This window comes from Benincasa hispida, chromosome 2 (assembly GCF_027475165.1).
Source record: "Benincasa hispida cultivar pf3 chromosome 2, pf3_genome.v1.1, whole genome shotgun sequence".
Classification (NCBI taxonomy): Eukaryota; Viridiplantae; Streptophyta; class Magnoliopsida; order Cucurbitales; family Cucurbitaceae; genus Benincasa; species Benincasa hispida.
In genome coordinates this window covers 35,414,403-35,486,491 of record NC_143479.1, presented here as the reverse complement: position 1 = coordinate 35,486,491, position 72,089 = coordinate 35,414,403, and the positions used below count along the sequence as shown (strand labels likewise).

Sequence of the window (72,089 nt, the reverse complement as noted above, 5' to 3'; positions counted from 1 at the left end):
AGCATCGTTGCAAGTTTTGGCCAAGATGGACAGAGAAATGACGAGGTACAAACTTAACTGCTTTGACTTACTATAATAAACGAATTGGCAAGCGAAGGACGGAGAATACATCGGCGGAGGATGGGTTGAGATGGCAAAAAGTTCGGCGAATGAAATCATTTCTGGTCATGCCAGGAGAAGAAAATGGGAAGGCGAGGAGGACGAAAATAATATATATGGCCGAAGAGGACGAGCAGTGGTGATGGGAGAAGAAGACGTGTAAACGGAGAGACCATTCTCGGGAAGAGGAGATGTTGTACAACAAAGTTCAAGGAGCAAGTACACGTATGGCGGTCGTCGGAATGCGGGTGGCAGCGAAGAAGTAAGTGGGGTGGGAAGTCTTCTCGAAAGATGTGTTGAAAATTGCAAAAGAAGGGAGCTACCATGGATAAAAAAGAAGGCCTGGAAAAAAAAGGGAAATTGCGTGAAGAGGAGGGGAAAAAAATCTTTACCCACGTGAAATGTCAGCTGGTGGGCCCACTGGTTGGAAAAAGTTATAACAGAAAACGTAGATATGTGCCTGGAAAGAGTAAAGATGTTGGGTTGCTTAATGAGCTGGAAAAGTGGGCCAAATAAATGGGTGTGATGAATTAATTGAAGCCCAAGTGCGTTCCACATCAGCTGGAAAAAAAATCCTTTTATCAAAGGTTGAAGACAGTGCTTGTGGGTGGCCTAGTTCAGTGGAGGAAGGAATAATATAGAGGCTCAATTTTGTGGTCATTTTGTAAGCACACCTTGAGGACCAGGTGTCTTCGAAGGACCGAGTAATGTAAGACCCCTAGTCTTGGGAATAGTAGGATTATTAGTAAATATTAGGATAAGTATTAGAAAGGGAAAATGAGTAATTAAATATGAAGTTTGTTAGGGATTTTAGTTATTAATAGAAGGAGAGGGGTTGGAGGGGAGTGTGAAGAATTTGGTAAGGATTTCCATTGGGGAATTTTAGGAGATACTAGCCCTCTCAAAAGGCTAGGGTTTATTTTGTTAGTTTGTGAGTTTATAGCATATTTCAATACAATTTCCTATATTTCTATAATTGAATTGTCCTTAAGTTTATTCTGTATTCTTGAGTATTGTTCTTGTTAGGAGAGGGCCCTAACACTTTTCTCTCCAATCTCGCTCTTTCCCAGTTTCTCTCCAATTTTTCTCTCCAATCTCGCTCTCTCCCATTTTCTCTCCAAATTTCTCTCCAACTTTCTCTCCAAACTTTCTCTCCAAATTTTACTAACCTTCAACTACTGTGAACACAATGTTCCACGTACACGTGTGCTCACCACTTTGTGATATTCTTACACGAATTTTTTTCCAAATTTTTCCAAAGTAATTTTCTATATTTTTCTCAGTTCCTCAATCCGTACTTCACATAAATTCTCTATACTTAGTCGAATTTTCCCCAAATTTTTCCAAACTTAATTCCCCTATTATTCCACACTAACCCAACTTATTATTTTTTTCCCAACTCAATTTCCATATTTTCTCTTTTCTAATTCCTCAATCCTTCTTCACCATTCACACTAACTGTTGCATCAACCTATTTATTATACAAATTTCACTACAATTTCACCAATTAAAGCTCAACTTAAATTATTCAAAGAAAATCTACTTAATACTTAGAAATTTCCTTCCCTTTAACTTAGAATTTAACACTTAGTTAATTCCTTTTTATCACTTACTTAAGTAAGGAAAATAGAAATCTTGGTTTTATATTTACCTCCCCCTTAAGAAAATTTCGTCCTCGAAATTTACTCGTACTAACTCTGGTTTAAGGTTTCACAACAACCACTGTTGTAACTTCCTATACCCTCGTCTATTACCACGCTTACACTGCGCTACTCTATTATCAATTTTCTCAGTTTGTCCAACAATACCTCTTAGTTTGTTTAATTATATCTCACCTAGCCAACTCTAAGCTAGATGTTGAACCAAACTATCTACAACATAAGCATTTCTATCTCGAATACTAAATAAGAACAACTTAAGTTCATACTTACCTTCCTCGGTAGGTCTTCAGGTAGCGTTGTGAGTTCCAGCTCCAATTGCATGCTAGGTCATGCCACATCTACCATTCCTATTAGTCCTACTTCGACTAATTTTTAGGTTTCTCCTTAAACCCTTACTCTGCCACACTTCCCTCTGGTTTTACTAAACTCAAACTTCAAGTTTCCAAGAACATGTACTTTGATGCCAAACTAGTATCAACTCATCCTTTAACTTTCCCAGAAACTTATACTTTAGTACTAAACTAGCTCAAACCTTCCCCAAGTTTACGTATACCTATACTCTGATACCACTCTGTTATCAGTTAACTCTTTAACCTTTCTTATAAATTATACTGGATACTAAGCTGATATAAACAAATTCCTCAATTGTCCCAAAAATTTATGTTCTGATACCAAATTAGTATTGATGCGATGTTTTCTAAAGTGAGAATATGGGTGAGGTGCTTTGATGGGTTACGTTGTGCACTCAAGTTTCCTCAGTGAAATCCAAGTGTAAATTCCTTTGAGTTTCCTGGTAAGTCCAGGGTCGAACACAGGCACTCGTGAAAATAGTATGTTGGTAATATTTATGAAAACTTTGTGGTAACCAGTAAGTAGTGAATGTTGGGTTATTGTTGTGTTGATGAAAATAATAATAAATGTGGTAGAATTCGAAAAGGGTAGATAATGGGAAATGCGATGAATATGCGGTGAACGGGTTGAGAAGGGTTTAGCTAACACTCCCTAGGATGCGATCATGCAACATGCACCCAATGGTAAACCACCTCTCAGTGTGAATACCACGGCTTCTAAGGTTAGAATGCATGCGATAGATATGCGATAAGTCTATAGGGTTTCACACAATCTCTATTTCTACTTATGCGATGACAACATGGCATTCACAAAAATATGCGACCACATAATATCATTCCTATTCCTAGAATGCATGTGGTACAAGTTGACTGATAGAGCTTATCTCTAAGTCCCTATTTCTTGTTTATGCAAGTCTAATCTTGCTCTCTCGAGTCTAGATTCTAACCTAGCTCTTTCGAGTCATTAGGTTCTTTCTTTAGACTCTCTCTCGAGTAGCTCTAAAGGGTATTTTACACAGCATAAAACAAGATAATCGCAAGCAATGAACTTCCTAGGTCATGTTCTTAGTTCTCCTCAACCCATTCAACTAACTTAGCTACTCATGCGTATTAAAAGAGTGAACAGATGTAGAGATAGAACTTTCATTGAATAGATATGAGATGAAGTACAAAATAACAATGCGAGTATAGTAAAAAGCCTGGGCCAATTTCTTGCTACCAGGAATTTACACTGTTTCTACTCTTGCTCTAAAGATATTCTCGCTCTCACGAGAGTCAGCCCGGTCTCTGCTCTTACGCTCCAAGGGTCTCTCTCGAGGTGCCTTGGACGATCTCCAGCGTCACCACTCTTCTCTAGCTCCACCGTAAATGGTAAGGGAAATTATGCACAGAGGTGTGTTCTAAAGAAGTCGATCCCCCTTTTGAAAAATGCGTTGGGTATTTATAGGGCATCGGCAGTGAAAGGCGGCTTCTCTCTCCTAGTTGCACAAATGGGACAGCTTTAATTTTGGAATGACGCGTCGACTAATCATTACTAATAAAGTCTGAATGTACTTCGTGACCGTTATCGGCTGTCAACTTAATGTGGATTCGACTGCTGTCAGCTTTCTGTCCCATCATTCTTAATTGCCTGTTTACTTGATGCGCTCATTATGTTGCTGTGAAGTTGTGCTTGTCCGATGTATTCTTACGATCGCATTCTTTGCATTGCGTTAACGCATTATTCTGCACAAAAATATAAAGACAAACTATTCTAATGCATTGGATGCATGCGATCGCAATATTATATATTTTATGCTTAATGAACGCAAATTGTCACATTTTATCAACATATTCCAACATTGTTTAACAACTTGGTACTATGATAACATGCATTTCTGCCCGTTATCAAGTATCAACTTAGACTTTATACTCAACCTCCTCCCAGGTTTTACGTATACCTATGCTCTGATACCAACCTATCACACCCCGCCCCAGACCACCTTCTTAGCCTAGAGAAGGGCATGACTGCAGCAGTTATATAATAATAATATAATACAAACAAAGAAGGAAGATGTAAGAGCAAATGTCAATTAAAAATTAGGTGTCTTATTAAGAGAAATTCTTAAACCCTAAGAGATTGTGTTGGATGCGTTTGGGAAGAACACCTTGAGCCAAAGTGAGGTAAGCTTACGTTGATAAGGGGAGAAATAAACATTTGGCCATGCAGCCAAGTAGGTGCTGTCAACCCCACGAGAAATTTGAACGCCTATAAATAGAGCTTTGAGATTTCATTTTCAAATCACACCAAAATCATAAATTTCGTAAAGGAGAGGGAGAGCAGTGAGGGTTGAGAAGAATGTGTCAATTTTGGATGAGGAGATATTCCAATCTACTCGTGCATTTGGAGTGATTTCAAAGCCATCTGAAAGCTCTTGAAGTCTCGTTTTTAGAATAGGTCTGTCGGAGGAAAAAGCTCAAAGGAACCGGGCTGAAGATTGAGGATAAGACAGAAGGGTCAGGCTGTCGGATCAGTCTGAGCCAGTCTTGAAGATTCTAAGATTTCGGCCAAATCACGAGAAATTCTGAGCTGAAATTTTAGGGTAAGATTCCTAAGACATTTTAGTATAAATTTGTAGAAAGAAGTATTTCAAAATAAGGTTCGAAACTATGAGGAATCTAAGTTGAAAGTTGAATCTGGATTCTAGGGGTGAAAAAGGGACCCGAGGAGCTACTAGAGTGAAAAGTTCCTAAGAATTCGAAGTGAGTGGCTAAAATGTTTTTAACTAAACAAGTAGTGAAAATAGATTACCTGATAACACTATATTATAATATTGTGTCGTAATTCCTTATATTATTAGCTAAATTATTGAGTAAACTTAATTGATAATATGGTATACTTCAATTATATGTAGAAGGTTTAATAATGTTCATATTATTCTTATGAGCAATCATAGATTAATATATTATTTATAATATATTATCAATAATTATAATATGGGACTATATTAATTGTTATAAATCATATTAGCATATACTTCTAATATCATTTAATATTATAACTATATAATCCAAGTTAATAACATAATTAATATATAGGTTAATAGATTACCATATTATTCATATTATTATAGTTTATTATTAATTTTCTATAATAATAATATATAGTGAATAATAAATATGTTTATATTAACGTAATATGTACCGATTCTTTAAATATTTTACGTAGAAATTATAATATATAATATAAATAATGTTCCTTGTTTGATAGAATATATAAGACATATAGGATGGCCTAGTATATTTAAAATATAATATGAGAGTTTATAGTTATATTAAACATAATTATAACATATACTATAATACTGTTATATAATAATAATTTTATATTATTGACTTTTATTATTAGAAATATTTATATTATAAATAAAATAATATTAATAATAATATTTATTAGTATTATATTAAAATAATAAGAACTACATTTAATAACATAATAATATAATAATGGGGGTAATAGTTCTATTAATATCTAAATAGTTTAATATACACAGAGCTTGTAATAAACATATTAATAATATTAATCGCTATAATAATAATATATATTTCAAATATATTAAAATTTATATATATATTATATAAAGTTAATAATATATGTTATGTAAATATATATTATAATTATAATATATTATATTATAATTTATATTATATATGTTTATTATTTAATTTATATTTTTATATTATGGTTTCTATATATGTGATATAATAATAGTATGGAATTGTAAATTATAATAACTATAACTAATAATGAATATATTAAATATTATCAATACATTAAACATATTATGGGCATTAATATATACTATATGAGTATATACTTATTATTAATAATATTGTAATATACTCATATAGTATATAATACATATCATATTAAATATTGTATAAAATATATTAATTTAATAATATAGGTGAAGAGAGCAATTTTGTACTATATAGTATAGTAATAATATATTATAACATATATATAGTTAATATATAATACTTTAAATATCATATTAATGTTATTATAATATTATTAAGTATAATATATTAATAGTATAATATTATTATGATATATTATATATTAATATAATTATTATAGTATAAGGTATATTTACACATATATAATTTTATTAATAATATTGTAATTATATGTGATTTAGTTTATTATTATTATAGTATAATATATAGTATAACTCTACTATCTACTTAATAAACAATACGATGATTATATTATACTATAATATATAATTATTATGGACATTTATTATATTATAGTATAATAATAATATAGTATAGTAATACAATACATAGACTACCGATACACTTCTCATTGATATAATATAATATGAATTATAATAATATATTGTAATATATGCAAAATAATATGTATATACTATTATTTATATATTATTAATATATATTATAATATAATATATTATTATAATATAATATTATTATAATAATAATGCAAAATAATAATATAGTTAATAATATGGAGCCAAAGAAAGATGAGACGGGACGGATAGTCAGAGGCCGCAGTGGGACTACCATAAGAAAGCCCGCCCCCTCCCGCTAATATAGAAAGAGATTCCCGTAACGTCAGAGTCTCTATGTGAATCTCTTCTCGACTAGACCGAATCGGGCCACCACTTGGGGTGGGAATGACTCAGCCCACATGCATCATTTGATGAAAGAACTTCAGTCCAGTCGTCTCCTCGAAGTGACTTGTCAACCACGCTTTCCCTTCCTCAAAACAATGCTCCTCACCAAAAGCCCTTCCTTGGTTGCCATAATATATAATAATAATTAATAATAATGCATGAGAATATAATATATTATAATAATATATAATTATATTATATTATAATTATAATATATTACTATATTAATATAATAATATATTATAATAATAATTAGTTTGCATTATTATTAATTATTATTAACTATATATAGTAATACAATATACAACTATATAATAATTTGAGTTATTCTCATTAATAATATTGTAATAATAATATATATAGTTATATTATTAATATATATTATAATATATATAGTTATTATTAATATGTTATAATTATTTGAACTGTATAATATTATATTAATATATAGTTGTTAATATGTTATAGTTATTCATATTATTAATAATTATACTATAATAACCATTTTATATTATACTAATAATATTAATATGATATTATGTTAATATCAATAATATATTAACAATATAGTTATTATATAGTTAATATAATATAGTAACTATATTGTTATTATATATAGTTATTATTATAATATAATATATTATATATAGTTATTATTATAATATAATATATTATAATAACTATATGAACAACAGTAACATGTGTACAACATTAACAGTAACCACCTAGTAAACAGTTACAAGTCTTTTCGTCCTTTAGTGGCAGGGCAGATACTGAGCTGTCTTTAGAGGATTTGACCGCTACCTGGGGGGGAAAAACAAAAACATTTGAAAACGGGGTGAGCTTATGCCCAGTAAGTGACCGAGAAAACATAGTAAATTCTCATGCATAATTTCAGCAAATAGTTTTTATCTGAAATATAAATTTATGCAGCATAAACATTTTCCAAGCATAAAATATATAAAGCTGTTTTAAACATAAAACAGTAAAATCATTTCTCAAACCAAAGTATTTTATAACGGGTAAAATAACCCCAACACCAACTGCTAGTCCAGAGAGAACCCTTTTGCTCAATCTCTGACTTTATTCACCTGTGGCCACACTAAGTACCTTCATACATTAGGTACTACTGCTCAGATACCTTCTCCTTGTACTTCAGTATCGAGCTACAAGGATACCTTCTCCAACGTACTTTAGTATCCCGTTGGCTTGGTACCTTCTCAAATGTACTTCAGTATCAATAGATACCTTCTTAAATGTCCTTCAGTATCTAGTCGGGTGGATGCCTTCTCCTTGTACTTCGAGATCGCATTTTACCAAAACTATTTATAAACAACTTTTCTCTTTAAAGCATGTACAGTATAACACATATACAACATGGCTTTAAAGATGATAACGCATGCTGGATAAAATCAACATATGTAAATAGTTTTTCAACAATATGCATGCGTTCAAACCACAATTCAAACTTTCTTGGAAACCACTTTATAAAACTAGTAGGCATGAGAATTATTTTCGCAAACATGCTTTCTGTAAAATGTTTGTAATCAAAATATTTTTAAAACATTTTAGTTAAAAATATTTTAGCCACTCACCTCGAATTCTTAGGAACTTCTCACTCTAGTAGCTCCTCGGGTCCCTTTTTCACCCCTAGAATCCAGATTCAAATTACAACTTAGATTACTCATAGTTTCAAACCTTATTTGGAAATACTTCCTTCTATAAACTTATTCTAAAATTACTTAGGAATCTTATCCAAAAATTGCAGCTCAAAATTTCTCGTGGTTTGGCCGAAATCTCAGAATATTTAAGACTTGCCCAAACTGATCCGACAGTTTGACCCTTCTGCCTTCTTCTTAACCTCTAGCCCAGTTCCTTTGAGCTTTTTCTTCCTGCAACCTCTTCTGAAAACGAGACTTCTAGAGATTTCAGATGGCTTTAAAATCACTCCAAACACACGAGTAGATTGGAAGATCTCCTCGTCCAAAGTTGACACATTCTTTTCAACCCTCACAACTCTCCCTCTCTTTTACGAAATTTATGATTTGGTGTAATTTGAAAATGAAATCCCAAAGCTCTATTTATAGGCGATCAAATTTCTCGTGGGATTGACAGCACCTACTTGGCTGCATGGACAAATGTTTGTTTCTCCCCTTATCAACGTAAGCTTACCTCACTTTGGCTCAAGGTGTTCTTCCCAAACGCATCCAACACAATTTCTTAGGGTTTAAGAATTTCTATTAATAAGACACCTAAATTTTAATTGACGTTTGCTCTTACGTCTTAATCCTTTGTTTGTATTCAATTTAGGGTTTTCAAATGCATGATCCATACTAACTCGTCCAAATTCATCACTCAGAAGCTTGTTCGGCCTTTCAATGCATAGGCGAGGCGTGGGCATGACGTTCAAATCGGACAAGGCATGGCTGACGCATAGGCGCTCTCGCTCTCTCTGCTCTCGGTAGTATCGCTCTCTCCACTCTTGGTAGTGTCGCTCTCTCCCAGTTTCTTGCTCAAAATCTCGCTCTCTCCCAGTTTCTCTCCAACCTTCTCTTCAATCTCGCTCTCTCCAATCTCGGCAGTGTCGCTCTATCCAACTTTCTCTCCCATTTTTCTTTCCAATCTCGCTCTCTCAGTTTCTCTCCAACTTTCTCTCCAATCTCGCTATCTCCCATTTTCTCTCCAACCTTCTCCCCAAACTTTCTCTCTAATCTCGCTCTCTCCAATTTTCTCTCCAACTTTAGCTACTGTGAATACAATGTTCTCCGTACACGTTTGCTCACCACTTTGTGATATTTTTACACGGATTTTCCAAATTTTTCCCAAAATAATTTCCTATATTTTTTTTCTCAATTCCTTAATCGGTGCTTCACATAAATTCTCTATTTTTCTCAATCCTTCAGCCACACGTACTTCACCTAATTTCTCCACACTTAGCCAAAATTTTCCCAAATTTTTCCAAACTTAATTCCCCTATTATTCACACTAGCCCAACTTATTTATACAAATTTAAATAGGAACACACAATTAAGTGGAAAATTAAGACAATTTAAATAAGAAAATACACTTACGTATAAAATTGGGATTCGGGGTTAACATTTACCTCTTCCTTATAAAAATTTCGTCCTCAAAATATCGCCACAAGTCCATCAGTTAAACAACTGCGGATACTTATTTCTAATTTGCTCTTCAGCTTCCCAAGTTGCTTCTTCCATAGCATGATTTCGCCATAGCACCTTTACTAATGGGATTGTCTTATTCCTCAAGAGTTGTTCCTTTCTATCAAGGATCTCTACTGGTTCCTCCTCATACGACAAATTCTCTTTCAACTGTACCGATTGCTCAGATAATATATGAGTAGGATCTGGCATATACTTCCCAAGCATTGCCACGTGAAACACATCATGAACACGAGATAACTCCGGAGGTAAATCCAATCGACACGCCATTGGGCTAATTCTTTCTATTATCTCATAGGGTCCAATATATCTCGGGCTTAATTTCCCTTTTCTACCGAACCTGAGTATTCCTTTCCACGGAGATAATTTCAGAAATACTTTATCACCTACTTCAAACTTTAATTCTCTTATCCGCTTATCAGCATAACTTTTCTGCCTATCTCGAGCCATTTTAAGATTATCTCTTATAATTTTAATGTTATTTGATGTCTGTTGTACAAGCCAACGGGATAATAATAGGCGTGATACCCAACGAGAATGAGAGAAAGTTGGAGAGAAAATGGGAAAGGGCGAGATTGGAGAGAAAACTGGGAGAGGGCGAAGCTAGAGAGAACATTTTGGGCGAGAAAGAGGGACAGAGCCACACTGGCGAGAGTGGAGAGAGCGAGAAAGCTGGAGAGAGCGACACCACCGAGAGCGAAAACAACGATAATGTTGGAGAGAGCGAGAGCCACGAGAGTGGAGAGAGCGAGATTGGACATATGGACGCGTTTTAAAGGGGCTCAATGCGTTCTTTGGTAATTTGGATAATTAAGTCGAAAATTAAGCGATTGATGTGGCAAAGGGAGATTTCATGCAGAAAGACTTAGGGAAATAATGCACGGCTAAAATTACATGCAATTAAAGTAATTTTGGCTGGCAAACTCAGAATTAGACAACTCAAAGCTCGGTTAGCCCAAGTTAGCGTGGGTAGTTTAAGAGAAGCCATCTGTATAGTGAGTTGTCGCACAGAAAAGAGCTGGGAATAGCTATAAATAGGAGGCCTCGGCTGAAAAGTTAAACTCATTCCCAAAACACATTCCAGTAGTTAAAATCATATAAAGAGAGTGAGTTTTAGTGAAGAGGCTGTTGTTGGTCTGGAGGGAAGGAAATCCGAGGGAAGTGCTGCTCAAATTCTAATTTGGTCTGAGTAGGGTAAGCTGGTAGTCTTTAGAAAGTATTTTTAATTATATTTAAGAAGTAATATTAATTGGAGACTTTCCTTGCAAACAATGATAATGGCAGGGAACAAAATACGAAAAGGGAAACTAGCAAACCAGTGAGTGTTACAGCTTTGATAATAACAAGTATATTGTGAGTGTTACAGCTTTAGTAGCATTGTAACTTTGATAATTCAGTATGTACAGTGATTGTTATAGCTTATAATTTAGATATATCATGAATATCACAACTTAGAAGTATTAGGGTTTGTTATCATAGTGGTAGTCTACGGTGAATGTTACATAATTTTAATAGATTGATGCATAATAGGAACGTTAATATGGCCTTGACTTACTGTGAGGTCTTAGCAAATTAATGCATAGTACTTTGTTATGTACTGTGAAGTTTATGAAAGAAATGCATGTTAGGTTCTGTCTACGTGATCTAGTTTTAATATATATAACCATGGTACATATTACACAGCTTTAATAAATGAAAGTATATTGTGAAAGTTATGTGATACAACCGTGTTAAGTAAAATGCATATTGTGAATATTTACACAGTTTGATAATAAATGCATATTGTGAATATTTATTTAACCTATACTTAGATATAGGAATATATGCATAAGTAGATGCAAATTACATGCTTTGGTAATATGATGATTGCCATGATCTTGTTTGTGTGTGACTATGGAAACTGAGATTATGTGCGGGATATAGTTAGCATGCTTAACAAAAAGGTGCTTGGAGGGAAACATTGTCGGTTTCGGTCGGTGGAAAATAATTGTCGATGACGACCGGCGGGAAAAATGGTCAAGTACCTAAGCATGACTAGCGGGATAAATAAAAATAGTCAGTGTGCACATTGGCGGGAATTGGGTTATAGGAAGGTTTCCATAGGTGTTTGTATTGATTGATAATATGATATGCATGCTACGTGTAGCTTTTTGAGATAAAGTTTACTGATTACATGACTATATCTTTGACTGCGCATGAGTTACAATGTAAGTATTAGCATGTGATTGGTTTCCCAAAAATGATGATTTTCAAATGATTTCCTATCTTAAAAGAACCACTCACTGGGCTTAGTAGCTCACACTCTTCCAAATGTTTTCTTAATCCCTCCCCCCCTCCTCCCCCCCAGGTAGCAAAGCAGAGCGTTCAAAGAAGAGTCCATCACCCACCACCACCAACTAAGAACTCGGTAAACTCTCGAGGCACGGCTCAGATCATGTGATAAAAGAATAGAAAGAGAATTTAATTATGTGTATAGATAAATAGGGGAAATGTTGTAAACTTATTAAAATTTATAATAAATATGGGGGAAATATTTAGCATAAATGTTGTCTTGGAAGACTTTATAGTCACCCTCATGCTCCCTTCCCGGTCTTAGGGATTTAAGGATAGGGAGGATACCAAACTGTCACACCCCGCCCCAAACCACCTTCTAAGTCTAGAGAAGGGCGTGACTGCAGTAGTTATCAACCCTTGAGCTGACACTTACTGCCTACTAACTCTTGTGGAATAACTCTGATACAAAATATAAATTATACGCAACGGGACGTCTTTAGGCCCATAATTTATTAACTTAGAAACTTAATATGTTTAGAGTCATTACAACACTAGATTTACAAGTCCCAAAACCCACAAACCCTAGTCCCTATATGAACAACAGTAACATGTGTACAATATTAACAGTAACCACCTAGTAAACGGTTATAGTACCTGGAGGGGTGAGGGGGGGCGGAAGAGGGAAACAAAAGCATTTGAAAACTGGGTGAGCTTACGCCCAATGGTGACCGAGAAAACATAGTAAATTCTCATGCATAATTTTAGCAAATATTTTTTATCTGAAATATAAATTTATGCAGCATAAACATTTTCCAAGCGTAAAATATAAAGTTGTTTTAAACATAAAACAGTAAAATCATTTCTCAAACCAAAGTATTTTATAACGGGTAAAATAACCCCAACACTAACTGCTAGTCCAAAGAGAACCCTTTTGCTCAATCTCTGACTTTATTCACCTTTGGCCACACTAAGAACCTTCACACATTAGGTACTACTGCTCAGATACCTTCTCCTTGTACTTCAGTATCGAGCTACTAGGATACCTTCTCCAACGTACTTCAGTATCCCGTTGGCTTGGTACCTTCTCAAACGTACTTCAGTACCAATAGATACCTCCTTAAATGTCCTTCAGTATCTAGTTGAGCGGTGATAACGGGCAAAAATGCACATATCATAGTGGTAAGTTCTTAAATAATGTTGGATTTCGTTGGTAGAATATGTTAAATTGCGTCTATTAAGCATAAATTCTATAATATTGCGGTCGCATGCATCCAATGCATTAGAGCAGTTGATCTTTATATTTGTGTGCAGAATAATGTGTTAACGCAATGCATAGAATGCGATCGTAGGGATACATCGATCGAGCGTAACTTCACCATAACATGGCAGGTGTATCCGAACGAAAGGACAATTAAGATCGATGTGACAGAAAGCTGACAACAGTCGAATCCAAATTAAGTTGACAGCCGATAACGGTCACAAAGTACATCCAGCTTTATCGATGACAAATATCTGGCGCGTCAATAAGAAATTAAAGTTGTCCCATCTGTGCAACTAGGAGAGAGAAGCCGCCTTTCACTGTCGATGCCCTATAAATACCCAATGCATTCTTCAAAGGAGGGACTTCCACTCTTTTACAAGTACACACCTTTGTGCATAGTTTTCACCATTTTATGGCAGAGTTAGAGAAGAGTGGTGACGCCGGAAATCATCCAAGGAAGCTCGAGAGAGAACCTTGGGGCGTAAGAGTAGAGAGCGGGCCGACTCTCGTGAGAGCGAGAATATCTTTAGAGCAAGAGTAGAAATAGTGTAAATGCCGGTAGCAAGAAATTGTCCCAGGCTCTTTACTATACTCGCATTGTTATTTTGTACTTCATCTCATATCTATTCAATGAAAGTTCTATCTCTACATCTGCTCACTCTCTTAATACACATGAGTAGCTAAGCTAGTTGAATGGATTGAGGAGAATTAAGCTAACATGACCTAGGAAGTTCATTGCTTGCGATTGTCTTGTTTTATGCTGTGTAAAATACCCTTTAGAGCTACTCGAGAGAGAGTCTAAAGAAAGAACCTAATGACTTGAGAGAGCTAGGTTAGAATCTAGACTCGAGAGAGCAAGATTAGACTTGCATAAGTAGAGATAGGGACTTAGAGATAAGCTCTATTAGTCAACTTGCACCGCATGCATCCTAGGAATAGGAATGATATTATGTGGTCGCATATTTGTGTGAATGTCATGTTCTCATTGCATAAATAGAAATAGAGGTTATTTGAAACCCCGCGTACTGCATGCACTACATCCGTCCTGAGGACAACCACAAGGCATCCATTGAAAATCAATACAGACTTAACCCTGTGATGAAGGAGGTCGTCAAGAAGAAGATTATCAAATGGCTAGATGCGGGCATTATTTATCCTATTACTGATAGCACGTGGGTTAGCCCCGTGCAATGTGTGCCGAAGAAGGGCAGAATGACAGTGGTCCCTAATGAAAACAATGAGCCAATACCGCAGAGGACCATCACTGGATGGCGTATCTGTATGGACTACCGCAAACTAATATGGCTACAAGGAAAGATCACTTCCCACTGTCATTCATTGATCAAATGCTGGACAGATTAGCAGGGAATGATTTTTACTGCTTCTTGGATGAATTTGCAGGGTACAACCAGATCATGATAGCTCCTGAAGACCAAGACAAGACCTGCCCATATGAGACATTCACTTTTCGTTGCATGCCGTTCGGCCTATGCAATGTGCCAAACACATTCTAGAGGTGGATGATGGCAATCTTTTCAAACTATCTCGAGAATTCAGTAGAAATATTTATGGATGACTTCTTTGTTTATGGGGACACTTATGAAGTTTGCCTGGCCAATCTAGAGAAAATTCTGAAAAAGATGTGAAGAGACGAACCTGATGCTCAACTGGAAAAAATGTCACTTCATGGTGACAGAGGGCATAGTGTTGAGGCACAAGGTCTCTCGAGAAGGGTTGGAGGTTGATAAAGCAAATATTGACGCAAATGAAAGACTTCCACCTCTAACCAACGTGAAGGCAGTGCAAAGCTTCTTGGGGCATGCTGGATTCTACAGACGATTCGTTAAGGAATTTTCTAGAATAGCAAGACCATTGAGTGCGTTACTGGAGGTAGATAAGAAGTTTGAATTTGACCACAATTGCCTCCACGCATTCAAAATTTTAAAAGATGCGCTGATTACCGCACCCATCTTAATTGCACCGGATTGGACATTGTCATTCGAAATTATGTGTGACGCAAGTGGGTATGCGATGGGAGCTGCACTAGTGCAAAAGAATAAAATAATTTTGCACCCCATCGCATATGTGAGTAAAACTCTGAATCCTGCTCAACTTAATTATACCACCATTGAAAAAGATCTTCGGCTGTGATTTTTGCGTTGGAAAAATTTCGGGCATATTTGTTGGGATCTAAGGTACTCATTCATACCGATCACTTGACAATCAAATATTTAATGACAAAAAAAGACGCGAAGCCGAGATTGATTAGATGGGTTTTCCTACTTCAAGAATTCGATATTGAAATAATTGATCGAAAAGGGACAGAGAATCAAGTTGCGGATCACTTGTCCAGACTGAAAAATCTCGAGGTTGACCGCAATGAATCTAAAGTGAGTGTCGTGTTTCCGGATGAGCAGCTGCTCAGCATAGAAGAACTTCCATGGTATGCAGACATTGTTAATGATTTTATTTGTGAGCAATTTCTTGAAGACTACACCTACCATCAATGGAAGAAGCTCAAGAATGAATGCAGACACTACTATTAGATGAGCCAAACCTGTATAAAAGAGGTGCAGACCAAATCATTCGATTATGCATACCAGATGCTACTCAACAGCATATTGTCACAGTGCCATGATTCACCTTACGGAGGACACTTGGGAGGACAACGCACTGCAGCCAAAGTTCTACAAAGTGGATTCTTCTGGCCTTCATTATTTAAGGATGCTGCGGACTACACAATGAAATGTGATCGGTGTCAACGCACTGGAAACATCTCTTGGAAAAATGCGATGTCGATGAACACCATCTTGGAGTTGGAACTATTCAATATATGGGGGATTGATTTCATGGGACCATTCCCTCCTTCAAACGGTAAGCATTATATTCTGTTAGTTGTTGACTATGTCTCCAAGTGGGTAGAGGCGATTGCATGCGCCGCAAGTGATGCGGCAATAGTCTCTCAGTTCCTGAAGAAACATATTTTCACTCGTTTTGGTACTCCCCGTGCCATCATAAGTGATGAAGATCCCATTTTGTCAACCACAATATAGAGGCGCTGCTGTGCAGGTACAATATCCTCCACAAAGTGGCCACCACTTACTATCCGCAAATAAATGGCCAAGCAGAGTTGTCCAATCGTGAAATTAAATTGATACTTGACAAGGTAGTCAATCCTTTGCGAAAAGATTGGGCAATGAAGCTTGATGATGCGTTATGGGCGTACCGAACCACGTTTAAAACACCTATAGGTATGTCCTCTTATGCGTTGGTATTCGGCAAAGCATGCCACTTGCCCTTGAAGATGGAATATAAAGCATTGTGGGCGGTCAAAAAACTGAATTTCAATTTAAAGAAAGCAAGGGAAGCACGGAAAATACAATTGGTTGAGCTTGAAGAATGGAGGAACAACGCATATGAAAATGCGAAAATTTATAAGGAGCGCACCAAGCACTGGCATGATCAATGCATATGCAGTAAGAACCTCCAAGTTGGACAGAAGGTCCTGCTTTTCAATTTACGTCTACGACTCTTCCCAGGAAAGCTAAAGTCTCGTTGGTTCGGACCGTTCATAATTCGACAAGTACTTCCGCATGGCGCAGTAGAATTATCAAATGACAACGGTACCAATATATTCAAAGTCAATAGGCAGCGCGTAAAGACATACCACGGAGAAGACTGGCATAGTTAAGTCGACTCCATGGAACTAAGAAACTTTGAATGAAGAAGGAAGTAGGTGGTCCCTGCATTATCCAATGCTCGCACTTTATCAGGGATGCAAGTTTTGGGAACGTTCAAGTCTTCAACTCTTTTCTCTACTTCCCAGGATTTTCACTATCTATTCAACTATCTTTTCACTTTTTAGTCTGTAAAGCCTCCCATTATATTCACATACAAAAGGAGGGACAAAAAGCTAAAAACACCACAAGAGTTAGTTAAGAGATAGTGGAGTAGGAGAATATGGGGAAAAAGGACAGTTCTGCTTTACATAACACCGTTGCTCCCTTTAACTGATCGAAGAGATCATCTATACAAGGCAATGGGTACTTATTCTTAATGGTTACCTTATTCAACTGTCTATAGTCTATGCATAATCTAAGAGTACCGTCTTTCTTCTTAACAAATAAGACTGGCACTCCCCAAGGCGATACATTGGGTCTAATGTACCCCTTATCCACGAGTTCCTGTAATTGAACTTTTAACTCTTTCAAATCTATTGGGGCCATCCTATATGGTGTTTGGGATATAGGTGCGGTACCAGGAATTAACTCAATAGTAAATTCCACTTCCCTATCAGGGTTACCACCTGACAATTCTTCAAGGAATATGTCTAAGAGTTCTTGTACTACAGGTAGATCCTCAGGTTTTAGTTTCTTATCTTGTGAAACTACTACAGATGCTAAATAGGCTTCACATCCTTTACTTAACAGTTTCCTAGCTTTTACTGTTGATATTAAATTTCCTGAGAGTATTCTTTTGCTTCCTACCAGAGTTATTTCTTTTTCACCGAGTTTCCTAAACACTATTTATTTTCTAAAGCAATCCATAGTGGGATAGTGTTTACTTAGGAAATCTATACCTAAGATAACATCAAACTCTAGTAATTCTAATGGAATCTAGTCAATCCAAAAACTTTGGTCTCCAAAAATTACTTCACAATTCTTATAATACTCATGTACCACTAGAGTTATCTTCTACAGGCGTAGAGATAAATAATTCCTCATTCATACACTCAGGTATTTTATCTATATGGAATGCACACATACTAGATATGAATGAGTGCGTAGCACCAGGATCAAATAATGCATAAGTGGATTGATTACATAAAGTTATCGTACCAGTTATGACATCTGGAGCTTTATCCACTTCCTGGTGTGTCATAGCATATATTCTACCCTGCTGCTGCTGCTGTGGTCGTCCAATTATCCCTTTCTGCTTAGCTACACTGGATTCTTCACCTCTAGTTTCGGTCATTCTAGGTTGGTTCTCTGTCTGTATTACTTCTATTTGTTCATTTTGTGTTCCATGAACTAGCTGAGGACAATCTCTCCTGAAATGCCTAGCTTGTCCACACTGGAAACACAAATTCCTATTACCATAGCATACTCCTGTATGAGGTTTACCACAGTTTACACACAGCGGTTTCTTCCCTGTACTAGCTACCAACTTGCTAGCACGACCTGATATTGATCCACCACTTGGTCTAGCTACAGATCTGGACTTCTTTCGACTCAAACTTTGTTGGCCCAACATCTAGCTTAGAGATAGTTAGGTGAGGTATCATTGGATAAACTAAGGAATTGATATCAGAGTAGCGCAGTGGAAGCGTGGTGATAGACAAGGTTATAGGAGGTTACAACAGTGGTTGTTGTAAAACCTTAAACCAGAGTTGGAAATTTCTAAGTATTAAGTAGATTTGCTTTGAATAATTAAAGTTAAGCTTTAACTGGTAAAATTGTAGTGAAATTTGTATAATAAGTAGGTTGATGGGGAAGTTGGTATGGATTGAAGAAAGAAGGAATGGGGATTTGAAAAGAGAAAATATGGAAATTGAGTTGGGAAAGTTGGGGAAAATTAATAAGTAGGTTAAGCTAGTGTGGAATAATATGGAAATTAAGTTTGGAAAATTTGGGAAAAAATTCGGCTAAGTATGGAGAATTTATGTGAAGTATGGATTGAGAAATAGAGAAAAATATAGGAAATTACTTTGGGAAAAATTTGGAAAATCCGTGTAAAAGTATCACAAAGTGGTGAGCAAACGTGTACGGGGAACATTGTGTTCACAGTAGCTAAAGAGTGGAGAGAAAGTTGGAAAGAAAATGGGAGATAGCAAAATTGGAGAGAAAGTTGGAGAGAAAATAGGAGAGAGCAAGATTGGAGAGAAAGTTGGAGAGAAAATGGGAGAGAGCGAGATTGGAGAGAAAGTTGGAGAGAAAGGGGGAGAAAGTGACACTAGCGAGATTAGAGAGAGCAAGACAGCGAGAAAGTTGGAAAGAGTGAGAGTGGAGAGGGCGAGATTTTGAGCTAGAAAGTTGGAGAGAGCGAGAGTGGAGAGAGCGAGACCAGCGAGAAAGTAGGAGAGAGAGAGAGCAGCCTGAATTCCTTGTCCGGTGCTGCATTCGAACGTCACGCCCATGCCTCGCCTATGCATTGAACAGCCGAGCAAGCTTCTGTGCATTGAATTTGGATGCGTTAGTATGGATTATGCATTGAAAACCCTAAATTGAATACAAACAAAGGAGGAAGACGTAAGGGCAAACGCCAATTAAAAATTAGGTGTCTTATTAAGAGAAATTCTTAAACCTTAAGAAATTGTGTTGGATGCGTATGGGAAGAACACCTTGAGCCAAAGTGAGGTAAGCTTACGTTGATAAGGGGAGAAATAAACATTTGGCCATGCAGCCAAGTAGGTGTTGTCAACCCCACGAGAAATTTGAATGCCTATAAATAGAGCTTTGGGATTTCATTTTCAAATCACACCAAATCATAAATTTCGTAAAAGAGAGGGAGAGCAGTGAGGGTTGAGTAGAATGTGTCAACTTTAGATGAGGAGATCTTCCAATCTATTCGTGCGTTTGGAGTGATTTTAAAGCCATATGAAAGCTCTTGAAGTCTAGTTTTCAGAGTGAGGCTGCCGGAGGAAAAATCTCAAAGGAACTTGGCTAGAGGTTGAGAAGAAGGTAGAAGAGTCAGACTGTCGAATCAGTCTGAGCCAGTTTTGAAGATTCTAAGATTCCGGCCAAACCATGAGAAATTATGAGCTAAAATGTTTTTAACTAAAGAAGTATTTCCAAATAATGTTCAGAACTTTGAGTAATCTAAGCTGTAAATTGAATCTGGATTCTAGGGGTGAAAAAGAGCCCAAAGAGCTACTAGAGTGAAAAACTCCTAAGAAATCGAGGTGAGTGGCTAAAATGTTTTTAACTAAAACGTTTTTGAACTGTTTTGATTACAAATAAGCATGTTTGTGAAAATATTCTCATGCCTACTAGTTTTATAAAGTGGTTTCCAAGCAAGTTTGAATTGTAGTTTGAACGCATGCATATTGTTGAAAAACTATTTACATATGTTGATTTTATCCAACATGCGTTATCATCTTTAAAGTCATGTTGTATATGTATTATACTATACATGCTTTAAAGAGAAAAGTTGTTTATAAATAGTTTTGGTAAAATGCGATGCCGAAGTACGAGAAGAAGGCATCTGCCCAACTACATACTGAAGGACATTTGAGAAGGTATCTATTGGTATGGAAGTATGTTTCAGAAGGTACCAAGCCAACGGGATACTGAAGTACATTGGAGAAGGTATTATAGTAGCTCGATAGTGAAGTATAAGGAGAAGGTATCTGAGCAGTAGTACCTAACGTATTCCTGTTGAGTTTTTTTTTAGCTTTGTGGTGAGAACGCTGCCAACCTCTAAGTTTGAGGGTGGCAGCGGTCTCGGAGAATTGCGTTCATTGCATTGTGATCATTTCTATAAAAAAAAAGTGATTTTTTTTTAAGAATAATAACTCCACTGTCAACGTAATGGGGAAACCTATGTTGATAAGAGTTAAGTTGCAAAAGGCACTTACCCGTAGTTGGATGTCTGCATGACACACGTGGGGGCAAGCCAAAACGAAAGTAAGTCGCCAGGATTAACGCATAAGCACAACTTCTCTGTCCAGCGCAAGCAAAATTAAGCAAGACAAGAGTTGAGTTGAATATGGAACGCAACTGAAGTTGGATGCCCGCATGACACACGTGGGAGTTAGCCAAAACGAAGAGCGTAACCAGGTTCAACACCAGCCAAAACGAAGAGCGTAACCAGGTTCAACACCGCATTTGAATAAGTAATCGCAAAGTTTTGAATTTTTTTGAACGAACACATTCTCAAAACTAAATGCAAAGTTGCGGTGAATGAATAAAAAGTTTTTGAGCAAAGGATTGCCAGATATAAACTTAGAAAAGATCTTTTTTAAGAGGCAGCCAAAGTAGAGGAGAGCATTGTGGAAATGGTTAAAGGTATGAGTAAATTATATTCTGAAAAGCTGGTCATCGCAAAGGAAAGCCAGAAGGTGAGTTAGAATTTTTTGAGTATAACGCATGCTTGAGGACAAGCATGATTCTAAGTTTGGGGTGTGATGACATGCAGAAATGCATGTCATCTTAGGCCTTTTATTTAGAATTATGAGGGCTGTTGAGCAGAATATGCGACAATTATGGTAGGAATTCATGAGAAAATGAGCTTGTGGCATTCAGCATTGAGAATCTCGACTAACCCATTATTATGTGTTATTAATAATGTATTATATTATTTTCTCTCCTTTTCTTATATTGTATTGTATTACATTTTGGGATTAAGGAATTAATATATTATGTGTTCCAGCTGGTCATTGCATACATTCGTTAACGCATAGTTCATTCCAACGCATGACCACTGATGCATGGTAATCAACGCATACACTAAGAACATGCATCGCATATTGCGTTCACTTAATTTTAGTTGTCAAGTAATTGATAACTAATTTTCCTTCATCAGGCCTCAACTATGCTACCGAAATGGAGAGTCAAGATTGGAAATGGACCTATGAAATTCTATCCATTTCTGGAGTTTAAGTTGTTCTGAATCCTTTATTACAACCCTCCGAGGGGATAGCCGTCATTAAACGACTAGCAAGGGCTGCCTAAAGCAAACCAGCAGGTGCAACATAGGAATCTCATGGTCTCGATTAAGGAAGAGACCACAGGACATGTGGACACATATCCTTCACCCACTTACTATGAACTACTTCCTCTATTCACCTTGCTCTTGACCCATACAAACACTTTCCGAATGGAGCAGTCGAGGTATAATCAACACGAATCGTTGTACGGATCTCACAGTGTGAATTTTGTTAGGATGTGAAAGTTGAAATAAAATGTATCATATACTTGATTCTTATGTTTGAACAACTTCCCCTTATTAACCGGAATCCAGATTTATGCAAATATTTTTCGAATGGAGGTCACTCCCAGGGTGACACGAAGTACCGCTTAAATCTTGATTGTGAACTCTTTGGGACGTGAGAGCTAAAAATAACGTATCGTATATATTATTAATCTTCCACTGAAGTGTTCTAATAACTTTATCATATAAGTTATTAAACTCCCACTGAAGTGTTTTACTATTTGGGTAAAATTATACTTACGTTCATTTTGGCTAATTAAAACAACCTTAAGTCTAAGTGGTTTATCCAAGTATAGCGCTTATAATTGCATTTTAACCTATAATGTCTAGGTGATAAACCGTTTTATTACCTCACACCACTTACGTATGCTTATAAAATCGATTAACAACACTCAATTATTCAGCCATAATCCTCAGGTAGGAAGTGTTCATAAACTGTCAACTTAAGTACCCCCAGCCTTAAATAGGATTATATACCGGTTGAGTTTGTAACCATGATTTATAAGATAGCGACCTATTTTAACTATTAAAACAAGTGTTTAACTGTAACACCCCACACATTTTTTTCAGTAATAATGTAATTTCAATAACTTTATTATTTAGAATTCCAGTAATTGTTATTAGTTGGAGGGCATTTTTGGACTTTTGGACTTCAAGTTTAAGTGCAGGAATTTAATTGTTGGCGTGAATTTATTCAATTTGAAAATTAATGGCAGGAATTAATTTTCTTTTGAAACGGAAAGGAATTTAATAGTATAAAACGGAAAGGAATTTAATGTAATTATATTTATTTCCTTTTTGTTTTATTATTATTATTATTGTTTTTTTATATAAAAAGTCAAACCCCACCCCTATTTTTCTTCCTCACGTTCGTGCGCAACCCCCTCATTTTCTTCTTCCTTCACCCAATCTTGAAAATAGATTAATTGGGCTTTGGATTCAAGTTTTGGAGAAGTTTTGAATTTAGAAGCGAATGAATTGAGTTTGATTCTGACGAGAATTTTGGTGTTAGTACTTTGAGGTGATCTTAGCCAAACCACTATTGGGATCTCATTCAAAAATTGTGGAAAGCTAGAAAGAAGTTTGTTCGATTGAATTAATTTTTGGACTTTATTTGAGATAAGTAATCTTACCGCTGGAACTGCCCATGAGCCAGGCTTTAGTTGTATGCTAGCATGATGAGTGTATGTTATGGTAAATGTTAGCATGTTGATTGATAGTACGACCTGAATCAAAGTATGTTCTGGCACGAGTTCTGATTTGTTTAAATATGTGTTTCCATATGTTGGTATCTGATCTGCTGATGTTGAGGCATACTTGTATGTTGTGGAACTATGATGTTAAGGTATACATGAATGTTGTAGAATATGTTGTTGAGGATTATGTGTATGTGATAGAGCCATGGTATTAAAGATTACATGTATGTCATAGACCCGTACAGTGATGTTTTCTGAATGTTGAGACTGTGTGATGTCTTTACTGATTAGTTAAATGCTCACCAGTTTGTGTTTCCTTTGGGATTCACCAGTTTGTGTTTCCTATGGGATTCATCAGTTTGTGTTTCCTTTGGGATTCACCAGTTTGTGTTTCCTTTGGGATTCACCAGTTTGTGTTTCCTTTGGGATTCACCAGTTTGTATTTCCTTTAGGATTCACCAGTTTGTGTTTCCTTCGGAATTCACCAGAGGTAGTGAGCATACTTAACTACAGTAGGATAGGGCTCAGTCTCTTACTTGTTTCATGTGTATATATGTGCCATAGATGGGTATCTAGAGGACATAGATGCCCAGCTTGACCCTAGTGGTGGGGTTACTTACTGAGTATTTCATACTCATTCTTTCTTATGTTGATGTTTCAGGTAAGGATAGAGATGCACCGACGATGGCGCAGCGAAATTCGTGATTGTGCCACTGGTACTAGTTTTTACGCTTCCGCTTCATGAAATTTAGAGCTTTTTTCATGTTTCTCTTAACGTTTAGTTTTGATGTTTAAAACTTACATTAAGAATCATTTTTCAAACTCATTTACTATCCTTTATGATTTATGGGTACCCTACTATTGTTTTAACAATTGCATTTAATAAATGGTTTTTGAACTTCTCTTGTCTATTTAGCATTTATTTCAACATTACTAAGCGTCGTTTCAAATCCTATACATGTATTTATTTTAGTAACGGCCTAACCTAAGTCCTAGGGGGTCGGGTCGTTACAGTTGGTATCAGAGCCCATGTTTTGGGTTCTGTAGACTGACTTACTATATAAGTTGAGATTGTCCCTGTGGCCCATGAATGGATTCCTCGTCATCACCAAGTATGTCTTATCAATTAAAAGTTTTATGATAGTTGTGCATTAAAATATTTGTTTAGCTTAAATGTACCAGTTATGTTATAATGCTAGGTTAGTGACTCGTTAGAAGTTATTATAAGAGGATCATCAGGTATGACACTACAAAAGGAGAAAAATAAAATAGAGCAAATTATGGGGTCACTTGGCGCTAGTTAATCTCATGGAAATTATGTTAGAAAAAAATATATATACCTCAATTTAGCAATGCTAAAGATTGATTAAATTATGTAGAGTTATGACAATTTAGGAATGAAAGTATTTAAATGTTTAAGCCAAAGAATAAAATTGTCGAGACAAGAATTGATCGAGGACTAGTGTTATGTTTTGTGTTGGATAGTGGAATCAGTGGTAGTATAAATTTCTTCACAGGCCACATACTCAAGTATAAGATTAAAAGTTGTTTTATGGATAAGAAGGAGAAAAAGAAGAGACTATGGATTTATTAAAGGTTCTGAGATGTTAAAACCAAACATTTTGAGAGGAATTTTGGAAAGAATTAATAAGATAATCACTTTGGTAATACTATGACTTGATGGAGTATGTAAAGTATGTGTAGTGATATGAAGGATTCTTTTGGAATATCTAGCTAAGTTGATGACATTAAAGGAAGCCAAAATAGTTGGACATGAGTTTAGACTTAAAGGGGATAAAGTAAAGTGTTATTTGTTTGGGTTGAAGGATTATTTTAGAGTACCTAGATTAAATCCAAAGCGTTATTGTGATGAGAAGATCCAAGTTGGAAAAATTTGAACAAACAAAAGTCTTTCGGAGTCTAAAGCATGAAAATTGGCAAAGGAGAATTCTACAAGATTGAAATTTTTAGTGAGAGAGATAAGACTTATGGAGGAGTTAAGTAAATATACTCTAGTAAAGAGATTATGTTCCACATGGAAAGTGGAAAAAAAAGTATCCAAGAAAGTTTACTCTTTTGGAAATAGAAAGGAATTTAATGTGTTTAAAACTCCCAGTTAAGTATGGTTTGGAGGTATGATATGAGAGATTACAAGGAATTTGTTTCGATATAAAAGAAAAATATCTCATTATCATGTGGAACTTTAGGAGAATATGAGTTGGATGGAAAGATAGCTTACATAGGTGATCAGTATGGAACTTTTTTTTTTAACACAAGAATCTCTTACCAAAATAAAAGTTTGAGAATGGATAAGCTAAAATGGAGTTACTAGTAACAGTAGATGTTCAAGAACTATTGATATGGTATGTTGATGTAACACCCCCGGAGTTTTTTTTTTTTTTTTTTTTCAAGAATGAACATTCGAGGATGAAAGTCCTTTGAGGAGGGAAGAATGTAACACCCTATACATATTTTTAGTAATAATGTAATTTCAGTAACTTTATTATTTGGAATTTCAGTAATTGTTATTAGTTGGAGTGCATTTTTGGACTTTTGGACTTCAAGTTTAAGTGCGAGAATTTAATTGTTGGTGTGAAATTATTCAATTTGAAATTTAATTTGAAAATTAATGGCAGGAATTCATTTTCTTTTGAAACGGAAAGGAATTTAATAGTATAAAACGGAAAGGAATTAAATGTAATTATATTTATTTCCTTTTTGTTTTATTATTATTATTATTGTTTTTTTATATAAAAAGTCAAACCCCACCTCTCTTTTTCTTCCTCGCATTCGTGCGCAACCCCCCTCGTTTTTTTCTTCCTTCACCCAATCTTGAAAATAGATTAATTGGGCTTTGGATTCAAGTTTTGGAGAAGTTTTGAATATAGATGCGAATGACTTGAGTTTTATTCTGACGAGAATTTTGGTGTTAGTATTTTGAGGTGATCTTGACCAAACCACTATTGGGATCTCATTAAAAAATTGTGGAAAGCTAGAAAGGAGTTTGTTCGCTTGAATTAATTTTTGGACTTTATTTGAGGTAAGTAATTTTACCACTGAAACTACCCACGAGCCAGGCTTTAGTTGTATGCTAGCATTATGAGTGTATGTTATGATAAATGTTAGCATGTTGATTGATAGTACGACCTGAATCAAAGTATGTTCTGGCACGAGTTCTGATTTGTTTAAATATGTGTTTCCATATGTTGGTATCTGATCTGCTGATGTTGAGGCATACTTATATGTTGTGGAACTATGATGTTAAGGTATACATGAATGTTGTAGAATACGTTGTTGAGGATTATGTGTCTGTGGTAGAGCCATGGTATTAAGGATTACATGTATGTCATAGACCCGTACGGTGATGTTTTCTGAATGTTGAGACTGTGTGATGTCCTTACTGATTAGTTAGATGCTCACCAGTTTGTGTTTCCTTTGGGATTCACCAGTTTGTGTTTCATACGGGATTCACCAGTTTGTGTTTCATACGGGATTCACCAGTTTGTGTTTCCTTCGGGATTCACCAGTTTTGTGTTTCCTTTGGGATTCACCAGAGGTAGTGAGCATACTTAACTACAGTAGGATAGGGCTCAGTCTCTTACCTGTTTCATGTGTATATATATGCCATAGGTGGGTATCTAGAGGACATAGATGCCCAGCCTGATCCCAATGGTGGGTTACTTACTGAGTATTTCATACTCATTCTTTCTTATATTGATGTTTCAGGTTAGGGTAGAGATGCACCAACAATGGCGCAGCGGAATTCGTGATCGTGCCACTAGTACTAGTTTTTACGCTTCCGCATCATGAAATTTAGAGTTCTTTCATATTTCTCTTAACTTTTAGTTTTGATGTTTAAAACTTACATTAAGAATCGTTTTTCAAACTCATTTACTATCCTTTATGATTTATGGGTACCCTATTATTGTTTTAACAATTGCATTTAATAAATGGCTTTTGAACTTCTCTTGTCTATTTAGCATTTATTTCAACATTACTGAGCGTCGTTTCAAATCCTATGCATGTATTTATTTTAGTAACGGCCTAACCTAAGTCCTAGGGGTTCGGGTCGTTACATTAACCTATGTGAGCATACAACTTATCTTTGTTATGGATTTTAATGTCTAATTCAATTTTATAACAATTTACAAAACTTAGACATGCTTTATTGACAACATTCATCAAAGGCATTCAATTTAATATAACAATTATATTGAAAACAGAAACCCTAAACATGCATTCTATACATTATAACAGATTATAACATATACTCAATGCATGTAACATGCTTCCTATGGTGGGTTTTTAAATCTAAATGGCATACTATATGCATAAACATGTATAAATTTAAATACAACATATATCACATGCATAATTATTTAAATAAACACTGGTATGGTTCAACTTTGGCATCCTAAGCAAGCATAATAACTAATTTATTACAAAAATAGGTCCAAAACAGGTTCAATTTGGTGTAGAACCGCCCGAACCAACCCGAACGGGACCCCAACCGCTTGAACCAGACCTCCAAAGCATCAAAATGAGTTGAACCGATCCAAAAAGGGTTGAATCGGACTGGAACCAGACTCAACCAGTCAAACTAGGAGATTTCCACGTGAACCAAACCAAAACAGCGCATTGAACAGTTGGAATGAACAGCGTCGCAACGCTCATCCCAGCGTTGCAACGTTGCGGTCTTCACCAAGAACAACTTGCAACACTAGGACCCAGCGTTTCAATGCTGCCTGAGCAGTGGGCAATTCTACAGCAGCTTTCTCACGACCTTGCTTACTTCAATCTCCAAATTGTAGCTTAATTCGAACTCTAATGACTCCAAATAAATCATAGACTCTAGAGCACACATATAAGCTCATCAATCAAGAGCCAATTACAAATTTAACTTGGAAATTAAAGAGGAATCTAATGCCAAAGCTGAAAAAAACCATCAATATCAGTCCAAACATGCATGTTCAGAAATTCACCTACCAAAACTCAAATTAACATTAGTTGAGTGCTTAAATCATGCTCTGATACCAATTGATGGGATACACAAGCATACAACAGAAGCAAACAAAATCAATAAGCACTCTAATTACATTTAATTTGAGTTCTAAAGCATGCATATACAACGGGGTTTCAAGTTACATGCCTTTTGTGATGAAATCTTCAAATCCAAGCCGCTTTTTACTTTAATTCGACTCCAAATTAGTCTGCAACCACCAAGAGGTATTCTTTACTATTCTCAGCCTTGAATTTGAGTGGTGGAACTCAGATTTGAGTGAATTTGATAGTGTTTTGTTGGTTTGAAGAGAGAAGAAGATGAAGTGCAGAAAAACTAATTTTTCTGTATTCAATTCTCAGTCAATTCCCTTCAACTCAAAATTGGAGGTATTTTGTACTTCAGCAACATGCAAGCATTGACAGAAAACTCATGGTTAGCATGTGCTTCTTCCAATTTAGTGGAATTGTGATCAAACATGAGGATTACACCACATGCTAGAGAAAAGTGGGATAAACCCACTTTCTCTTACTTTTCATTTTTCAAAAATTAATTTCCATAATTAAATTTAATTTGTTTAATTCATAATTTACCAAATGTTATATTTTAATTTTCAATTTTAAAAAAATGGAAACTAATTTGATTTTTAATTAATTAGACATAATTAATTAATTAATCAATTTAATATCAAATATCAAATTAATCACACACTAAATTTAAAACATGAATTATCATGTAGTATATATTTAAATCAATATTTAAATATTATAAACTCTTCTATTTCGTTTAATTTCAACAAATTAAACTTTAATTATATCAAATATAATTATGCAAACCCAAATTTGAATTTGAACTAATTCATACTCAAAAACCCTAATTTGAATTTGAACATTTTCAATTTGAAATTCAATTTGACAATTCAAATTGGTATCATACCAAATTCACTCAATTTATTAATTCAAGGTATTCATGTTTTACGAGCTAGTAGAGGGACCTTATGGACCTACAGATCATAAGCTCCAACGATTAAAATTAATTGGCCAAACTTTTTAGACTGAATCAATCAGTATTTGTTAACTATCAAGTCATACCACTATAACTCGATAGTTGCACTCTTCTCATTGTAGATATATTTGTGTCCACACGATATAACCATAACTAGTAAGTCGACCTTTCACAGTTTGTTCCTAATAACAGTTGGGTCAATCTGCTCTTTTCCCCCCAATATTACGTCTTGTTCCTCAAGTTCCAACTGATTCTCTAATGAACAATTGTTTGTGATCCAGTCACTAAACCAGATCCCTCTCAGCCCAGTGAGAGGGTGGGTCCCCTTGTTCAAGATTTGGATTCAGTACTTAAGAGAACAATCTTTCTCCTATCCCTAAATCGAGTAGGTGTTAATTCCATCGTGCACTCAAAGTTCCTAGCTATCTACATAGTCTTACCCCTGAAATGGGAGGCATATTGAGCCGGCGCTGTTGAGCCAACCCTCACGTATGCAAATCTCAGAATAATCCTGAATAAACAGGAGTTCATAGTTAGCCCAAGATTAAGATCGAGTTACCTGGGTTATCTAAGCGAAATAGTCAGTCTTAAATAGTAAACAACGTTATAAAGTAAAAGTGACTTATTTCTTGGTCTGATCTTATGCATGTTGGGGTTGATGCCCTAAACTCTCGTTGGGTCCTGTAGTTTGTAAACACTATATTGAACAAATGCTTGTGATGTAATAATATATGATATTTTCTTTACTGTTGTCTATAAAACATGGGATGTTTTATTTGCTTTACCACAAACCAATAAACTAAGATCCCTGATTGTCATTGTAACTTAAGCATGTATGTGGAGACATACAGGCGGATCATGCCTTAAGTGATAGCGAAAATGGTCTGTAGTATATGAATATAGGAGGGAAACCTTATCCTGGTAACACTACGGATGCGACTCGCTTTGTAGAACAGTTACAAGTGTTGTGACTTGCTACAGATGGTCTGATCCTGATCATTCATAAGGAGACATGCAAGCGGAGGCGTACTATACAAAAGAGTTTGTATAAGACCTAATCACAAAGTATTATAGTCTCGTTATATAACATTGTTCATGATAGAGACTTCACTTCACTAGGATGACCATAGGTAACATGACCTCAATCTTGAGTAAGTTGGGAACTCCTGCCTTTGAGGGCGATCCTTTCATTTGCACGGGTGCGAGTGGCCAGATCGCCATCTCAAACCTACCACTTTGGGTATTATCTGATCTAGGAGCTAGGAACTCAGCTACACAAGATGAAATTCACTCCTTCCCGGGGGATTCCGGGGCTTGAACGATGTGGTGCCACACACCTTCTTATGGCCTGAGAGGTGTCCACACATAGTAGGACTATGTTGTATTATTCATTAGAGGGACCAATGGTACTTAAGGAGTTAGATGTAACTACAAGGGCAAAATGGTAAATTGGCCCAGTTGTACTTACGAACATCTGTGAAGGGTTATCGTATTGTTGATTGGTTATATCTGATGGACACAGAAATATATCTGTGGTGAGAAGAGTGCAGTTGTCGGTTTTTAGTGAAATGTCTGGCAGTTAACGGATGATGGATCTTGTGTCAAAGAGTTTATTCAGCTATTCACATACCGTTGGGGCTTCAAGCCACAGGTTCATAAGGTCCCTTTGGTATCTCAATAGATTCAAGCTGAGAATCAGTTTTTAGGTAAGTTTGAAGTGTTCAAATTGACAAGAGGGAGTTTGATTATATATGATATGATTAAACTGGTCAATTATATATGATATAGTTGACATGGTGTATGAGATATATTAATTGGAGGAAAAGGATATAAATATGATTTATATCTAGTGGAGGAGAAAATGACTATGGTTTATATGTTGCATATGATGTGATATTAAAACTATAGATTATAAATATAATATGATTATATTTATTTATAATTTAACAATTATGAGATAATTGTGTTGGAATTTGTGTTATAATTCTCCCGGAGTCTCATAGTTTGTAAACTGTACACATTATTATGAATAAAATAAGAGTTATTTTATTTGGTATTTACTCATATCCAATAAACAAAACTCTATGGTTATTGTATGTAAACTTAAGCATGTATATGAGATATACAAGTAGATCATGCCTTAAGTGATAACCTAAATAGGTCTGTAGGAGGGATACCTGATCTTGGTGACACTACGAATATGGCCCGTTTTGTAGGGGTTTGCAAGTATTGTGAACTATTATAGATGGTAGATTCTGAAAATTCATGTAGAGACATGCGAGTTTGTATAAGACCGGACCACGAGATGGTTCGTCTCTATATATAACGACGTTGATACTGGAGACTTACATCTCACCTAAATGACCATAGGTAACATGACCTTAATCCTAAGTGTTTTGAGAACTCCTGCCTTTAAGGGCGGTCCTTTGACTAGTATGGGTGAGAGTGGCCAAATTGTCAACTCAACATGCCTACCTTTTTGGGGACTTGTCTGATTTAGGAGCTGGGAACTCAGTTACACAAGATGAAATTCACTCTTTTCTCGAAGCAGGGGTAAGTAGATAGATTTCTCCCTTAAGGATGATTCTGGGGCTTGAACATAGTGGCCACAGATTCTCTTTGGAAGAGAGACTCAGTCATAGTAGGACTATGACTTATGTTCATTAGAGGGATCAATGATACTTAAAGAGTTAGATGTAACTATAGGGGCATAACGGTTATTGGCCCAGCTATACTTACGAGCGATCTAGAAAGGGTTAACGCACTGTTGATTGGTTCATATGGACACATAATATATCTTTATAAGGAGAGTTTAGCGGTCGGTCTTTAGTGGAGTACCTGACAGTAAACATATGGTGGATCCCATGACTAAAGAGTTTAGTCAGTTATTCATGTACCGTTGGAGCTTCGAGCTATAGGTCCATAAGGTCCCCTTGGTAGCTCAATGAATTCAAGTTGAGAATCAGTTCTTGGTATTGATTTGAAATGTTCAAATTGAAAAAAGATAATTTGATTTTATATGGTATGATCGGTGTGGTGTATGAGATACATCAAGTGAAGAGTTAATGTAAATGAGATTTACATTAAGTACCGTAAAATAAATAAAGAGCTATGGTTTATATGTTTCATGAGATGAAATATTAAAACTATAGGTTATAAATATAGTATGGTAAGTTGGTTATCATATATATTTATAATAATATTAATTATTGGATAATTATATCTTTTTCTTTAATAACCAATTGAGTGGGAGGTTATTAGTGGTTTTATGGTAACCGTGAGATAAAAGGAAAAATGTTTTCCTAAATTTAGTAGTTATTGAAAGAGTTTCCATTCTCGAAATCACTCATGGTTTGCTGTCAAGTGAATAGGATTCACTAAACGATAGCTGAAGAGAGACTAAATGATCGTGGAGTGACACTACACGATAGTTCACTCAGCTGGTCATTAGCTAAACGATCGGGGAGCTTTTGCTAAACGATCGCGGAGCATTTGTTAAACAATTGGGCATCGTCTACAAGATAGACTTTTTTTATCTCCCACTTGCTCAATCGTTTACATGATTATTATTTCTCTGGTCTCTTCCTCTAACCAAGTCCACACATAGACCACACTTCTGGATTCTCACACCGAGGATACCAAGGTATCTATTGTGGTGGTGTCGTACTCAACTCGACTGAAGTCGAGGTGTTGGAGGTCGTTCATTGTGTTCGCGGTGTTCGTGTGGCAGTCGCTGTGATCGAGCTGTATTACGGTCACTGTGTTTGAGCGTTCAAGAGTTGCAGTCTTGGAGTTTGCACGAGCGTTCGTGATTGAGGGTGTTGAAGATAAGTCTTCAAAGGTATGATGTTCTATCCCTTGAACTTTATGTAAAGCATGCTGTAATTTCGTTTGGTGCATAACCTGTAAGTTTTCGTTTCTTGATTGTAATTGTGTATGTTCAAACATAAATGAAATCTGGAACGATTATTTCGCTGCTCATGGAAATCTTCATGTCTGATTTGCTTCAAATTGTGGGTGTTTTTTCTCCTTAGCCGTACATAATAGTGGGAGGTTGCATTTAGTTTTCGTAACTGAAGAATAAAATGAAAATAATTTTCATTTTTCAAAGAGATCGAACAATCGATTCACGATCCAAAAACAGGAGTACAACTTTGTTTTCATTGAACCTATTGTTTTTCAAATTCTTTACCAGCCCTAATTTTTGGGAATTTGGTATCAATAGCTCTTATTTAGAAGTGATCTTGAAATTTGGTCTCACTTTTAAATTTTCTCGATTTTTGGTCTCACTCTATGAATTTACCACTTTAACCATTCTTCCTTCTTTCTTCTTCATTCTCTCTTTTGTAGATTTTTTCTTTTTCTTCCTATTTTTCTATATTTCTTTTTTTTCTCCTCTTTTCTTTTCCGATGATTTCTTCTACTTATGATGCCTTTTGTTTTTCAGCGATTTTCATATCTCTTCTGTTCATGTCAACATCTTCTTCTTCTCGAATCAAAGATGTAAGTTGGAGTGTGAATTAGAACGAGAGGAAAAAGTGAGAGTGAGATCACGAAATGAGAGGAAGAAGTAAGAGTGAGAATTCAAATGAAGGAAAAAACTACAAAATTGACGAGAAAGAAGCTAAAAGAAGAAACGAAAGGAAGAAGCTAGAGGAAGAATTCAAAAGAAAGGAAAAATCTAGGAGAAAAATGAAGGAGAGTAATGTGAATCGAGAAACGAGATGAAGAAGGGAGAGAAAGGGGATGAAAGAACGAGAGGATAAAGCGAGAAAGTTGGGTTGCGTCTAGCCTCGCACACGTTTTGGGATTAAAACGGTACTTTTACATATGACGGACATAAATAAAGGAAGATCAAATTTCTAGCACTTTTTTAATAAAGTAAGATCAAATTTTGAGGATTTTTTTTAAAATAATGTTTTTTTAATAAATAATGACAAAAATAAGGTTGGGGGAAATATTTTCAAAAATAGATGTTTTGGAAAAGTATTGACAGATTTAGCATAATGAAATCGTGTACGGGTACACGAGTTCCATGTGGCGAGTGCATTTAATCCAGTCAACTGACGTGGGTCAGCTGATTGGTTGACCGGTCAAGCGAACTCGTGTACCCCGCTTATGAGTTTTACAATTATAGTTCTTTTGAGTTTTAGAAGGTTTGCATAATGAGTTTATGTTTATGTTTGTATTATTTTTTTGTTTGTATTAATAATTTTTTTGTTTAAAGTATAAAAATTAGGTTCAACATCAGAATTTTATCAGAACATGCATAATTGAGCTTAGAACATATGGTTCAAGGTTCAAAGTTCAAAGATTGAGAGAGCGAGATTGTAGGAGAGAGCGAGATTCTGAGCAAAATTGTGGGAAAGAGCGAGATTGGAGTGAGCGAGATTGTGGAAGAGAGTGAGATTGTAGGAGAGAGCGAGATGTTGAGCAAGAATGTGGGAGAGAGCGAGATTGTTGGAGAGAGCGAAATTGTGGGAGAGATTCTGCCACGTGGTCTGCAACATGGAAATCGTGTACCGGGTACACGATTTCACTAGCCTAAATCAAAACACCTATTTTTGAAAATATTTCTCCCAACTCTATTTTTGTCATTATTTATTAAAAAAAACATTATTAAAAAAAACAATCAATTTCGAGTGAGCCAATAGGTCCACGAGTACAAATTTTCCCTAATTTTCCCCTTGTTGCCCTAATCTTCATTGCATCTCTTCCTCTTTTATATTTTCCTCTCCTCCTCTCTTCCCCTCAACTCTACTCTTCTCCTTCCTCTAGTCTTCCTTTCCGCTTCCACTGAAATCTCATTGCTGAACACAGAGGAAGAAACCCTTAAGCTGTAGAAGAATGTAATCTTCAGCTATGTCGGACGAGGAGCACCCCTTCGAATCGAAGGCCGACGTTGAAGCCTCCAAGGCCTACCCGCAACAGGCCGAAACTGTATGAAAAAACGGTTACATCGTCATCAAGAACCGTCCATGTAAGGTGATTTGTTATTTTTACTTATTGATTTGTTCTGATTCTCCACTGGATTTAGGTTTCAGATTTCAGATACTGCAATTATATATTTGCGTACTTTTTTGGCTCTTTTCTGAACCATAACCTCTTTTTAGCTGCCCTTATATATTGGGTTGCAATTCAAGTTTGTTAATTTGATTATAACACGTGAGAGTAAATGGATTTTGAGTTGAAGCTGGTTGGATGAAGCTACATTTTTATTTATTTATTTTTTTGCAGTATGTGCAAATCTAATGCACTATGCATATAAAAATCTGATAATCTTTCTGGGATAATATATCCATGCTTGTTGGGATAATTTTGTTATGAGATTAAAACATTGATGAAAACCATCACTATTATGATATTTTGTCCTTATGTATGCTGCAAGTGGTTGGATCCTCTTTTTTATTGTGGACATTGTAAAGTAAACTCACGAATGACTAACAACTTTTTTTAACTGGGTTTTTATGTCTGCTTAAAACAATCCAGCTGCTCCTCCAATGAATGGATTTAGTTGGGATTGAGCTTGGAGGAACATGAATTTGTTGATTCAACATTTGTTGTATTATTTATTCCTTTTTTGTTCTTTTCAACATTATGTTGGTCACTATTCAATTGTACATGTTTTCTCTTTATTGAGAGTTTTCTAAATATGGAACATACACAGTGATTGTTGCAGTATTCAAATATGAGTTCTAATTTTCTATTGCGACTGAAATATGAGTTGTATATGCTATTACTTATGAAAGTCATGAATATAATGTTATATATCTCATGTGATGTGTAATATTGATGTATGATTTGGGTGTGTCACTGTGAGAATGATTGTCTTTATGGGACCCCATGCATGTATGAACACCTAATAAAAGTATGAAAAGAATGAAGGGTCTCCCTCCTTTTTCCATCATGATTGTTACCGTATGAAAGAGTTGTACGTTTAGAGGTCCTAGTATGTAAACTTGACATAATTAGGGAGGATATATTTAGGGAGGATATATGCATGAAAGTGATGAATACTTAGCGAGGCCTAGGGTGTATGAAAGAGATATATGCCTTGTGGGTTCTATATGCATGAAAGAAATCTGTGCAAGACCATGTGTACGAAGAGGTGCACATCCCGATAAAGAGGAAAAATGAGTGGAAACTAGAAAAATAAAATTTAAGACCCACAGTAGAAACGTGTACGAAAGAGTTACTTTTGAATGATTATACTATTGCTCATATTTCCAAGACTAACACAAAATGGTTGAAAATGTCACTTAAAGCCTAACACATACAAGTTTTTAAATGTACCAAGACTAAAATGGATAAAAGATAAAAAAGTACATAAAGCCATAGTATGTATAAGATGTTTTTTTCTTTTAAAACTCTACTTTTAGAATCACATTTCAGATCCCATTTCGTTTCCCTTTTCCAGATCCCTTTTTTTTATATTTAGGGGGTTAAAGCAAACCTTTTCACTCCCGATGTGACAATAACGACGACTATGACACAGCTGTTTCTTGATCTACATCCACACATAGCCAGTGAATAAGCACCCTCACACCGACAAGTGTGTTGTTTCGGAAACGAGGGTGGGGAAGGGGCAACCGCAACGGCGACGGCGACGGCAACATGCCACAGCGGAGTTTGCACTTGCCTACATTGAGTTCCTTTGATGGAAGACTGCTGCTACTACCTACTTCACCAATAACCAATGGCGTCGAACTTGTAATCAAGAGTAATTTCTGTTGTTCTTGAAATGCATCTAAGAAAACATTAAACATACGTTTAGATGATATTACAATTACTATACAAAAAAGGAAACAGAAACAAGCACCCATAAATACGGAAACCTCTTGAAATCTAATAATTCATCCGGGTTATAGCAGATTGAAGATTAACATCGAAAAAAGTTACAATACCTTATATGGCTTTATTTAGTTATTAAAAATTTATTATGCAACATTTCTAGACAATCACATCCTAAATCCAAAGAATTATGTGTATATATATATAAAACCCATGAGATGGTGACTAAACGCTTGCTAAAAAACATCACTCATAATTTGTAAGGAATAAAACCCGACATTCATCATTTACTACTGAGTTGGAAAATAAATAGTGAATTTCAAAATAGAATATGCACTCACCACTATCGACGCCCTCATCACGAAGCACATCTTGCTCAGGAACACTGAGCACCTGCAGAATCAAAATTATTAAAATATCACTAGTCACTAAGAACAACCACCAAGTTGCAGAAACAACAAAATCATGAACCTAAACTTCTAGTGGTAAAATGATAGACAACCTTATAGAGTCCTTGGCTTTCCTAAACTCCTCGCTCATTTTCCTTTTATTGGGCTTTTCAAGTGCATGTCTCGAATTATCACTTCCATCTCTAGTATCCTTTTTTGAATCTCGTGCCAGTTTAGGTAAAAATGCTTCTCTTGTGGCATTAGACTTCTTCGTGACATGTTTTTCAGCCAAATCTTCTAAATGTGTCTGCATGTTATAGTTTGATACTTGAATTCTTCATTTTAATCCCAAAAGGCTTAAGAAATATTGGTTAATATTAGCCTATTTGATACAGACCCTCAAGTATGATTTCACAAGAGGCAACAATATAGATTGATAATCATCAGTTGAAAGAAGCTCGAGCACATGTACCAACTTTTGAATTTCAGAAACATTTCGCATGATGCGTTCATCAATATTGCTAATCTGCATGATAAATAAAATGAGCAAAACAACTAATTTCTCAAAATTTTCATAAGCAAATCATTCATAATTGATAAATGAACCTTGGTAGATAGTCGTTCCTTCTGTCTGATTATTGCAATTTCCAGACCACGATCAACTTGATAAAAATAATCCTCGGCCTTCCAACTTTCACTTTTAACCACAGCTTCACATTCTTTCAAAACATCAGTTAAAGCATCTAACTCAAACCTACTGCCAATATGCATCGGGTCATTTTCAGCCTCGATAAACTCCTCTCTTTGTTTCCTCAGGACTAAATCACGACTCTCAGGTGTAAAGTCAGTCTTGCTTCCCTCCTTATGGTAGCAATCCTCCACTAACTTCAATGCTTTTTCATACTTCAAATCTTCATATTTTCTCTCACAAATGCACTGTAGTTGGTAAAATTCTGTCTCAAGTATTTGAAAAATTTTCATTCCCCACGTCTTTTCTTCCTCTGTTGTTTGTGCCCATAATGCTAACTGTTCCCCTCTAGTGGGACCTGCATATATCCAGGATAGGAAAGGATCAACGTCAGAAGGAACCTCATTTAATAGCAAACACTCACTGAGGAGGAGACGTGACGAATCTCCACTGACAATAATTTCCGCTTCAACATCAACAGCTTGTTTGTCTCTGCCTACACCATAAGACTTGAGACAAATTAAGAAGCATTTTACTCCAATCATTATCAACATTGTGTGGCAAAATAGAATGCATTTTCGGCAAAAGGTTGCCCAGGTGCTCCTGAACCATATGGTGCAAGCGGGATTTCGAATCCACAAATTTCTTATCGCATTTACAGCAAACCCAAAATTTCCAAGTTTTATTGCCGTCATAGAAGGACAAAGCTTCTGAAATAAGCTCATTTGTTGAGACATCATTTGAAGAATTGAAATGAGTCTCAAGATCACTAATCTTGACCTTGAGCAATTCTTTCTTTGATTCCATACTCATGGCATTCCAAAAAGAACGAACCAAATTCTTTGATTCAGCTGAAGAGCCAAGTTTCTGCACATTTCCATGTTTCCGCCAGTCAGCAACAATCCATGAAGATGTATCCTCCAGGGTCCCTGAAGCTTTATCTCCTTCATTCTCCATTTGTTGCAACAGCCCGGAAACAACATCACCGACTTTGATTTGTTTCCTTCTCTCTGATTTTTGAATCAACTGCCTCAATTCATTCTGAATCTGTGTAATTCTTGCTTCTGCAGTAGGGGCTTTCTGATTGTTTTCATCTTCCAAACTTTCTTCAGCGGGATCAATGGGATTTTCAATTCCAAGGGCCCGCTCACACTCTTCAACCACCTCGTCGTACTCTTTTGAATCCTTTGCAGCCTCATAAAGCAAATTTGCAAAGAAATAAGAAAACTCAATCGAGTTTGGTGAGAGATCAACTGCTTTACGAGCAGAATCAATCGCGTCCTTCCTCAATCGCGGCTGCTTTGCAATCACAATTTATTATGTCGAAGATGATGAAGGACGAGTTGTTTCTTGTGACGTACTCTTGAGAACTGAGTGCGAGAGATATCACAACTGTCTTCCCTCCAAATTATTATTAGCGGAAGTTGCACAATTTAACCAAAGACGATAGAATATTAGGTCCGCAAAATCAATTAGAGAAATTGCAACTGGAGGTAATTTTTTTTTGGATTTTGCATATATAGCAGAGTTTTTAATTTTTAATACTCAATTTTTCTATATTTACATTTTACCCTTCCGTATACCTTCTCCCTGTTATAATTTGAAATTGTTTTCTTGGTAGTAAAATCTAATAAGTTACTATTATTTTTTTAATATTTAATAATAGCTATATGTCATAATTAGAATTTAAAATGTTATCATTTCATATTTTATTTTATTTCTTATAGAGTAACATTGAAAGAAAATACATAGGGAGGGCAATATATGGTACAATTTTAACATTTGAGTTACGAATTAAAATTTCTTAACCTAGTCATCCCTTTCAAAAACATGTTATTTCCTCACTTTTTTAACATACAAATTTAGTTAATCTTATTTGTATTTTGCACAAAGTTTCAATTTAATTTGGATGATATGAAAAATGTTAATTTAATTTAGTACCATTATTAAGATAATTTGTGTGAGGTAGTGTAACACCCTAACCCTAATTTGAAAGGCATAAGGAAATAAGATATTGAAAACAAAGAAAAATATAATTAAAATTAAGAACGAGAAATATAAATACATTAGGAGGAATTTAGGAAGAATTTTGATAAGTTAGGAAATTTATTAATATTTTTCCTAACCATTATAGCTACGGTTAAATTGGAAAAATTGGGAAAATAAATAGGAAAATTTGGAATTAATTGGAAGCCGGAAGATAAAGGAGATTTTGGGAAGATTTTGGCATATTAGGATGCTTTTCTTTTGGAAACTGTTCATTGGAGGGCTTGGAGGTTGAGATTAACTATTTGTGCACGTGTTAAGTTGGAAGCGAAATCCACGTGTCGCAAGCAGTGAAGAAAGTATTGGATTAACCCATGCATGATAACTAGCGAGATTGGAGAGAAAATGAGAGAGAAAGTGGGAGAGAGCGAGATTGGAGAGAAATCTGGGAGAGAACGAAGTTGGAGAGAAAGAAGGAGAGAGCCACACTGGCGAGATTGGAGAGAGCGACACCAGTGAGAGTGAAGAGAGCGAGATTCTGAGTGAGAAAGCTGGAGAGAGCGAGAGCCGCGAGAGCAAAACCAACGAGAAAGCTGGAGAGAGCGGAGAGAGTGAGATTGGACAAATGGATGCGTTAGTGTGGATTATGCTTTGAATTTGGCCACGATCTTATAGATTATACATGAAAAACCCTAAAATTGAATACAAACAAAGGTTGAAGACGTAAAGAAAAACGTTAACCAAAATTAGGTGTCTTATTAAGAGAAATTCTTAAACCCTAAGTCATTATGGTGGATGCGTATGGGAAGAACACCTTGAGCCAAAGTGAGGTATGCTTGCGTTGATGAAGGGAGAAATGACCATTTGGCCATGTAGCCAAGTAGGTGGTGTCAACATTATAGGAGATTTGAATGCCTATAAATAGAACTTTGGGATTTCATTTTCAAATCACAAATCATAAAATCTATAAAAAGAGAGGGAGAGTAGAGAGCAGTGGACAGTAAGGGTTGAGGAAAATACATTAACTTTGGACGAGGAAATCTCCCAATCTACTCGTGCGTTTGATGTGATTTCAAAGCCATCTGAAAGATAAAAGAGTTTAGTTTTCATGGTGAGGCTTCCGGAGAAGAAGCTCTAAGGAATTAGGGTGGAGAATGAGGAAAGTACAGAGGGGTCGAGCTGTCGGGTAAGCTGGGCCAGTCTCGATGTTTTGATGATTCCGGCCAAATCATGAAGAGTTATGAGCTAAGATTTTATGGTAAGATTTCTAAGACATTTTAGAATAAGTTTGTAGAAGGAAGTATTTCCAAATAAGATTTAGAACTATTAGTAATCTAAGTTGTAAGTTGGATCTGGATTCTAGGGGGAAAAGGGAGCCCGAGGTAAAAAGGAACTATTAGAAAGGCTCCTAAGCAATCAAGGTGAGTGTTACAGCTTTGTTAGCATGATAGCTTTGTTAATTCGATATGTATTGTGAGTGTTATAGCTTTGGATAATTAACACATATCGTGAGTGTTACAGCTTTGTTAGCATGATAGCTTTGTTAATTCAATATGTATTGTGAATGTTATAGCTTTATAGTTTCGATATATCGTGAGTGTTACAGCTTTGTTAGTAAAAGTTTGTCGTGAGTGTTAGGTTGCTTTGATAAATAGATGCGTATTAGGAGTGTTAATAGCTTGGATACGTACTGTGATTGTCATATAACTATGATATATTATGAGTATTATATAACTTTGGTACATATTACACAGCTTTAATAAATGAAAGTATAATGTGAAAGTTATATGATACAACCGTGATAAGTAAAATGCATATTGTGAATATTTACACAGTCTGATAATAAATGTATATTGTGAATATTTATTTAACCTATACTTTGATATAGGACTATGCATAAGTAGTTGCTTTTGGTAATATGATGATTGTCATGATATTGTTTGTGTGTGACTATGGAAACTGCGATTATGCCCGGGATGTGGTTAGCATGCTTAACAAAAGATGCTTGAAGGGAAATAATGGTCGACTTCGGTCGACGAGAAATATTGGTCGGCTTCGGTCGGCGGGAAAATAATAGTCGGTGACGACCGACGGGAAATATGGTCAAGTACCTAAGCATGACTAGCGGGATAAATAAAATAGTCAATGTGCACATTGCGGGAATTGGGGTCATAGGAAGGTTTCCATAGGTGTTTGTGATGTTTGTGATGATTGTTGTTGTGATATGCATGCCACGTGTAGCATTGTGGAATAGAGGTTACTGATTGCACGACTATATCTTTGATCATGCATGAGTACACTGTGATTATTTTTATGTGATTGATTTCCCAAAATGATGATTTTCAAAGTGGTTTCCATCTTAAAAGAACCACTAACTGGGCTTAGTATCTCACACTCTTTCAAAATGTTTTCTTAATTCTCCCCCCCCCCCCCCAAGGTAGCGAAAAGTGAGGAGTTCCAGGGTGCTGCTAAGGTCAAGGTCTGCCACGTGCCACAGTTACACTTCCGGAGGATTTTACGATTGTCGTTGTAAACCTTGTAGTTAAGTCTTTAAGTTGTATAAACGTTATATCACTATCGTAATAAAAGATGGACCTACTTAATCCATTGTAGTTTATCTCCTTGACTTAATCATTCCACTGTGTATAAGTTATAGTATGGTATCAGAGTTATTCTGCAAGAGTCATTAGGCAGTAAGTGTCAGCCTAAGGGCTGATAACTGTTGCCAGTTGCATCCCTCTCCCGGGCTAGAAGGGTGGTCTGGGGGCGGGGTGTGACAGGTAGTGGGTTGACTTCTTTTCTATTTGGCTGGGGAAAAAAAGAAAGGGAAAGAAAAATGTAAAACTCGAAGTTACTATAAGTAACGTGAAGTCCTCTAATGAAGTCATGACTTAGGAAGGATAGAGGGTGGAAGCTTGAAGAAATAAGCTTGTGTAAGCTAAGTGTAAACCTCTGAATTTAAACTCTTAAATAAGTGTGTATTGCCAAGGGAACAATATATTAAATAACATATAAGTGGAAATCCATGCAAATTATAAGGCCGAGACATTGGAAATGCGTTGACGTGGTAGATTGTCCTTGAATTGAGAGGCGGCGGGAGGATTAAAAAGGGAAAGGGAACCTCGAAAGTCTGGTTTGGCAATCTACATGAACAAATTTGGTGAAATCAGTACCATTTGAAAAGCTGAGAAGACTTAATTCTTAAGGCTGTTGTGCCAGAGGAAGATGGTAGAAGAAGAAGAGGGGGAAAGTGATGAAGTTGCAGGAGAAACAGAATCTTAGGGAAACAGGGCCCGAGGTGAAGATTTGAGGCTTTAAGCCAAACTACAAGGAATTGATGGCTGAAATTTTAAGGTAAGAAATTAACTCAATTCTAAAATGTTTGTAGAAGGAAGTTTCTTAAAAAGAAGTCTAGATTTTGAGTTATGAATTTTTAAAGTTATAACAGGGAACTTATGAATAAGCAAACAGCTGTTTGGGAAGAACAAGCAAACAACTTGCTAAATGAAGAGTATCGCTAGAAATTGTGAAGGGAATCTCGCTCTCGGGGGAATTCTTGCTGGAAATAAGAAGGTATCGTTAGTGTCGTTTGGGCAGAGTATCGCCGGAAATTATGAAGAGAATCTCACTCTCGGGGGAATTCTCGCTAGAAATGAGAAGGTATCACTAGTGTCCTTCTCTTCAGCATCGCTTGTAAGGCTCTCGCTGGTGAGGCTCTCTCCAGTGTCACTCAAGCTAATCTCGCTGGTTCTGCTCAAGCTGATCTCGCTGGTTTTGCTCTTGGTGACCTCGCTGGTTCTGCTCTTGGTGATCTCGCTCGTAAGGCAGTTTGTTGAGGATGGAAATTTTGTTAGTTAATGAGCTACTTAAGGTATTTTGCTAGGAATTTTAAGTAGTTTAATTGGAGAAATATATTTTTTCAGGCCATGAAGAGCTAGCAGAAGCTCGTAACTTATTATGAAACCAACAAATGGTGAGTGACTGTGTGATTTCTTACTGTTTTACTAGTTTAGTAAATTATGATATCACTAGAAGTATTTCTCATGTTAAGTGAATAAATGATGTGCCAAGCAATATGATTATGAAACGGTTTCTCATACTGAGTAGATTATGTTTACCATGGGATTGATGTAAATGGGTTATATTGTTCAAGTACTTACAGTAGGGTTAAGTAACTCCATTTTTTATGATGGTTCTGTATGAAAGATGAACTGGTATTATGATCTGAGCACTAAACTATGATGTTCCACTAAATGTTGGTGGCTTGTTGTGTAATGGATACTGAAGGACTTATGAGAAGGTATCCTTTTTACTAAATGTCTATGACTAGTTTTACTTAGAACAAGGTACTAAAGGACACTTGAGAAGGTACCTGGCCAATTTGATACCGAAGGACTTTTGAGAAGGTATCTGGCCTAATTGATACCAAAGAACATATGAGAAGGTATCTAACCAACTTGGTACCGAAGGATTTTTGAGAAAGTACCTGGCCAATTCGATACCGAAGGACTTTTGAGAAGGTATCCGACCAAATTGATACCGAGGAACATATGAGTAGGTATCTTAACAGCTCGATACTAAAGGACGTTTGAGAAGGTATCTGAGCAGAAGTACCTGAGGATACTGAAGAACTTATGAGAAGGTATCCTAGTTAGGTATACATGGTACGATGGTACCCAGTTATAACTACGTGCACATAGGTAATACGACGTCGAGGGATTGAGCAAAAGTGTTCTCCCTGATTAAGGTTGAGATTGAGGGTTAGACTTAATAGTTCAATCTCAACTAGGAATAGAGGTAGTCATATTTCCTCTAGGCTAGAAGGATGGTCTTGAGTGGTTAATGCTTGTAAATGATCATCAACGCTTGATGTTTAATAATGTAGGAGTTTTCCAAGTATGATGTACATGTCTAATGCATACTGATGGTTCCATAAGCTAGCTGAATATGTTTTAATTTAACCTATTTCACCAAATGTGAAGCATGCGTTAGGGTTAAGGCTAAGGTTGAAGGAAGCTTGACATACTGCGTTTAAATACCTAAACTTGTCAAGGTACATGTGTTGGTATTTCAAAACAAGTGAGTAGAATTACTGGTAAGGAAGGTATCTGAGTAAATGTACCTAAGATGTTGACGGTACATAGTAAACTCGACGTGTATGTAGGCAGATGTGAATGCGAGATCGAGATATGGATCTCTTGGCCAGTAATAGACGTTGGGAGCTAGAGCGGTGTATGCTCGTTCTCAACTAAGATGTAATAAGTATTGAGGTATAAGAGTTTTTATCAACATTTATGTCATAAGGATGTTGATTGAGATGCCCTCAGATTATTTAAAGAGATCGATGTGGGGATCTCTTCTAGCTATAGTTTAATGTGAAACAGGTTGAAGTAGAGGTTTTATCCAGCCATGGCTTGACATTGGAATTAGAGTAGGGAGTGCTCATTCTCAACTATAACTCCAGTTCTTGATACGATGATATTCTTTATGTAAACATTGCATGGTTTATTCTAGTTTTTGGTATTACGCTTTCAAGCTATGGTTCTTAAACATGAGATTTATGTTTTATAAAGTTACTCACTAGGCTTCTAGCTCATGATTTCAAATGTTTTCTTTTTCAGATAGCGGTCAATTCCCAGAAGACGTTTCTGATGCTGCTCTGCCACTCAAAGAGACAGGTTAAAGGAAGTGTAATTGAAGATCAGTATTAGCTAGTACACACGTATCTGATTAGTGACTAGTGTTCTAGATGGGGCTTACTAAGTTGTATTATTCTTGTGTAAACAATGCTACGAAACCCTGTATTAGTTTATGTATTATTATGTAAATATACAGAGTTTGAGTATGGTTTTAAGGTGAGATAAGCAGTGGGTGCCAGCAAAAAGGTTAGTAACTGCTGCAGTCACTATTCCATCTAGGTTAGGTGGATAATCTGGTGCAGGGTATGACAAAAACATAAATAAGAAATATATTTCTAAAACATGTGTGCTTCATTTTATAAGCACGATATTCCAAGTGTAACAACAGTATATATATAAAACACGAGTGCATCAGACATAGATTAATAAATACTTGAAGAAAGGACTAGTTGCATAAATAGAAATCAAGCCCAAAATAATAGAATATGTAGTACAATGATAAAATAATTGCATATATAGATAAAAAAAATGGTAAAAGACTAAAAAACTCATGCCTAGCCACCATTTTGTTTGCTTCTTCTTAGTTTTCTCAAATTAAAAGCTATCACTGATAGCAGCTATCAGTGATTCACTGATAGCTGCTATCAATTACTATCGATGATAGTTGCTATCAACGATAACTTTCAATTTGAGAAAAATTAATACAATCTTGAAATATTAGCTTTTAATTTGCTATCAATTATTATTAGCTATCATTGATTCACTTTCATCAATTGGAATCAACGTTGAAATATTACTACTTAAGGCTATCAGGGCTATCAATGATAGATTATAAATAGTGATCAACTTTGAAATAAGACTAACAACTTTGATTACCGTAGTAGTGATCACTAATAATCTTTTATCATAACTATCACTGATAACACCTTCAGTCATTATCAGTGATAGACTTTCATCAATTAGAATCAACCTTGAAATATTAACACTTAAGGTTATCAATGATAGACTTCTATAACTGGTTATCACCTTTGAAATAAACTCGATATATAGATATCACCTAAATTTTATCACCGATATCACTAACATCACTCATATTGTGGTTATCAGTGATAGTTTCTTTCACTAATAGCATCACTAATAAGATGCTATCAATGATCTCACTGATATCATGCTATCAGTGATAGTACTCTATCACCGATAACGTGTTATCAGTGGTAGCTTCTATCATCGATAACATGTTATTAGTATTAGCTTATATCACTGGTAATATGCTATCAGTAGTAGCTTCTATCAATCATAGCCACTGAACACCTTTTTGCCCCTTTCTTGTCCTTCCCAAACATTTATAAGTCCCTTTTCTTTTCGATGATAGCTTATATCATTGATAAACATGCTATTAGTGATAACTTCTAGGCATTCCACTTACATTTTAGTTCGAGATTCAACTTTATTAATTAAACTCACTAAGTTGGCTATCAATGATAGATTTCTATAAGTGGCTATTAACTACGAAAATATAATCAAAGATTAAGCTATTAATGATAGAAAATATTAGTAGCTATCAATCATAGACTTTCACTTGCTATTTATATTTATCATTTGTTATAATAATCAAATTTGATGATTGGCTTGTTGGTGTTAAGCAATTGAGTACTTTCAAGTCCTGCATACAGAATAATTCTTGTGAAAAAAAATGGAGAAGAAGAAAAAATTCAAATAAAGGAAAGAAAATTTTTAAAAGCAAAAGCCGGATAAATGAAAGAAAAACTACAAAAAGAAAAAGAGAAGAAACAAAAAATGGGAAAAAGAAAAGAAATAAAATAAAATAATAAAAAAAGATAAGGGAAGAAGCAAAAATCGGAGAAAGAGAAGAAAATAAAAATAAATAAAAGGAATAAGCAAGAACGGAAGAAAGAAAATAGAGAAAAAGTAATAAGCAAAAACCGAAGAAAGAAAAGAAAATTAAAAAAGAAAAAAGAAAAAGAAAAAGAAAGGAAAAAAGAAGGAAATGAAAGAAAATAAAAAATAAAGAAAAGAATAAAATATATAAAGGGGGGGGAGGAAGAAGCAAAAACCGAGAGAAAATAAAATGAAAAAATGGAGGAAAGAAGCAAAAATCGAAGACAAAATAGTGGATTTTAACTTTTTATTTGTAAAAATTGCAAATCATCGGTTCATTCATAAAAATGGTAAAAAAATTAAAAATTAAAAATAAAGAATTTATAAAAGTCTAAACAACCTCCAACTATATAAAATGAGATTGCAATTGACTTATTAAGAAATATTCGTAATTACATTGTAATTAAAACAAACATCTAGAGACTATCAATTGGCCAGACTCTCACTGACCTCTTCTCCAACCAAGTTGTCATCATTTTCCTCTCCGAAATGGGCTCCTCCACCAACAATGGTGTGACAAATTGGTTAATGTCAATATCTTTCATATGCTTGGTCTACCTTTTCATAATGGCTCAATAAGAATCACTTTGGAAAGAAGAGACTCTGCAACCTGAACTCTTGGCCGATGGTTGATTAAGTCGAGTCTTTTTGTCTACGCACCAATGGATTTGATTGGTTAAGTCAAACCTCCAAAGTAGACTTGTCATTGATTGAAAACAAAAAATAAAATCAGTGAGAAAAAGATGAAAATTGAAAAATTAGATAAAATAAAATTTGAAATTCGAGATAAGATCAAATATGATATTTGAAAATATATATATATATATATATATATTAGATTTTTTAAAAAGATTACATTTGATTTGAATTAGTTGCAACAGAATTGAAAATCCAGATGGGGGCATTTTAGGGTTAAAGAAAAATTAATTACACTGTAATTCAGATGAGAGTTTGTGGTCATCAAAGATCTTTTGAAAGTTTTTGGCGATACTTCCGACAGGACATTTATGTGACCTACAAATATAGTTTAATTAGTTTCCAAACTACACCCAACAAATACACTAAACTTAAAAACAAATACACTACAATTGAAAATCATTTAACCAAACTATCTAGATCGCTTTTGAACTTATTTTGTACCAATACTTTTTCTTCGTTCCAGACCAAAATATTAGTTTAGAAAGTGAGGGCTGAACTGATAAAAACTTTATCTAAATTCTATACCAGTACTTTTTCTGTACCAATAACCCAGTGCAAATTTCAAAAAACCTAAACTAATATAACAACCTGGCTCTGTTACCAATTGTAGGGAATAAAGCCCTAATGCAGTGGAAATCACAGAACTAAAATCGTTATAATTTAGGATTTCTAAAATACCCATACACCGTCAATTCAGAAATAATACATAGATAAGAAAAAAAATTAGTCTACTCTAAAATTAAAACTTAGGTTGAGCGTCCTTAAAATTAAATCTACAGAGAAAATGGTAAAATTACATACTTTTGTAGAAACCTCGATTGAAAATCACCAAACCTTCTTGGGGTTGTAATAAACACCACCAAAAGGTTTCTCTCCTATTCTCATATTTGAGGTGTAAAATTCGGTTTGTGGGAACTAGAAAAATAATAGAGATTGGAGAGGGAGAAAATGAGAGAGACGATTCTAGAACTCTTTTGTAGAATCTGTGTTCTCTGCATTTTTTTTTTATCAATAGAGAGAGAAAGGAACGTGGGATCACCCACTTTTCAGACAATTCCCCTACATGGGAGCTATCTGATTAATTAATTTAATTAATTAAATTAATCAATAATTAAACCTAATTTAATTAATGATTTCATTTAAATCATATTAAATGAAACATCTCTCACATAACCTATAGTTTTAATTAAATTAAATAATTATTTAATTCTACAATTAAATAATTACCAAATTAAATATCAAATATTTAATTTAGCCTACATTTGAATCATATTCAATTGTATTCCTCTCATAACCTATAGTTTTAATGTGCATCAAATACGCATTAATTTTAACCTATAGTTTTAATATGAATCTAATAATATTTGAACTCCTTCAAATATTTAATTTTGGATCATATCCAAAATTAACTTTATATTATAAAGTTTAATTAAAATATAAAATTTATATTACAATGTATCATTATACATTATATTATTTCCCTAAGTGAATTTGAATATTTCAAACTCAATTTAAGACATAAGTACCTCAATTCCCTTTACGAGCTAGGGAGGGGACCTCATAGACCTACAAGTCAAAAGCTCCAACAATATGAGATTAATTGGATAAACTCATTAAACAAATTATTCAATATTCATTAACTGTGAGTACACTCCACTAAAGACCGGCTGCACTATTCTCACTGTAGATATATTTCTGTATCCATGGATATAGATCAATGACAACAAGTTAGTCCTTCACGGGTGTTTGTAATACCAATTGGGTCAAACTACCATTTTACCCCTGGTTTACCTCTGCATCCTTAAGTACCAGTGCTCCTCTAATGAACAACCTACATATGGTTCAACCATTAAACAAAAACCCCTTTCGGGCCAGTGAGAGTGTAGAGTCCTCTGTTCAAGTCTTGGAGACACCACTTAAGGGAACAATCATCTACTTATCCTAAAGTCGAGAAGGAGCGAAATGCATCTTCTATTATTCCTAGCTCTTACTCGGTATTGTCCCCAAAATGATAGGCTTAATGTTGGCAAACTGGCCACTCTCACCCATACAAATTAAAGGACAATCCCTCGTGAACAAGAGTTCATAATATACTCAGAAATAAGACTAGGTTACCTAGGTTATCCTGTTAAAACAGAAACCTAACTAGTCAATAATGTTACATCTAGTGGTTGTTGTTTCGCAGTTTGGTCTTATGCAAACTCATTGCATAGGATACCCTCACTCGCATGTCACCTACACGAATGTATTTGATCATTGTGTTTGTATCAAATACAAATTACATTTGACGGTAACCATAGTGTCACTAGGATAAGGTGTCCACCCTTATCCCTATACTATAAGCCCTTTAGATTATATCTTGAATATTGATCCTTGTATGTCTCCACATACAATTCAAGACTCATAAGATAACCTACAGTGTTAGTTTATTAGATTTAGGGTTATTAAGACAAAATAGAATATAACACAATCAATAACACCTATTGAAATAACATCATAACTCTTTATTGATGATGGTTCTATTTTATAGTACTTAATGTAAATCATATTTACATTAATCCTCCACTTGATGTATCTCATACACCACACCAATTATATCATATATAATTGAATTTTCTCTTGTTAATTTGAACACTTCAAACTAACCCCAATAACTGATTCTCAACTTGAATCCATTGAGCTACCAATGAGACCTTATGGACCTGTAACTTGAAGCTCCAATGGTATGTGAATAACTAACTAAGCTCTTTAGTCACGAGATCCACCATTCGTTAACTGTCGGATACTCCACTAAAGATCGACAGCTGCACTCTCCTCACTACAAATATATTTCTGTGTCCATATCAACCAATCAACCATGCGATAACTCTTCATAGATCGTTCATAAGTACAGTTGGGCCAATTTACCGTTTTGTCCCTGTAGTTACATCTAACTTCTTAAGTACCACTAATTTCTCTAATGAAATAAGTCATAGTTCTACTATGACTGAGTTCTATCTTCCAAAGAGAAGTTATGACCACTATGTTCAAGATCCGGAATCAGTTCTTAAGGGAGCAATCTATCTACTTACCCTACTTCGGCGAAGGAGTGACTTCCATCTTGTGTAACTGAGTTCCCAGCTCCCCAATCAGACAAATCCCCAAAATGGTAGGCTTTTTGAGTTGGCAATCTGGCCACTCTCACTCTTACTAATCAAAAGACTGCCCTCAAAGGCAAGAGTTCCAAACACACTCAGGATTAAGATCATGTCACCTATGGTCATTTAGGTGAGATGTAAGTCTCAAGTATCAACGGCGTTATATAAAAAGACGAATCATCTCGCAGTCCAGTCTTATATAAACTCTTTGTATAGGACATCCCCGCTCGCATGTCTCCACATGAATGGTCAGGATTAGACCATCTGTAGTAGTTCACAACACTTGTGAACCTCTACAAAGCTGGTTGTATCCGTAGTGTCACAAGGATAAGGTATCCGCCCTATAGCCTTATACTACATATATTTTTAGGTTATTACTTAAGGCATGATCCATTTGTATATCTCATATACATGCTTAAGTTTACATACAATAACCATGGATCTTTGTTTATTAGATATGAGTAAATGTAAATAAAATAACTCTTATTTTATTAATAACAATATGTACAAAGTTTACAAATTAAACTACGAGACTCCAGGAGAATTAGGACACCAATCTCAACAAACTGTGGGTACACTCCACTAAAGACCCACAACTGCACTCTTCTCACTGCATATATATTTCTGTGTCCATGGATATAGACCAATGACAGCAAATTAGTCTTTCATGAGTGTTTGTAACACCAATTGGGTCAAACTACCGTTTTACCCCTGGGTTACCTCTGTATCATTTAGTACTAGTGCTTCTCTAATGAACAATCTATTTATGGTCCAACCATTAAACAAAAATCCCTCTCGGGCCATTGAGAGTGTAGGGTCCTCTGTTCAAGTCCTAGAGACACCACTTAAGGGAACACTCATCTACTTACCCTAAAGTCAAGAAGGAGCGAAATGCATCTTGTATTATTATATTCTCAACTCCTGCTCTATCTTGTCCCCAAAATGGTAGGCTTATTGAGTCGGAAAACTGGCCACTCTCACACATGCAAATTAAAGGACAATCCCTCGTGAACAAGAGTTCATAATACACTCAGAATAAAGACTAAGTTACCTAGGTTATCCTATTGAAATAGAAATCTAACTAGTCAATAATGTTACATCCAGTGGTTACTGTTTTGTAGTTTGGACTTATGCAAACTCATTGCATAGGATACCCTCACTTGCATGTCACCTACATGAATGCATTAGATCATTGTGTTTGTATCAAATACAAAGTGCGTCGTATCCATAGTGTCACTAGGTTAAGGTATCCACCCTTATCCCTATACTATATTAGGCTATATCTTGAACATTGATCCCTGTATGTCTCCACATACAATTCAAGACTCATAAAACAGCCTAGGACGTTAATTTATTAGATTTAGGGTTATTAAGACAAAATAGAATATAATACAATTAATAATACTTATTGAAGTAACATCAACTCTTTATTGATGATGATCCATTATTTACATTTACTATCTACGAGTTTTAGGGTATAAAACCCAACATCCTGCCAATAATACAATTAATTCACTAGAAGACATTTGGACAACTTATTTGAAGGTAAACAATTATCTAGCAAACTTCCTTAATTATTAGTTGATAGTGATTAATAAATACTTAAGCTTATAGTTTATAATTTATGCTCATTATTTACAGAAAAATCAATTTGGAAAAAGATTTCACAAGAAAGGATGTGAACATAATAACATACTTGGAGAAATTTTCAATAACATGACTGCAACTGGACAAATGTGTTCTGCATCAACTCAAGTTCCACTTAGTTCCGATGAAGAAAGAGAATCGGAGAAAGATTTTATTGGTTCTGGTGCTCATGTAGAAGTTGAAATATGTCAAGAAAAGGTGAATGAAGACAGTGAACTCCAAACTTCTAAGGCCCGACCAACATTGTAGTATGGATCCTCCTATTGACCAACATATTCTAGTGTCAATGCTGCTTTGGAAATATGGACTGAATCAATGAATGAAAAAATGACTAGAAGGGCTGCTAAACAAGAAGCTTTGAATTTATAGGAGTAAGTATTTTAAAAGGTTTTGTTGGAATGTTTTGAATTTGTTTGTTGGCGCTTCGAACAACCAAGTATGGGGTCTCGCTAACACACCGTTAGTGAACCACATATATCTGTGTGTCAATCTCCTCTATCTCTACGTTCCTTTTTGTGTTCTTTAATTGTTGATTTCGTAACAGGTTCAATCAAAAAATGCATGAAAAAATTGAACTTCATCTCTAATCTAGATAAAGCATCATATGCTAGAGCTTGCACAAAGTTTACTTTACTTGAATGGAGGACCATGTTTATGTTGATGGACGAAGAGAATATTCGTTACATTATGGGTCCTAATATTCAACCATGATGTTTTTTTTTTTTTAATGAATTAATTGGTTTTGTTTGACATTTTATATTTTGATTATAATGTTTGCTTAACATGCTATAAGAATTGTTCATATGATTAATATTTATTTGAATATATGACTACTATTTTAATACTAAGCATCCAGTATAATGCAAGATGATACATGATCATCAACATCCTCTCAGAAAATGATATTATTTAAGGAATTGACTAACTTTGTCGAACATCTACCTTATCAAGTCATGAATCTATTATCGAGTTATTAAACCGACATCTGGGTAGGATTTATGACTGTTTTCGACCGAATCGATGTACATTTAGGGCATTGTATCAAAGATTGAAGTCATTAGATTATTTACAAGACGATAGAATTATAAGTATTTGGCATGTTTTTTTATTAGAGTAGGTCATAATGCACGTAATCGAATTTTATTAGAAGGATTTCAGCACTCTCAAGAGACAATTTCACGTTAATTTAATAGGGTGTTAAAGGCTTTATGTAAGTTGGTTACCACTATTATTCAGCCACTTGATATTAGAGTCACTCCTCAAGAAATTACAAAGAATTACGAATACTACCCTTTGTTTAAAGTAAGTAAAAATAAATAAATTGTAACATATCCTTCAGTTTTACTATTATTATTATTATTATTATTCTAAAAATAGTACTCTATTATTAATCTTGTCATAAATAAGGAATACCATTTAACTTCTAAGGTCTTAATCGACTCAATGGTTGATCAAAACTATATACAAGAAGATTTAATACCTACTAAATATTTTGAAAAAAACCTCATAAAAATTACATGGGACTAAACAATCTTCAATCTTTATATGATTCATTAAGATCGAATATATCTCACCAATATTAAACCATAATGGGAAATTTTGAATACATATTTTGTCAAAAATTATGAATCAATGATTAAAATTATTTAGCCAAAACATATTATACCAATCCTAACAATTCGTAATCGAATTTTGTTGGGATCGTCTTTTTTTCTATTATGAGTGATTTCAATTGAATCGCTATCAACAAGAATAAATTGATAGAATAAATGAGTTTTTTGTGGATGACTTGGAATGAAATGAAAATTTGATGAAAATTTGATGGAAATGTTTTTTGGATTGTTTCAGGAATTGAGTTATCGGCCTTAATGAAGCTATCCTGCCATACCTAATTTTTGAAAGTTTTAAATACTTTTCAAATAATATTTTCTCAAATTCTTTTAACGTTTTTCAAATTATTTTCATCTGGCATGGATCTTTGGCTGGAATCACTCAATCATAGAATCAAATGGAATCTTCCATCCATCTTTTTCGAACATACATAATCAAATGGTGGAACAAATTTAACACAACTACTGCTTCGAAAAATGTGGTGGAAAATTGATTTTCCACCTATACCCATAATATGAAGCCAAAGATCCATGCCAGATGAAAATAATTTGAAAAACGTAAAGTTGAGTTAAAAGAATTTGAGAAATTATTTGAAAAGTATTTAAAACTTTCAAGAATTGGGTATGGCAGAATAGTTTCATTAAAGTCGAATATATTCCACCAATCATTAAACCATAATGGAAAATTTTGAATACATGTTTTGTCAAACATTATGAACTGGGAATGATTAAAATTGTTTAACCAAAATATATTGTACCAAGCATTTTGATAATCAATGTAAGAATAAGTTTGTGGAAGAAATTGATGAGAAAAGTTTAACCAAAACATATGTAAGAATAAGTTTGTGGAAGAAATTGATGAGAAAAGTTTAACCAAAACATATGTAAGAATAAGTTTGTGGAAGAAATAGATGAGAAAATCTTTTTTCGATATAAATACTTTGATTCCATTTTGTTGGAGTTATCCAACACATTATCGAGATCGAAAAGTTCAAGTTACTCAAAATATTATGTGTGCATGCTCCTTTAACATGCTATCCATCTTTATATACATTGGATGGAAAGGAACTGCAAATAATTCAAGAATATTAATTGATGCTATAAGGAGAGAGGATAATAATTTTCCGATGCCATCCGAAGGTTTCAAAAACTTCTTTACTACATTTTACTAATTTTAATTGTTTATTTAGTATAACAATTACAGGGTGAGAGATTAAACTTCCAATCTCTTGGGACGGAGTGCATGTCAATACTACTAAGTCAAGCTTACTTTGACTACTAATTTTAATTTTTAATATATTACATGATGATTACTTTATTTAATAGGTAAGTACTGTGTTGTTGATTCTGGTTATACAAATATTTTTGGCTTTCTTAGTCCATATCGTGGAGGAAGATATCACTTACGAGATTATAGAGATAAAGGAAGATATCTAAAGATCCCCACATCCTATATCATCTCAGTGTTTAGAGGCCCATTATCCTATCTCACCGATTTAATTGTTTGTGGGTCTATTTTTTGAACGTGTTTTATATCTCACCATCATTTTCCTTCTATGTGTCGTATATCATCTCAATGCTTGAACATACTCCATCATACTCGATCAGAACTCTACACATCCTATATCATCTCAGTACCTCAAACAGCCCTTAAAATGTGATTGAACTCTGCTTTGGAATACTTAAAGCTCGATTTCCCATGCTTAAGTTAATGTCAAACTATCCTATTAGGAAACAAAGAAAGATACCAATTGCTTGTTGTGCATTGCATAATTTTATTAGAAGCCAATCAATGGATGGTCGATTGTTTGAAGAATATACAGCTAATGACTTAGAAGTGATAGATGGTGAGAATATGGGCAATAGACTAGACGTTCTTAATATGGATATGAGCCAAGAATCTACTTCAAATGAATACCATAAGAGATGATATTGTAGGAGCTATGTGACTTGATTATAGTAATCAAAGGCAGGTTAACACTTCTCAAAAATATTTTTACTTAATCTAATATTTCATTTTATAAAGTGAAATATATATAGGCATGGTTGGAAATTTCAATCGTAAATTCCTACTGAAATGAAGTATGATATAGTAGTGTCACTTTTTTTTTTACTAGTCATTTTGCTATTTATATTAATAATAGGACTTGTTACTTTTTGTTAAACTATAATAAATTACAACTTATTATAAATATCATAAAAATAGATGTCCAATACTTAGTGTCCTAAAAGTCATGTGTCATTTTTCATATTGTTCATTTGCCTTGTAATGATTCGTGTTTGGCGTTCATATAAGTCCACATCTTACTTACCATTTTGTCTATAAATAGTAGCATTCGGTGGATCTCAATATAATACACATTGGTGAGAAATCCACTTCAAAATTCCATTAATTTTCATATTCAGTTTTATAATTTTAGTTATTTTATGATTTTAGTTATTTTATTTTAGATTAGATTTTATTTATTTATTATTATTATATAAGTATATTATTATATTATATTTTCTCCCTATCTGTGTTCCCGTCGTGCTCCTCAATTTCACAACACGTTAACAGCACGAGCTCCTGTCGTTTTCTCCACTAAAGGTATGTCGGTTTTTCCCTCGTGTTATAATTAATAAATTTAATGTTATTTTGTATATTCAATATCTATTAAATTTCTAACATAAGTACAATATTTTATGATAGTGTTGCCATGAAAAATCTCACAAAATTAGAATTTGTCACTCTTGATATTAACGAAAATAATTATTTGTCATGGGTACTTGATGTCGAAATTCACCTGGATGCTATGAATCCTAGGGAGACAATTAAAGAAGAAAATACGACATCTAGTCAGGACAAAGAAAAAGCTATGATTTTTCTTCGTCATCATCTCACGAGGGATTGAAAATGGAGTATCTTACAATAAAAGATCTCTGTATCTTATGAAAAATTTTGAAAGAAAGGTATGATCATCAAAAAAACGGTTATTCTTCCTAAAGCTCGTTATGAGTGGATACACTTGAGGCTATAAGATTTCAAATCAGTAAGTGATTACAACTCTACATTATTTAAAATCAATTCGAAATTGTTGTTATGCATAGAGAAAATTACTGAAGTTGATATGTTAGAGAAGATATTTTCTACATTTCATGCATGAATATGCTCTTGCAGCAGCAATATCGAGGGAAAGGTTTTAAACAATATTCTGGACTAATTTCATGTCTCCTCGTGGTCGAACAAAATAACGAGTTATTGATGAAGAACCACGAATCTCGACCAATTGGAACAACACTATTCCCTGAAGTGAATGTTGTGAATGTTAATAATCGTGGTCAAGATGGTGGTCGTGGTCGTGGTTGAGGTCATGACCGTGGTAGAGGAAGAAATAATTATTATTTTCGTGGTGGTCATTCTAATCATTTAAATTTCAAAAGAAACACACTAAATGATGATCACAAAGGAAAAGCTCCACAAGATAAAAGTTCAAAGAGTTGTGAAAATAAATGCTTCTGATGCGAAATGACTGGACATTGGTCATATACCTGTCATACGTCAAAACACTTAGTTGGCCTCTATCAAACCTCTCTGAAGGAAAAAGAGAAAAATGTGGAAGCAAATTTTGCATACCAGGATAATGACATATTCGACCCTTCCCACACGACAAATTTGGATGTGGCTGACTTCTTTGGATCTCCTAAAGAGAAGATTGGCACAGTTGGTGGAACATCAAGTGTCTTTTTTTTTTTTTTTTTACTTTGAGAATATCTAGACTTAATATTGTTGTCTTCTTTTATCTATCTTCATGATTTTTTTAGTGAACTTTTGTATTTTTAATTGTTGTTTTTCTTATTGTAATTATTTTCTTTTAATGAAGAAACATGGATCATTTTCATATGTTGGTGTTTCAAAAATGAGCAAATAAGATATATGTTTAGCAAACAGTGCGACTACACACACAATACTTACAAATAAAAAATACTCTTCCAAATTGACAATGCTGAAAAAAAAAAGTAAGTACAATATCAGGTTCTGCAAACTTGATCGAAGGTTTTAGAAAAGCAAATATTATTTTGCCTAGAAGAACAAAATTTACAATTGACAATGCATTGTTCTCTAGTCAATCAAAAAGAAATCTTCTAAGTTTTAAAGATATACGTTGCAATGGTTATCATATTGAAACTGATAGTAAGAATAATGTGGAATATCTATATATCATGTCCATTGTCTCAAATGAAAAACGTATATTGGAAGAGTTGTTTGCTTTATCTTCTGGATTATAATATACTCATATATGAGTAATTGAAACATATGCAACAATGAACCTGAAGTTCGTGAATCCAAACATATTTACAATTTGGGATGACCGATTGGGTCATCCAAGATCTATAATGATGAGGATAATTATTGAAAATTTAAATGGACATCCATTGAAGAACTAAAAGATTCTTCAATCTAATGAATTATCATGTGATGCTTGCTCTCAAGAAAAATTGATAATTAGACCATCACCAACTAAAGTGAAGACTGAATCAGCTGCATTTTTAGAACGAATTCATGGTCATATATGTGGACCTACCCACCAAGTGGACCATTTAGATATTTTATGATATTAATAGATGCATCCAGTAGATGGTCACACGTGTGCTTATTATCAAGTGGAAATCTTGCATTTGTAAGATTACTTGCTCAAATAATTAAATTAAGAGTACATTTTCTTGATTACACAATTAAAACCATTCGTCTTGATAATGTTGGTAAATTTACATCTCCCACTTGTGATAATTATTATATGTCAATTGGGATAAGTTTGAACATCATGTAGCTTATGTTCATATACAAAATGGTTTAACATAATCATTCATAAAACGTTTGCAATTAATTGCAAGACCATTACTTATGAGAGCTAAGCTTCATTCATTTGTATGGGAACATGTTATTTTACATGCAGCATCACTTGTATACATTAGGCCAGTAGCTTATCATAAGTACTCGCCATTACAATTAATTTATGGTCATGAGTCATATATTTCCCATTTGAGAATTTTTGGGTGTGCAGTATATGTTCCAATTGCTCCACCACAATACACTAAGATGGGTCGTCAAAGGAGGTTAGAAATATATATTGGATATGATTACTCATCAATTATTAAATATCTTGAACCCCTGACAGGTGATGGATTTACTGCACGATTTGTTGATTGTCATTTTAATGAGACAAAGTTTCCAATATTAGGGAGAGGAATTAAGAAATTGGAAAAGGAAATTATGTATCGTTATTATCTCATTTAGATCCCCGTACAGATCATTGTGAACTTGAAATTCAGAAAATAATTCATTTGCAAAATATAGCAAATCAATTACCAATATTTATACTGAGTCATATATACTAACTGCAAATGTTCCATCAAAAATTGATATCCCAACACAATAAGTTGTCATTGAAGAGTCTCGAACATGCCAAAAACCTGGTAGACCAATGGGTTCCAAAGATAAAAATCCTCGAAAACGAAAAACAATTAATAGTGAAAAATACTTGGTTGAGGATGTAAATACCCATGAATAAATCTTCGACATGACTAGTGGGGAAAGTGAAATACCTAAAGATAATAATGAGATTTCAATAAACTATGTCATGACAGGAAAACGATGGAATCAAATTCATGTAGTTATTGACAACATTTTTTGCGTATAATATTACTCTTGATATTATATCTGAAATTGCAGGTTTTTGGATCAGTAGTCCAAACACTAGAAGGTGTCAAACATGTGGGATACAAATGGGTATTTGAGAAAAAAAAGAAATAAAAACAATAAAGTCACAAGATACAAAGCAAGACTAGTTGCACAAGGCTTTTCACAAATACCTGGTATTGATTATTATGAGACATATTCTCCAGTTGTGGATGCAATTACGCTAAGGTATTTAATTGACTCGACTATGTATAAAAGACTGGATATGCATCTTATGGATGTAATAACAGCATATTTATATGGATCTCTTGATAATGATATTTATATGAGAATCCCAGAAGGATTTAAGGTATCTGAAACATATACATCAAATTCCTGAGATTGACATTCAATAAAGTTACAGAGATCACCATATAGATTGAAACAATCAGGACGGATGTGGTACAATCGCCTGAGTGGATATTTATTGAAAGAAGGATATGAAAATAATACAATATGTTCGTGTGTTTTTATAAAGAAATCACAATCAGAATTTGCTATTATAACCGTATATGTTGATGACTTGAATACAATTGGAACTCCTGGAGAGTTTTCAAAGGCAATAGAATATCTTGAGAAAGAATTTGAGATGAAAGATCTCGAAAAAATAAAATTTTACCTTGGTTTTCAAATTGAGCATTTAATAGATGAAATATTTATTCATCGATCAACTTATACAGAAAAAATTTTGAAAAGATTTTATATGGACAAAGCACATCTATTAAATATTCCAATGGAAGTTTATTCATTAGATATAAAGAAAGATATATTTCGACCTTGAAAAGATAATGAAGAACTTCTTGGTCCTAAAGTACCATATCTTAGTGCAATTAGTACACTTATGTATCTTCCTAATAATACAAGACTAGATATGCATTTTCAGCAAAATTTATTAGTTAGATACAGTTCTTCTCCTACAAAAAGACATTGGAATAGAATTAGGCATATACTCCATTATCTCCGAGGAACAATTGATATGGGTTTGTTTTATTCAAATATTGATCAAGTTGGTTATGCAGATTCTAAATATTTATTTGATCCACACAAAGCTATATCTCAAACAAGTTATCTATTCACATGTAGAGGAACCGCTCTATCATGACGATCGGTGAAACAGAACATAATGGTCACTTCCTCAAATCATGCTGAAATTCTTGCAATTCATGAGACTAGTCAAGAATGTGTATGGCTAAGGTCAATGACTCAGCACATTCGTGAAACGTGTTGCTTATCTTCTAATAAAATTCTTCCAACAATATTATACGAAGACAACACAACTTGTATAATCCAAATCAAATGAGGATATATTAAATGAGATAGAATAAACCATATTTCATTGGAACTTTTCTACCCTCGTGATCTTGAGAAAAAGGTGACATCAATGTACAACAAATTTGTTCGAATGATAACCTAACAAACTTATTTACAAAGGCATTACCAACTGCAACTTTTGAAAAATTGGTGCACAACATTGGAATACGACAACTCAGAGATCTCAAGTGATGATTTTATGAGGGGGAGTAAATATATTGTATTTATTTAGGAGTATGTATTATATGAAATATGTACTTTTTTTCCTTCACTAGGGTTTTTCCCCATTGGGTTTTTCCTAGTAAGGTTTTAACGAGACATATTTCATATATATATGAGCATCTAAGAAGGAGTATTGTAGATATCATAAAAATAGATGTCCAATGCTTAGTGTTCTAAAAGTCATGTTTCATTTTTTATATTGTCCATGTGCCTTGTAATAATTCATGTTTAGCGTTCATGTAAGTCCACATCTTATTTGCCACTTTGTCTATAAATAGTGGCATTTGGTAGATCTCAATGTAATGCACATTGGTGAGAAATCCACTTCACAATTGCATTAATTTTCATATCCAATTTTATAATTTTAGTTATGTAATGATTTTAGTTATTTTATTATAGATTATATTTCATTTATTTATTATCATTATATAAATATATTATTATATTATATTTTCACCATATCCGTGTTCTCGTCGTGCTCCTCAATGTCACAACACAACTTTTTATTATTACGTCTAATTCTATTCTACATTATATATATATATATATACACACTCCTTTTTATTGAAATTGTTAATAAGAAATAAGTAAAAAAAAATACACAATTAATTTTTATATGCACCTTCAAATTCTCACCCAAACACAATTTTCAAATTTTTAATTCAAAATTAAAATTTTGAAATAGGAACCAAACGTATTTTCAAATATAGTGAAAATAAAGAATTTGTTCTCGTTTTCTAGGAAATTTTTATTTTTAAAAACAAAATTTCAAATCACGAACCAAATGGGGCCTATATATTTCACGAGTCTTATATAAACTAATTGTATATAATACACTCACATATTTTTGCATGGACGATTTAAATTTAATCATTTGTAACAACTATAAAATGAATCGTATCAATAGTGTTATTACTATAGAACACCTGACCTTTTCCATATACAATAGCTTTTCTTTTTTTTATTTTTTTAACATGATCCTCTTGTATGTCGATTACATACTGTTCAAGATTACACTTATAACTTTGAATTTTTATGTAATGAATAATGTGTATAAATTGCAATTAAACAGTTATTAAATTATAAAACATTAATATCAAGTCAAAATGAGCTTAACTCTCAATGGTATTAATCATTAAAGGCTTGGTAGATAATCTAAAAACAGAATTTTGAAAACAATAGATTCAATAAAAACATAATTGTATTTCATATTTTCATATATGCTTTTGGTAGTAGATTCAAACAAATTTTCAAAATGTCATTCAAGATCTATTTAGTTACTCATTAAATACTAAGTTGAATATAAACCATTACTAATTAATTTTTTAACTTGTTTTATGTAAAAAAATTTGTATAATCATTATTTGTAATATCATATAATATATACAATATATTACATATTTTAAATTTAACAAAAATAATCGAGTTTATAACATAAAATAATATAATTGTTATTGTTTTTATCATTTTTAATATAATTCTGCATTTTAAAATTTTAAATTCAAAATCTGGATATGCTGAAAACATAGAAAAGTTGCTTTCAGAATGCATAATCTGAAAACAGTTTTTGGAAATAGAATCCAAAATGCTAACCAAACACATATTCTGAAAGTATAAAACAGAATCTGAGTTGTCTACTATACAGGCCCTAATATACTCTCTTTTCCAAATCTTTTTTCTTTATTTAAAAAAAATTACATTTTAAACACCATGACCTGATTGACATGTAAATAACAATATTGTTGTAACACATCAAAATCATTATGCACAAAGTTTCAAGAGACCACAAATTAATTTATCCCAAAGAATAAAAAAATACATGACAATATACTAAGGTTATGTTTACTGTTTCATAATCAAAATTATTGCAATCGTAATGATTTTTTTCTATTATTTATAATATACAGAATATTTTTTAAATAATTTTTTAGAACGTATTTAAATGTGCTCCACTTTTCATTTTACGATTGATTGATTACGTTTAAAATAAATGAAAGAAGGTTAAAAAATTACTATACAAACATGGGAAATTTTCAGAAATAGCACCATCAACTTTTCATCTTTTAAAACTAGCACGTTTTTTTTAAGTCATTAAACTAGTTTTTCTCGTGGATCTTAGGCAAGATCAACCATCGAGATTTAGTTTTAAAAAATTCACTTTTTCTAAGTTATCGATTGTTTTGACCCTTTTGGTCTTTTCTCAATACATCCAGGAGATTAAACACTTTTCTTGAGGTGGTTCGCGGTGATCTTTGGAGAAGACTGTTGTTGATTAATCGAGATCTTGAAGAGTTCTACAAAGGTATGATCTAAAACCCTCTTATTTAGATGAGCATGCTTAAGTTTCTGCCATAATTAGTGAATTTGAATGCTTATTGATCCTTGTTACTTCTGCTACATATTTTTACACTCTTACACTACAAGGAGGCAAACTTTCGAACGCGGTTCCAACTTTTTAGGATTAGTCACTAGCATGTGGGTTGGACATCCCCAAATCCTGAAGTGGCGTAAACTACCTTTACGACCTCTCCATAGCTCAAAAGGTATTTCAGGGACACTTTTCGAGGGAACATTGTTCAAAATGTAACATGCAGTCTCCACTGTAAAACCCCAAAACGAGTCTAAAAGATGAGAATAACTCATCATAGACCGAACCATATCTAACAGGGTTCTGTTTCTCCTTTCTAATACTTCATTCTTCTGAGGTGTGCCTGAGACCGAGAGTTGGGATGTAATTCCATGTACTATCATATAATTCTGGAATTCTAAGTCCGTATACTCTTCACCACGATCAAATCATAAGGTTTTTATCTTCTTACCTAACAAGTTTTCAACTTCAGCCTTATACTCCTTGAACTTTTCACGGGCGTCAGACTTATGTTGCATTAGGTATAGATACTCATATCTTGAATAATCATCTATGAAAGAGATAAAATATTCATACCCACCTCGAGCTCTAATACTCGTCAAACCAAAGAGATCTGAATGTATAAGCTCCAAGGTTTCCTTGGCTCTATAATCTTTCGAGTAAAAGGTCGTTTGGTCATTTTGCCTTCAAGGCATGATTCACATACCGGAAAAAAGTTTTCTTCTAAAGCATTTAGAAGTCCACATTTCACCAACTTCTCAATCCTATTGAGATTGATGTGACTTAACCTTAGATGTCAAAGATGGCCATTTTCCTTAAGAAAAACCTTTGGTCTTTTTGCAATTGTTGTTGTTCTGAACATTTTAGTATTAAGCAAGGCTTTTATGATTAACGGCCTTAGTACATACAAGTTATTTTCCATTGAACCAAAACCAATCTCCATACCATTCTTAAAAATAAATACTTTATTCTCAGAAAATGAGACGGTATAACCTTGTTCAATCAAACAAGAAACTGAAATTAAGTTCCTCTTGATATGAGGAACTACATAAATATTATCCAGTAACAGATAACGTTTCTTGTCCAAAAATAACTTCAGCCTGCTTACAGCAACAGCTGAAAGAACCTCACCAATACTGACGCGAAGAGTCAACTTTCCATCTTCTATCTTTTTCTAGGAACTAAATCCTTGGTAGGAAGAACTTACATGATTAGTAGCACCTAAATCAAGTATCCAGGCAGAATCATCATTCTCTACAAAACACGTCTCCAAGATAAATAAATCACATTTACTGTCTTTAGACTTCTTTCTCTTCTGGAGAGTAGTGAGATCAGTATCAGAATCTATATAAGTTCTAAGTTCCATTTTAGAGAACAATTCTCATCGATGAACTTCATCAAAGTCAGCAGCAATTGCTTTCTCTTTTAGTCCCCTGACATTCAAGAAAGACTAGAGATTATCTTGGGAACTGATACTACTAGTTTCTTTGTCATCCATCCCTTTTTACTCAAAAAGTAAGAACTGACGTTCAAACAATTCTTGCAACGAGTCCCTGATCTGGCGTGCAATGACCATGTTCTCAACCCTTTTAGCTAATGCATCAGGTATGCTAGCCAAAATGTGAAGTAAGGCCATCGAATTAGCCTTCATCCACACCTCATATGCATTACAAACATTTCGCGATGCATCAGGGTCTGGGACTTGAGGACACTCTTCAACCATGAAAAACTTGAGGTTGTTCACCATGAAATATGTTTTAAGAGACTCTTTCCAATGTATGTAATCGGTCAAATTAAAAGAGGCAACTAACGAAAAATCATACAATGACATGTTGCTGGAAAAACAAAACACATTGATCTATATTAGATTTTAGCAAGTACTATTTAAAAATAAAATCCAATCTGGTTTAGCAAAATCTAAATGAACCCCGTATGACATCTAATTTTGCAATGACACTTCAGTGGTTTAGGACAAAAGCCACCGAAGGGTAGTAAATTTATCCCTCCTCTGAATTGAGACACTCTCAACTAGTCATTAACACCAGAACAACTCTTGTCCTTATAACGACTAGCCATCATTGATTTGGTCAAGAAATCATTAACTTGCTTAACAATTTCCCATAAGTGTGACCCTTCATTTTATATCATAGAGTTCCACCCCAAGCAGCCAATCCGAAGTGAAAAAATCCGATTGGGGCAAAAACTAAAGTGACCCTATTCATTTTTGGAGTTCACCTTGATATTGACCGACTGTATAAACCATCCAAAGGGGGACGCTCCTAGGGGACCATGAGGCTGTACAAGAAGATCTTACGGTGCAAACCAATGAAAGAGATCGCATGACATGTTGAAACACATCCTCCACTCACTTACTATAAATATTCTCTCCGTCCACCTTGATATTGACACATGCAAACACCATCCGAAGGGGGATGTTCCCAGGGTACTACGAGGCCAAGCATGAATCTCACAGTATGAACATTAAGGGAGAAATGTGAGTGGAATTGACATATCATATATATCTTTTCCTCCCACTGAGTATTTTAAGAACCTAGGGTTTAGATTACTTAGAAAAAACACGGCTAATGATTTTAACTAAGTGACTGTTTAGGTTTGCCCAAAAGTAACTCTTACTTTGAAAAGTTAAACAACTTTTTATCATCATTCATTAAACACTTTAACGAAGTCTTTGATCAACTGTTTCATGCTTATAACAAATCTATCTAATTCACCTTTCCAGGTAGGTTCCTAGGTAGGGGTGTTTCGTTTCCGTCAGCTTAAATACCTCAACCTAGCCAAAACCCGCCTTAGACAAAAGGTCTCTTATAAATAGATTTAATACAAATTTAATCTTTTGTTCAAATCAATTTAATCATATTAAACCAATTTAAAAGATTAAACTTAAGTATCTAATCTTATCAAAACCATGAACTTAGGTCTATCTCAATCAAATTTTAAAACCCTTTTAAAACATGAGTTCATCTAAATTCGTATGCAACTCTTTCTTATTGATTTTAGTTTTAATTTCCATTATAACACTTATAAAAGGAAATAACTAAAACCATCCACAATGCGAAGCAACACATACAAGGTATTTATAACTCTTATAAATAAGCCTAAGTGTCATGCTCCATGCATTGTTCATTCATCACTACTTTATATAACACTTATATAAGAATGTAATGAACTAAGCATACATGCTCTTATACACCCTTATACTATAACACTTATAATATAAAGATGATGCATGGATATGTTTAATGCATGCATAAATATAACTCTTATATTATATGATGCATGAGCATGTTTTCTTTTAATTTAATCATGTCATTTACTATATTATAACACGTATAAGATATGATGCATGAATAAATGCATAACCTAAGGTGGGTTTTAAATATATCTGTCATACATTATGGTATATAAATAAACATACATCTCATGTATATTAAGTAAAAAGTTGATGGACCAGGATAATTAGCCTCAAATCCACAAGAAGAAAGCTAACTATGACAAAGAACAATGAGTCCACCGGTTCAAACAGTCGAACGGATCTTGAACTGCCTGGGAGAAGTCGCGTCTCCTTGATTGTGTAACAGCTCCTTGTGATCATCTAGCAACGTTGTAAGAGCATAAACGATCATTTAGCAACGATCAAGTACCTTTTACTATGCGATGAAGCATGAACGTCACGCGATCGTGCAGCACACATCGTGTAACAGATGCCTTAAACGATCAAGTAGACGACAACGATGCAGTGAAGCATAACCGTCTAAACGATCTCTGAGTAAGCATCAAGTATTGTATATCAGGTGATCGTGTAGCTAGTGACTACGTAATGAAGCATGCTGGACTACACGATCGTTTAATGTGCGTGCCTATTAAACGATGAGTATCAAAAACTCTATGCGATCGTTTACCTCATGCGTCCACGCGATCGAGCAGCCAATGCTACACGATAGAGTAAACTCTTTACTCAATCGTTTAGCATCAAGTATACGATCGTTTAGTAAATACTACACGATCGGGTAGAACTTTTCTACACGATCGTTTAGTCAAATATGAACGATCGTTTAACCTGGGCTACACGTTGTGACCAACCTTTGGTCTTCATCCTCGATGAGAATATCATCTCCATGCTTTGAAACTTTATCACGAACGAATCAAAAGAAAACTTTAAACACTTTGAATATAGACTCGATTGCTTGTAATCATGCTAAAAAACGCAGAGGTACTTACAAATTAACATTTTGTAAACATAAAAAAAGCTTTAAACAGAGGCAATCATCCTGTAAACATCCATCAACACATCCACAAACACATTTAACTCCTAAACACATTGTAAAAAACTTAAAACCCACCACGACTGTAAAAGAAGTTCAATACAGCAATGAAATTTGGAATATTAGAACAACCTGGATTTGATACCAATTGAAGGAATTCTAATTAGAGATCCTTTAAGTAGCAGAAGTGGATCGTTCTAAATCCCATTGAAAATGAACACAAACAATTACAATCTAAACGGAAACAAACAAATTATACATAATTATAAATTACAACATACTTTAAGATATGAAGATACAAGGGATAGAGTATGCAAACCTTTGAAGAACTCTTCTTCAAGTATCCCTCGATCGTTCTCCAATGCGTCCAAAGAAGCACTCGAACGCAACGAACAAAACACGATTTCAATGAATATCTGAATGCACCTCGAACCCAACCGAGTCCAACTCGATCCTCGAATGGATCAGGAACACCACCACAAATGTTACCTTGGTATTCTCGGTATGAGAATTCAGAAGTTGTGGGCTTATGATCTTGGATTGAGGAAGACAAGAGGTAGACGGTCGAGTAGACGATCAAGTAAGTGGGAGATAAAGATTGTCTATCATATAGATGATGTACTCGATCGTTTAGAAGATGAAGCCTATCGTATAGACTTTGCTACTCGATTGTGTAGCAACAATTAAGCAAGTAATTATCGTATAATAAACTCGTAGCTCGATCGTGTATGTTCTCAATGCTATCGCTTAGTAAAAATACTTTTACTTAATAGCCTTTTTGTGAGATATTCCGAATGAATCATCAATCTAATTTTGGAAAACCATTTTCCTTTTATTTCACAGTTACCATAACTTTCAATAACCTCCCACTCAATTCAGTTAGTAGAGAAAATGAATAATTAATTATCATATAATTAATATATTATAAATAAATATGATAACCAACTTATCATATTATATTTATAACTTATAGTTCTAATATTTCATCATATGAAACATATAAACCATAGTTCTTTTTCTATTTTATGGTATTTAATATAAAACATATTTATATTAATTTCTCTAATTAATGTATCTAATACATCATATCAATTATATCACATATGACTGAATTTTCTCTTGTTAATTTGAAAACTTCAAACTAACTCAAAATCTGATTCTCAACTTGAACTCATTGAGCTACCAAGGGGACCTTATGGACCTGTAGTTTGAAGCTCCAACGGTACGTGAATAATTGACTAAACTCTTTAATCACGAGATCCACCATTCGTTAACTATTGGTCACTCCACTAAAAATCAATAGTTGCACTCTTCGCACTACAGATATATTTTTGTGTCCATATGGCCAATTAACAGTACAATGACCCTTCACAAATCGCTCGTAAGTATAATTGGACCAATTTACCATTTTGTCCCTATAGTTACATCTAACTCCTTAAGTACCACTGATTCCTTTAATGGACAATAAGTCATAATCCTACTATGACTAAGTTTTATCTTCCAAAGAGAGGGTGTGGCCACTATGTTCAAGACCTGAAATCAACCTTTAAGGAAGCAATTTATTTACTTACCCTTGCTTCAGGGAAGGAGTGAATTTCGTCTTATGTAGCTGAGTTTCCAGCTCCTTAATTAGACGAATCCCCAAAATGATAAGCTTGTTGAGTTGGCAATCTGGCCACTCTCACCCATACTAATCAAAGGACGACCCTCATGAGCAAGAGTTCCCAACTCACTCAGGATTAAGGTCATGTCACCTATGGTCATCCTAGTGAGACGTAAGTAACAATTATCAACGGCGTTATATAAAGAGACTAATCATCTCGTGGTCTGATCTTATACAAACTCTTTGTATAGGATACCCCCACTCGCATGTCTCCATATGAATGGTCAGAATCAGACCATTTGTAGCACTTTACAACACTTGTAACATCTACAAAACGTGTTGTATCCATAGTGTCACCATGATAAGGTATCTCTCATTTATCCATCTACTACAGACCATTTAGGTTATTACTTAAGGCATGATCCACTTATATGTCTCACATACATGTTTAAATTACAAAAAGTAACCACGGATTTTAGTTTATTGAATTGAGTAAATGCTTATAAAATAAATTATTTTATTAATAACAATATGTGTATAAATGTTTACAAACTACGAGACCGCTGGAGAATTAGGACACCAATCCCAACAGTAACAATTACAAAATAAGTTGTATCAATAGTGTTATTAGAATAGAATACCTGACCTTATCCAAATACAATAGCTTTTTAGTTTTTTTTTTTTTTAACATGATCCTCTTGTATGTCGATTACATACTATTCAAGATTAGACTAATATCCTTACATTTTTATATAATGAATAATGTATAAATTGCAATTAAACATTTATAAATAATAAAACATTAATATCAAATCAAAATGAGCTTAACTCTCAATGATATTTGGCACGACTTTCTTTCGTAGAGGTCAGAGGTTCAATCTCTCGTCCTGCTACTAACAAAACATTAACAACAAAGATTTTAATAAGAGCATAAATTCCAACTATGTGCTTTGGGTGTTCTCATATTGTCCCTAATGGTAGCTTCTAACTCGATCATCAAAGTTTGATAAATATCTCACCGGTGTATTAATCATTAAGGGTTTATTTGGTAGACAATTTGAAAACAGATTTTTAAAAACAAGGGACTCAATGAAAACATAATTGTATATCATATTTTCATATATGCGTTTGGTAGCAGATTCAGAAATTAAATTTCAATTCAAATAAATTTTCAAAATGTGATTGAAGACATATTTAGTTACTCGCTGTAAACCATTACTAATTAATTTTTTAACTTGTTTTATGTAAAATTTATTGTATAATCATTATTTGTAATATCATATAATATAGACAATATATTACATATTTTAAATTTAACAAAAGTAATCGAGTTTATAACATAAAATAATATAATTGTTATTGTTTTTATCATGTTTAATATAATTCTGTATTTTAAAATTTTGAATTCAAAACCTGAATATGCTGAAAACATAAAAAAGTTGTTTTCAGAATTCATAATCTGAA

At 34.3% G+C, this 72,089-nt stretch overlaps 1 protein-coding gene, 2 long non-coding RNA genes and 1 pseudogene across 3 annotated transcripts; 3 read left to right on the top strand and 1 right to left on the bottom strand.

Moving 5' to 3' along the window:
* The first annotated feature begins 35,289 nt into the window (after positions 1-35,289).
* LOC120070705 (uncharacterized) lies at positions 35,290-36,412 on the top strand. Its single transcript, XR_005480017.2, has 2 exons — positions 35,290-35,622; positions 36,127-36,412. It is a non-coding gene; the product is annotated as an uncharacterized LOC120070705 (long non-coding RNA).
* A 420-nt stretch (positions 36,413-36,832) lies between these two features.
* Positions 36,833-39,735, bottom strand: LOC120070703 (uncharacterized). The gene is made up of 5 exons (XM_039022550.2): positions 38,424-39,735; positions 38,215-38,343; positions 37,931-38,124; positions 37,770-37,821; positions 36,833-37,384 (listed from the first exon to the last, which is right to left on the bottom strand). The coding sequence occupies exons 1-5, from the start codon at positions 39,243-39,245 to the stop codon at positions 37,352-37,354; spliced, it is 1,230 nt and encodes a 409-aa protein (XP_038878478.1). The 5' UTR covers positions 39,246-39,735; the 3' UTR covers positions 36,833-37,351.
* A 122-nt stretch (positions 39,736-39,857) lies between these two features.
* LOC150037861 (uncharacterized) lies at positions 39,858-46,336 on the top strand. Its single transcript, XR_016527986.1, has 2 exons — positions 39,858-39,998; positions 46,113-46,336. It is a non-coding gene; the product is annotated as an uncharacterized LOC150037861 (long non-coding RNA).
* Positions 46,337-53,581: 7,245 nt separating this feature from the next.
* Positions 53,582-57,052, top strand: LOC150037860 (uncharacterized; annotated as a pseudogene).
* The last annotated feature ends 15,037 nt before the right edge of the window (positions 57,053-72,089 follow it).

Bases quoted from the DNA above. Each gene is read 5' to 3' on its own strand.
- LOC120070703 (XM_039022550.2), bottom strand. From the start codon at position 39,245: ATGATGTCTCAACAAATGAGCTTATTTCAGAAGCTTTGTCCTTCTATG. The intron at 38,344-38,423 runs GTTCATTTATCA...TTTATCATGCAG, and splicing joins AGGAACGACTATCTACCAAG to ATTAGCAATATTGATGAACG. The intron at 37,822-37,930 runs GTTGTCTATCAT...TTGATTCTGCAG, and splicing joins AAAGCCAAGGACTCTATAAG to GTGCTCAGTGTTCCTGAGCA.